Here is a 72,089-nt window from a genome sequence, read left to right on the forward strand (position 1 = left end):
TCAGATGGTTCAGTCCCTCCAGGATTTCGCAGAAATTAACACAAAATCATGAAAACTCTGTAATATTTGGAGGAGGTTGCAATTTTTCAAAATTACCACAAATTTTCTGCAGATTTGGGCAAAGACGCATCATGTGACATCATCACAACGCACATTCAGTCAAAGTCCTCTTTGATTCATGTGCATTGAACACGAGTACAGCTAAAAGGTCTCATTTACCAACAAACATCACTGCAAAAGAGTGTGCAAAACTATTTCATGCAATTGCAATTTCAATTTCAAATTCAATTTCAAGTAGTTTTCCACAAAAAAAGCACAAAAAACTCAGCAAGTTGCATCACAAATTTTGAAAAAGCCGCAGCGAAATCAAGCATTTTTGTCCACAACCAGTGTTGGTTAAGTTACCCACTACAGTTTACTAATTACTACTTTAAAATTGTAATCTGATTACATTACTGATTACTGCATGTAAAAAGTAATCAGATTAGTAATTGCTTTACTTTCAAGTTACTTTCAAAACCTATACAAATACACTACAAAGTGAAACTCTTAGTTCTTTCAGTAATTTTAGCGCATGTCAATGTATGACATGATCAGAAAAAGTTGGATTTATTATAAAACTTGCCTCGGGGGTTGTCACTGTTTGTAGGACTACTAGACCGATAAAATATCAAACTTTTCTAACTAGGCTAGTTTGGTGTTGCTAGCCAAGGGGAGGTACAACTAAGCTATGGGTTTAGCTGCTACAGTGCCATGCAGAGTACATTATCTTTAATTTATCTTATGCTCTGCTCATATCATGTTCACGTAAACTGGAACTCATATAGACATTTACACACCTTGTTTTCCTGCTCAGCATCAGAGGATGTTAGTGTTTCAGTTTCCCCTTTACTGGTTAAAAAAAATCGCTGTATATCCAATTTTCCTCACACTGACAGTGAGCAAGCATTTAGCAGAATTGAGAGCTGTCAGCCAATAAGATACGAATGTTTCCAAGTATTTTCCTGTAAACCCTGTCTGATTGGTCTTGCCTCCGTTCACTGAAGATATAAAATTACAACACCACCATCTTCTTTTACTGATGTCCAGTTACGTAGTGACAAACTGCTCCAAGTGGAGAATTATTCGGTGCTAAAGAAAAAATCTTCGGGACAAAACATGATTTATTAAAAAATGCATTTTACTTAATGTTGTTTTCTTAACAATACATTTGTAATAGAAGTGACGTCCTTTTATTGACATCAGTAAGTAATCAAATGACATACATTTAAAATGTAATGTGTTACATTACTGTGTTATCAGAAAAAGTAATTCGATTACAGTAACGCGTTACAAAGTAACGCATTACACCCAACTCTGGCCACAACAATCACAAAAAACTCTGCAAAATCCTGCGTGGACTGATAGTGAGTAGTGCGTAATGAGAGATGTCCAGAAGTGAGTCCTTGAGTGAGGATGCTAGTTATTGTGGAAACTGTAGTTCAACCATAGTGTAAACCGTCAATCGTAGAATTTAGTTTAAAGTGGACTCTTTAAACCATTGGCCACCATGTTTTTTTTAAATGTCATAACTGATTGTAACTGACACTGGTTATATCATTATCTACAGATGTGTTCACAAAAAGAATAACGCCAATGGTAAGATTTCAGAATTCAGATTTCATTATCATGCCTATATTGTTTCCGTAAAACCATCTGCAAAAGGGTTAAAAACACTGACTGTGGCAAAGGGAAAGCTTCCAACACACAAATCTCTTAGACGGTGACATCAATAAAAAACAAACAAGCTCTCAATAGCTGTGTGAATGTCAGACTGTGCCATAGACAAGCTTTTCATCCTCCCAGAACAAGAGCCACAAATCTCTTGACTTTCTCCGATCACTGTGTTGACACAGCGAGATACCCACGCCACGCATGAGAACATACAAGAACCAGAGAACCGCTATTTACCTCAATGTGAAGTATCAACAAGTACAAGGTGTGTTTGTGTATCAGGTGTACTTCTTTTAGAGGGCTAAAAACACAACACACCACACACACACACACACACACACACACACACACACACACACAATTCCAACAATTGAGCTTGAAGGAAGAAGACTTTTGTTGAAACTATCAGAATTTCCGCTCTCGCTCAAGAGGGATTAACATCTCGTAAGCGAGTGCTATCGCTGTGGCGAGCCAAAAGCAAACACACACACACACAAAGAATTTCCATAGACACAGCTGCGTGGCTTCCTCAGCTCGGCCGCCGTAGTCACGCAGGTCCAAAAAAAACCCACAAGGCATCAATCCACATGGTTGATTGTCACGATACACCTGTATGGAACTTGTGATCTTCACCCAATCCTCATACACACACACACACACACACACACACATGTACACACACACACACACACACACACACACACACACACACACACCTCCCTAGGGCTCATAGGAGGCTTAAAAAACAGGCCTCAACTGAACCCTCTGAAACTGAAAATTGCGCACACACTCACACACACTCACACACATACACACACACACACACACACACACACACACACACATATATAGAGTGCAGTCAGGGCATTTTCTCAGCAGTAGGTCTGTATTTTTGCAGCGGATGGGCAGTACAAACAGCCTGAAGGCAACAAGGAGATCAATTTAGCCTTGAAAAAAAAAAAAAACAGTCTTTCATGCAATGATGGCTACTTATCCATTTATGTCGTGGCAGTCTGACGCTATTGATCTCCTCCAGAGCCGTCATTTCACAAACTACAAAACCTCCCAGCGCTCTTCAAACAGCTCCTCCTGGCCTGACACAAAAAAGACGAGCCAAATTTACCTGCCAGCTTTGTTGGTTTGCTGAATTTACGTAAATATAAAGTACACAAAAGAAGACGAACCCTTTGTGTCACAAACGTCTTGTTTTTGGGCTCCTTGTAGCTTGTAGCACATGTGCTAATACTTCATACAAACACCAATTTGCCTCACACACATGACTGCAAATATGTCAGAAAATATTTCAATTTTATAATTGATTTAGTAGCAATAAAGTACTTAAATATATGACAGAGAGAGAAGGACAGGGAGAGAAAGTATGCTGTATAAATGAATATTTGATGTAAAAGTATGGAATATTTTAGGCTTTTGACAAGCAAAAAATACATAGAAACTGTATCTTTAAGTCTAATATCGGGTTCCTACTGAACTGCAAAGCCTGATACTATCAGATCATTCAGATTATTCAGAAACTTGTTTAATGGAAACATTTAGGAAGGTACCAGCTGAACGCATTTTAGAATTTCTATATCAGGTTTGAATCCAATTAATACAGTACAGTAGCTATTAAATCAAAGTGGTAAACATTAGAGACATCATGATACCACTTTTTCTTTTCCCGATACTGGTCCTGAAACCTTCAGTGTCAGTTGATATTGATACCCTGTTGATATTTTTTTCTCTTTAAAACCTACAAAGCTTTACTGAAGTGATTACAAAATACAGAAAAAATGCACAATTAAAAACATGACTTACAAAACTTCAGCATTTACACAAAAATCACTTATATTACAAATATAATAAAGTATAAAGTATAAATAAACTAAAAAATCACTACTACCAAGAAAACAAAAACATTTCCAGTTCCATAAAAAATAAAAAATAAAAAATAAAAAACCTTCCAATCGTTTAAGATTTTTACAGGATTGGGTCAAGTTCACTCTTTTTTCTCCAATATCTGATCCACCATTCTTACCTGGTATTGGTCCAATACTGATCCTGCATATTGGTATCTCTAATAAAGATATGTATATAGGGTCCTTTCTTTAACTTTTACTGTAAAATTTGCAGTACATTTTTACAATCTTGAATAGTTTTTGGGGGGGGGTTTTTTACCTAAAAGGCTGTGTGTGATTGAATATATTTCATGATGGTTCTAAAGTTATGGGACTGAAATAGAGAGTTTACATAAGTGTCTTTAAGGTATTTTTAGCTAGAAAAATCTTAAATAATGTAACCCTTATAATACTTACTGTATACATAGGATGCAGGGATAATATTCTATATTAATCCAACACCATCACCCTAAATATATAAACTAGACTGAATTATATTTGGACACTAAGCTGAGATCAATAACAGTTCTATTTTCTATTTTTTGTTACAAAATCAACACATAGGTAATAGTTCAAATACATACTTCGAATATATGGTGCATTGCAGTTTAGCAAAAACAAACAAACAACCAGGCAGAAAACTAATAACTTAGATTAACCTAAGACTCCATAGGTTGTGCATTTGCTGATTTATAAAATACTTGCTAGAAGATGCACACATTGCAACTGCTTGTCACTGATAATAACCGATTTTAACATCCAATCTCAACAAAACATTTATAAAATAAACTCTAATATTAAATATTTTCTTTCTTTTTGTTTGTTTATATCACAAAGTCTTGAATTCCATGTTTTCTTCCTGCTTTTAATCTATTTATCGCTAATTTAGGTACAGAAATGAATGCAGTGAAATTAGTCAGAGTGTGTATAAAGTTAGAGCTAGAGCCTGACACAGGAGTGTATGGTGGTCCCTCAGGCTGTGTTTGGTAGATGCACAGTGCCACCTGCTGATCAAATGGCACTTTTCCACTGCACAGTACGGCTCAACTCGACTCAACTCTGCTCGTTTTTGGGGGGCTTTCCACTGTGGATAGTACCTGGTACTTCTTTTTAGTACCACCTCGGTCGAGGTTCCAAGCAAGCCAAGCCAATACTAAATGTGAGCCACACACTGAGGGAGTAGGGAATTATTCTGTATTATGCCTAAATAAATGTGTCATTTAATACATAGTTTGCGTATGGTAATATTCTATTAATCATAAATTATGTATCATTTATCTCATTACAGATAAAATTACAACAAATGTTTCTGTCTTAGATTTTTACATCTCACTTATTACCGATTTCCAAACAGGCGTTTATTGAAGTCACTCCTGTTGCAGCTGAATCTAACTTAGTCATATCGAGCACTACGTAGGATCTAGAACCCCATTATTTTACATCCTTAATAGGGTCCATGTTCAGAACAGGAAAGGCATTTGGAATACGGCCTGACAGTGTATTTGTACAGGGCTTCGTACTACAACTTTATTCCTGCATGGAGGCGAGTGGAAGACGGCACCCACGTTGAGGCAGCACTAAACTGCAGTGGAAAAGCAAGCTTAGCAAAGTAAAGCGAGCCGAGTTGAGTCGAGTCGAGCCGCACCATGTAGCGGAAAAGTGGCTAAACACAGAATTAACTCACACAGCTGCTTTAAGCTCACGTGACTAGTCTACGGGTTGTGTTTATTTACATTTACATTTATTCGTTTAGCAGATGCTTTTATCCAAAGTGACTTACTTACATTGTGAGATTATTTGTAAAGATTATATACAATTATGTTTGGGCCAAGTACATCTGAGGAAAAAAGCATTCTCCAAGAGTTCTTTAAGGGCCTGTTGGGGGGAAAATGTGTTTAGTTGTTTTTTAAATACCACACATGAGTCAAAAGTTTGTACACCCCTGACTGTAATGTATGTTTTCCATTTTGTTCTAAAGTGGAATGTGTTTGTTTTTAAACATTAATGAATATTTTAGGAATCACTTTAGGTAATGTGGGGTTCTTTGTCTCACTGGGAAAACCTAGAGAGGGTTCCATGTAGAACTCTTTTTGTAAGCTAAGAACCCTTAATTATCCAGTGAACCCTTCAAGAACCAAGACAGCAACAGGTTCTATTAAGAAGAATATAATGAGGAATTATTTGGAAATTCTACCACACACTAAACTAGGGTTCTTTAAAGGTAAATTGGATAATTAAATCCTTAATTTAAAATAAATAAATAAATAGGGGACAACTAGAGAATCTTTAAAGGTTTGTTTTTTTAAAAAATATATATAATGTCTAGTGATTGTTAATGCCATTTTTAAATGTAACAAAAAGGGCTTTGTGTCAAAAAAATTGTAATATCTTTTAAGGTTGAAATATTAGTTCTTTAACTTCCAAAAAAGGCTGCATTTTATATTAAAAAGTGACTTCTGTGAATTATAATTGTTAATTTAAATTATTTTTTAAATTTAAAATTCTTTTTTAAACTTTTGTTGTTTTATTCATTCACTTCTTGTCCTTAAATGTGCAATATAATTAAAGCTAACTTGACATGTAATTACATTTTATATTATTACATAGTTAATATTTTAGTCTACCATTTTTTTTCTTCATTCTTCACACACACACACACACACACACACACACAGAGAGAGAGAGAGAGAGAGAGAGAGAGAGAGAGAGAGAGAGAGAGTTTATTTCTCTGGTTTTATTTTATAACATAAATCTGTTATAAATTGGCGGTCATTACTCTCATACATACTTTGGCAGGATGTTAAAAGCACTTGTTTCTTCATTCATCTTTTCACACATAACTGAGATCAATCCATCTTTTTTTTAAATTTCTTGCTCCCAGGCTTTCTTTTGGCTTCCATTTTTTTTCCTGTTGATTTCATAATTAGACAGTATTTTGCTAATGTTGTTTGACTTTAGTATAAACTGCTGGGGAGCGTTGCGAGAACATGTGTCGGCACATGTGTTGAAACTTGGCAGGATTTTAAAGCACTTGATTCTCCACCCACTTTTCTTGTGTTTATGTGTTTGTGTGTTCATGTTCATCAGCTAGCAGAGGTTTTCTTCCTCTATTGTGTTTGCTTGTTTTTCCTCTCTCAGGTGCAGCTCAGTATAACAGGTGAATCTTTAGTTTAGCGTTTGGATGAAGCTACAGTATTTTGCAAAAGTAAAATCCCTCTTGAACATTTCTACATTGTAGTGTGTTACAACCTGGAATTCAAATAGATTTAATTTGGATTTTATGTCATTTACACAAATTAACCCAAGAGGGGTGTGGGGTGGTGTGTAATAAAAAAGTAAAATGCACACACTTATCTTCAACTGTAGTCTTAGCTATAGAAACAACATAATGGAAGATTATCCCATCCAAAATGTTTTCCATTAATAACTTAAATTATGTCATTCAGCAACATTATACATACAGTGCCCTCCACTAATATTGGCACCCTTGGTAAATATGAGGCTGTGAATAATTGTCTTTGTTGTTAAATCTTTTGATATTTTGTTCATAAAATTCACAAAAATAGTCTGCTCTCATGGATATCAAATAATTGCAAACAAATCACAAGTTAATCACAAAAAATATCTTTGTTAAATATAGGTGTGCAACAATTATTGGCACCCCTATGAATTCATATAAAAATATATATATTTGAAGTATATGCCCATTGATATTTAAAAAAAATTTAAGTACACCTGGGTGACTAGGAACAGGAAATTGTTCAACCATGACTTCCTGTTTTACAGGGGTATAAATTTGAGGTAACACATAGGCCAAATTCCCTTAGGCATTCATAAAAATGGGAAAGACCAAGAAATATAGCTGTGATGTGCACCCCACAGTTTTCTATGGGTTTCAAGTCAGGGGACTGGGATGGCCATGGCTGGACCTTGATTTTGTGGTCAGTAAACCATTTTTGTGTTCATTTTGATGTATGTTTTGGATCATTGTCCTGCTGGAAGATCCAACCACAGTCCATTTTAAGCTTTCTGGAAGAGGCAGTCAGGTTTTCATTTAATATCTGTTGACATTTGATAGAGTCCATGATGCCATGTATCCTAACAAAATGTCCAGGTTGTCTGTCAGAGAAACAGCCCAAAAACATTAAAGAGCCACCACCATATTTAACCGTGGGTAAAACCACCTCTGGTGTTTATTTCCAACAAGCTCTATTTTGGTTTCATCTGACCATAGACCCCGATCCCATTTGAAGTTCCAGTAGTGTCTAGCAAACTGAATGCCTGAGTTTGTTTTTGGATGAGAGTAGAGGCTTTTTTTTTTCTTGAAACACTTCCAAACAAATTGTGATGATGTAGGCGACTTTTTATTGTAGTTTTTTTTGTACTTTCAGATTGTAGTTTTGGAGACTTTCTGACCCCAAGACACAACTAACTTCTGCAATTCTCCAGCTGTGATCCTTGGAGATTTTTTGGCCACTCAAACACACTTTTGGCACTCTTCACAGTGCGTTGACACGTTATAGACACACGTTCTCACACGTCACACTTCCCATTTTGTGAAGCTCAACAACCTTTTGCTGCACATCACAGCTATATTCCTTGGTCTAATCCATTGTTATGAATGACTAAGGGAATTTGGCCTATGTGTTACCTCATATTTATGCCCCTGTGAAACAGGAAGTCATAGTTGAACAATTTCCTGTTCCTATTCAACCAGATGTACTAAAATGTAAAATATAAATGGGAATATACTTCAAATATATTTTCCTCATATGAATTCATAGGGGTGCCAATAATTGTTGCACATCTATATTTAACAAAGATATATTTGATAAACCTGTGTTGTGTTTGCAATTTTTTGATACCCATGAGAGCAGAGTATTTTTGTGTATTCTTTTTGACAAAAGATCAAAATGAAAAAAAAAAAATGAACAGCCTTCTTTTCTCATATTTACCAAGGGTCCCAATATTAGTGGAGGGCACTCTATTTGCCATACTGCTATGGGTTTGGAGAGTTTGACATATCCACTCAGACATTTTACCACAGACAGAAGAGCAATTTCAACTACAGATATTTTTTTGTTTGTTTTACAGGAAATATATCAAACGTGAGACGTATATTTAATGAGATTGCATCAATTTTTTTTTGTTAAATGTGTTGGGGTTTTATTTATTTTTTTTGCATATGTTCTGTAGCTAGTTAAGAGTAATTAAGGCAATCAGCAGGAACTCAATGTAACAGCAACAACCAACAGAGTGACTTGGGTGATGTGAGGTAGAAAAATTGCTAGCATAGCAGTGTGGAACCTGAGAAGACTTGGGTGTTCTCTATTTTTAAGAGTGTATTTTTATAGCTCTGGTGCAAAACATAAAGCGGCAACACCATACATACACCATACATGTACACAATACATGTCTTGGCTAAATGATTACATCTGAATAATGGGAAAATTAGTTAAATTTCATTCTTAGATGAGCTATCTCGTTATTCTGTTCTGCAATAAGCAAAATCTGTTATTTTTTTTTAAACACTGATGCTTTTGCAGGTTATTAAAAGTCCTTGTTTTCTTGTTAGTCTTTTCGTACGGGGGTTGGACAGAGCTTGGTGGTTTCTGTAGGAAAACGTTTGATCTGCAGGAAGACAGAAGTCAGCATTTCTGAGTTCCTAAATGGGGGCAAGGTGTGGTTAGTACATTTGTGAGTTTTGCAATTTTGTATTGTCGGTTATGGATAACATACAAACTTCAAAACAGCCTTTGAAGAAACCAAAGCGTTCACCTGTTTTATTAATATTTGCCTTAGAGCCAAAAAAAAAAGAGATGATGATCACACAAACACATAAAGAGAGGATATAAAGGGGGCCAGCAATCTGATCCACTAAAACCCTAATATTTATCCAACACTAAAAATGTACTCTTAAGCATACAACACAGACATAATTCAATAATAATATGATTTACATTGAAATGAAGTGGGATGGATAGCTAGCTAGCTAGATAGACAGACAGTGCTGAGAGGAAGTGTGGTGTGTGGATTTGTCGCTGAGTTTTTTGATCCACATCACTCACACTTTCACTGGAGTAAACACACACACACACACACACACACACACACACACACACACACACACACATCTGTCTGCTTTAAATGTTCACCAATTAACTTTCTACAAACCCAAAGTTTTATCGATTCATGCATCTTCAAAGAGCACAGAACTTCATGTGATAGTCTTTCATGTGACTGTGCTGAAAAAGACTATCTAGCTTTCTTATTATCTTGGCTTGTTTTCCAGCCTGGCCTTGAGCCAGAAAGATATAGAGCAGTGTGTGTGTGTGTGTGTGTTACATTTCTTAGAGTGGCTAATATCTTTCTCAGATTGCCGCATTGTTGGAGGCCACTTTCTCTCTCCCTGTCTGTCTGTCTCTGTTTCTCTCTGCAGGTGTGTTCAGACACACTCCAAGCGATTCCTCTCTGCCACCTAAGCAGAAAAAATAACAAAAATTCTGTGGATTAAGATGCATGCAGGTACTAACAGCTCCTGGAAGTCATTTGGCAGGATGTTTCATGCTCTTTCCAGATGATTTCAGGACATGTTTCAGCAAAAAAAAAAAAAAAAAAAAAAGCAAAGAAACATTACACAAGTTGCTTTACCATTTTAAGAACTAGATTTAGATTTCTAGTAAACGAGTCAGGAGCAACAGCAGCAAGGAAAGGTGACATGGGGAAGAAACCTTGAGAGGAAAGAGCAGCTCTTAGCTACATATCTACCGTTAAACACATTTCACTTGCTATAGTCTTGATGACAGACAGGCAGACAGAAAGACAGCCAACCAGATAGATAAATAGATAGATTGAAGTAATGGCACCCTTGCCTGTGTGGCTACTTAGTAAAATTTTCATGCTCAATAATTCACTGAAGAGAGAAACACGCATTTTAACATCAAATCAGAGACGCTTGGATTTGTTTCAAAATTGGTTATCTCAATTTTGAGTACTTTATTACTTGTGCCTTTCAACTAGTCACCCTGGCTTCGGATTTGTCAAGCTGCAGTGAGCCACGCTGTTTGAGAAGCAGTTTTATTGTTATTGATGGTTTGGTTCCAGTTTTGTTCTCTTGGACGGATGGCTGTGGCACCATCAGAATTCGAACTTGCTATCTCCAAATGATCACCTGTCACATAGGATTAGAAAAAATATTGAGTTTACTTGCAGAGTACACCTGCATTTGACCGCACCATTTGTCTGTTTTGTCTCCTTGTCTTTGACAACAGTATTTATGTATTGTAATGCATAAACCTTCTCATAAATCTTCTGTAGCAACTTCCTTCTTAAACTCTTAAACATCACAAACACGCTAATGACGTTTCCTTTTATTCCAACAAGCGTATTTAATGCTAAACTGCAGATCATTATCCTCTCTGACATTTTAAAGTATGTGCTGGACATGTGTGATTTACGGCCGTGAACTTGTTCGTGTTCACTACCGAGGCTCATGTTTGATTTTGGACAAACCATCATGGACACGTAGAGTTCAGCTACAGGTCTGACGATAATATTGGCAACCACACCTGGACTCCTCAAGGAGTCGGAGAGAGACAGACAGACAGACACATATATATACACACACACACACCTGTTCTTACACACCTGAGAGACCATCGGCTTGTTCTGAGCCAAGCGAGAATTTAGTGAAGATCAAAGACTCTAAGAATGAAATGCTAATGATGGCGCTCCCCTCCTGGCAGACACATATCCTCATCCAAACAGAGGGTTTAAAGTGTTCGATAATTATATCAGCTAAAGTGTGTGTGTGTGTGTGTTAACCTTTTCCACAGATATTCTGCTGGTATTCAGTATGGCAGTTATATCCATAGCATTTTTACAGTTTTCTGAAAGGAAGTTATTCAAACATACTCCAATTTTTTTGGATTTGAGTGATGATTATGTCAAGAAAAAGACTATGCTAAGCTTCTAGAGTAAACAATTATACTACAAGTTCTTTCTTTAGTAAGAGATCTTTCACATTTAGCTAAAGAATTTAAGAATCTAAACACAAGGTCTATATAAAGTTTAAAAAAAAAAAAGGGAAATATGTTTTTGGATTTCATAAATAAGAAACATCATTGTGTAATGGCTTGAACATCTATGAAATGCCACACATTTCCCCTAACAAAATTTAATCTAATGCACCAATACACCACAGCCCTGCTGAATTTTGGATTCTGATTGGTCAGAATAATATTAATGTATTTGTGCTAATATGTTCTTGTTTCTGTAGTAACAGTGACTTCAGAGGGGCTTGTATGACAAATGCTCCCAATAAACGTAGTGAAAAAATCACTGATAAGGTGAAGTTTTCTGTGAGGGGCTATTGATTTAACATTTATGGAAGGAGTCCACACTTGGTCAAAGTCAAAAGAAAGTTTTTTGTCGGAGTATGAGGTAAGATTTCCGACATCATCAGGACAGAGGAGTTTTTATGTTTTGCACAAGCTGTGGCTTTTTCTTATTAACTACAAGAGAGAGGGAGAAAAAAGAGAGTCTGGTGAGGGATCGACTGTTTATAGCTGCTATAAGTGAGAACAGGAACTAACATTTCACAGACGTCCACAACATTCAATGTAACTGGATAAAAAGTGTTACGTCTTTCTTTAATATATAAAAAGCTAAAATTCTTGGCATTGCTGTGGTATAAGAGGTGTAAAACGTTTGGGGATGTGCTGTTATAGAAAAATAATCCACTTTGATGTGGTAACAATAACTTTGCTTCATCATACCACCCTGTCGCTCATTATTTGACTATAAGTGACTTGTGTCATTTAAGTTTGTTTAGTTAAATGACTCATTCATGTTCATTCACAGATTCATTAAGTTGCACGGTTTGCACAATTGTGCAGCAAACAAAGAGCTTGAACAGTGTACAAATCTTCAGCTCTGACTGAATAAGCATAAATGGGACTCAATGGATTCATTGAATACAAGAGTGAATCTCAATCATGAAAGGAGTCACTGAATCAGTGACTTCATGGATCTTTCAGAAAAAGTTTGACCAATAAAAGTATAATGTAAATGTTAAGGCTATTTGATGACTTACTGATGCTAGGAAAATAGCACAGCAGAAAGTAAAGAACAACTCCATGCATGCCTGATACTGATTTGTTCACTTTTGTGACTCATTGTAAATTAAACATTTTAAAGCAGTACTTTCACACTCAGCAGGCTAACAGCTCATAGCTTCAGTCCATTATCTGAAAATTTGCACGACTTCCTCACCAGTCGCACGGCTGCTTTAAATCCCTCCAGACGATCAGTATGAACCCATCAGCAGTGTCTGAGGATGAGCACACACTCAGTCATTAAAAGCTATGAGTGTTTGTGTGTGTGTGTGTTAGGCTCAAGCTTCAACAAGCCCTGGTGGAAATGAAGCGTCAAATCCCTGCTAAATTCCTCTAATAGTCGCGCAGCAGCAGCAGCTTGCTCTCGTCTGTGTTTTTAAACTCCCTAATTACATTCTCTCTGCATCTAGTTCGCCTACGGGCTCTCGATGAGAGAAAGAGCTCAAGAGGTCTGCAGACTGCCACCATGAAGCAGTATATCTGTTATTCTGAAATCCATGAAGTTATTACCCGAGATAACAAATTTCATGGAATTTTATATATTTCACACTTATAGCTCAGAAAAATCTGGCAAAGTTATAGATTCTAACCTTTCACTTAATATAATTAATATAATAAAAATTAAAGTAAATAAAAGATATAAATCCAATCAGAACCAAAAAGTAACACTCCAAATAACAAATAAAAATGAGACATACAAAATGAATTAAAAAAAAAACACTTCAAATAACACTACAAAATTTGTCAGCGATAGTTTTTATTTCGCCTCTAGAGGCCACTCTCGTACTGTATAATGACAGCGGACCCTTCTCAGTGGCACCTGCAACTGATGCAACCGGGTAAAACAATTGCTGTGGATTTTTGCTGATAACCGATAGTTCCAGCAATCAATTATCGGTGCCGATTAATCATCAAAACCAATCAATTAGTCGACCTCTAGTCTCGATCAATACAATACATAAAAATAAGCATTAACATGAGCACTGTGTGATGCATTTACACCATTCATTCATTCATCCTTAGTAACTGTCTGGTCAGGGCTATATTGGCAGGATTATACAAAAAAATGATCCTGTCCACATATGTAGTACAGTCCAATTATAAAGTGGAGTGATGTAGCTGAGGTTGAGGAACTGCCAGAGCCATGTCATGCTGACACAGTTGACATTTCTATGTCTGGTGATTTACTGTTCTCCAAAAGAAAGGAAAAATACTTGAGGTTTAGGCCACACCAACTTTGGGTTTAAATCCAAATGCCGATACATATAGTTTCATTGCATTACACCACTAATTTATAGTGTATATACAGTCATGTGGGGAAAAAAAATAAGTACACCCCATGGCAATTGTTCACATCTTTGGCATATTTAGACAAGCAAACATTTGGTCATCTTTACAACAGTGTCTATTAATAAAGTTGCTCTTTGAACAAAGAGTTCAATGAGTTCTAACGTTGATACTTGAACAAAACCACAAGAAAAATAGCTTTTCCAATCATTTATTCAACAAAAATATTAATAGATGTGATACCCTTCTGTGGAAAAAGTAAGTACACCCTTGGCATCAGAAGCTAGTACTATCCCTTTCGCAGAAATAACTTCTTGTAGGCGTTTTGAATAATTGTTCACCAGTGTCTTTCATCAGCTTGCTGGAATTTTTGACCACTCTTCCATGCAATATTCTTTTAGTTGCAAAATGTTTGAGGGTTTTCTTGCATGTACTGCCCGTTTCAAATCCCCCCCACAACATTTCAGTGGCATTCAAATGCGGGCTTTGACTAGGGCATTCCATAACCCTCCTTTTCTTCTTTTTGAGCCATTCCTTGGTAGATTTGCTAGTGTGCTTAGGATCATTATCCTGTTGAAAGGTCCACTTTCGGTTCAACGTCAACTTTTGGACAAATGGCCTCACGTTATCTTCAAGCACTCTTTCATATGATGCAGAATTCATAGTTGAATCAGTGAATGCATTGGCACCCCATCCAGGGTGTACCCAGTCTTGTGCCCAAAGCTCCCTGGGATAGGCTCCAGGTTCCCAGTGACCCAGTAGGATAAGCGGTATAGAAAATGGATGGATGGATGGATCAATGAATGCAAGTTGTCCAGTCCCTGAGGCAGTGAAGCAACCCCAAAACACAACATTTCCACCACCGTGGTTCACAGTTGGTATGAGGTGCTTCTCCTGAAAAGCTGTCTTTGGTCTGCACCAAACATGTCTGCTGTTACTGTGGCCAGACAACTCTATCTTTGATTCATCTGTCCAGAACACATTATTCCAAAAGGCCTGGTCTTTATCTATATGCTCACTGGCAAACTGTAGTCGTGTTCTAATGTTCTTTTTAGACAGCAAAGGCTTTTTCCTGGCACACCTCCCATGCAGGTAAATTTGTGCAATCTCTTTCTGATTGTAGAAGCATGCACTTTAACACCAACAGTTGCAAAGCTTACTAGCAGACCCTGTGATGAAATTTTCGGGTTCGTGGCGACATCTTTTTGCATCAGACAGTGTGCTCTTGGGATGAATTTGCTGGGAAGGCCAGTCCCGAACAAATTGGCAGTTGCTTGAAATCTGCACCACTTATAGATGATTTTCCTTACAGTTAAATGATGTATTTCATACTTGATGTACTTTTAACCCTAATTTCTCCATCTGGGGATTAATAAAGTATTATCTTATCTTATCTTATTTCAAATAATTTGGAGATCTTTTTAAATCCCTTGCCAGGTTCATAGCCCTAACCTTTTTTCTGAAGTCATTAAAGAACTCTTTAGATCTAGGCATGACACCAAACACTTCAATAACAAAGGGTAACACCTGACACTAGATATGAGAGGGGTATAAATGAGACAGGTTCCACCTGCACTCCCTAAGCAGATTCTAATCACTGGCACCCAATCTTGTACACCTGATTCTAATTTTATAGATTTGAACATTTTATGTGTCACGTGATAGTCCGTCCATCCATCCATCTTCTACCGCTTACTCCTTTTCAGGGTCATGGGGAACCTGGAGCCCATCCCAGGGAGCATCGGGCACAAGGTGGGGTACACCCTGGACAGGGTGCCAATCCATCGCAGGGCACAATCAGTCATGTGATAGTGTATCACCTTTATTAATAGGCACTGTTTCAAAGAGGATCAAATGTTTTTGCTTGTCCACAAATGTTTTAAAAAATAAATAAATAAAAATAAATATTGCAGCCTAGTCACAAAGGCCCTGTTCACACCTGGTATTAACATCCATCTCGAGTGATATGATCACAATTGGACAGCCGAGACACACAGCCATTCACACCTGGCAGCATGAATGAGTCTCCTGTGACCACTTGCATTCAGATTTCATACATCATTTCCACTTGAGGATGGGTGTCACATACATTTATGTCAGACTTCCACTTCTGTGCTCAAACACTAGCTAGCAAACTCAATAATAATTTGAAGACATGTACACTTCCTGATGCAAAGAAAAGTATTGATAAAACACACAGATCAGTACTTCTGTAAATGGCTGATTTATCTTTGTTACCTTATGAACCAGCTAATTTTCTATTGTAAAGATTTGCAATGCAAAACAGTTCTCCTTTTGCTATGAAGGTTACCAGCTACTTGAATAGAGCATGCTAAACTTAAGCTAATGTTAACATGCTAAATTCCAACTTCTCTGAAAATTCCTGCCGTAGAATACTTTGCTCTTCTTTGTTATATTCTATGTCAGACTCCAGGTTTGTATTATGCAACTTAAAATATTTTAAAACACTGTTTATGAATTTTAATGACTCATGTATAGTACAGGGGTGATGTTCAGAGTAAAAAAAATCATTTGAAACACATAGTAAAGAAATGAACTTAACATTTTTATTTGTACTTGTTTTGGATTTAAATATTGAATTCTAAGAATATTTTTAGAACTTTGTCATAAATACACTTAACATAGATCCTTCTATGTAATAGTGTCTTACATAGGTATGCACTCTCACTGACAGATACCACACACAGCCTGAAAGTTAATGGTTCACTGGCAGATGTCTGACACACACACACACATTGTGTAAAAAGAGCCATGCAGCTGTACAAGAAGCTGCTGTGGGTCAGTGGGTGTGAGAGACGCAGTGAGGGAGGCAGGATTAAATCCTGAAGAAACTCACACACACACACACACACACACACACACACACACACACATCAAGCCAGACGATCAGGAACCAGACTAAAGTGGGCAATTACAAATGTATTCCATTAAATGAGATTAAGGGGCAGTGAACAGAAAGCATAGCTGTATGCCCGAGCTGGACAACTTTCTGAGATCATCCGCACCGCATCCGCCTCCGAATCCCCCATAACACACCAACACACACAGAGAGAGAGAGACAGAGAGAGAGAGAGCATGCACTAACCTTTCTCTTGTAGATCAATGGAAAAAGACACCACAAAACGTCTGAAGAGGCAACTTTGCCACTTGTTAATGGAACAGTTACATTTCACATATATACTGAAAGTTTCTAAAGGCAACACTTGTGATCATGTAGAAGACACAATTATTATGGACTTATGCACATCCACTGGTCAGTAAGTAATCAATGCATAGAACAGGAACCTCATTCAGTGCCTCTAGGATGTTACAATTTTGTGATCGCAGAAATGAATGCAAAATCAAGTAAACTCAGACAATATTCAGAGGAGCTTGCAATTTTTCAAAACTACCACAGATTTGGGCCAAGTCACCTCATATGACATCCTCACAACATGCATTCAGTCAAAGCCCACTTTGATTCACATGCGTCTAACATGAGTACCGCTAAAAAGTCTCATTTACTAATAAACATCACTGTGAAAGAGTGTGCAAATCAATTTCATGCAATTGCAATTTCATCAATTCAAGTTGCATCGCAAATTTTGAAAAAAGCCGCAACAAACACAAAAAAACTCTGAAATCCTGTACGGACTGCTCTTTGGCTTTGGACTTGACTTGGATATGAGGGTGATGAAACTATTTCTTTTCTGTGAAATTTTACATTTTAATTAACAACTATTTATTTTTTAAAAAAATAAATAAATTTGTATATTGGAATTAACTTCATTATCTACATTTGTTAGAAGCAAGAAGCTAATAAGAATAATAATATGCAGAAGAAGAAAATAGTCATCATCTTATTAAAAATCACTAAAACCCATAAGCCATACAGAAAAATCCACAATGCTATGATTTGTTGATTGTGGCCTCTGAATTAAATTGCTCAGTGCACTGACTGACTGAGATGTGTGGTTAACAAGATACTTTGATGTTTTCCCTGACAGTCTGAAGCATAACTCTTCAGACTTGCTATTGGGATCAGAGTTTTTCTTAAGTTTTCTTTTTTTCTGATCCAATTTCACCCCTGACATAAAGTTCAGCTTAGAAAATCCTTCAGCCAATTTTTAACGTGTTCGAGGTCTTTGTCTGATTTATTTAATTTCTTCTCTGAAAGGAGCTCAGCCCAGTTTTCCACTTAAAGTACTCGGAGGAATAATTCTGCAGTAACAACAACTCATAAGAGCTCCTCAAGGTCATCAGAGGACCTTCAGAGAGTCTGCTCTCAAGAGAAAAGGGAAAATAAGAGCACTGATGGCTAATGTTGAGGGGAAAAAAATAATTATAATAATAGTAGTAGTAATAATAATAATAATAATAATAATAATAATAATAATAATAATTGTAGCTACCACATAAACCACACACACATTAAAGAAAAAAAATGTTATAAACAATCTGACTGAAGATTCTAGCTATAATTTCATTTAGGAATTGGACTGATATCAGATAAAATATTATCCACTTATTATTGTGAATTAGCACTAAAAGACAAGGAGTGCTATTCGGCTAAACTAACACTTTCAAATGGTGTGACCCTAGAAAATCCTTATGGCTTATCCTTATCGACCAACAAATTGAGTACCTCTTGTTACAAATTTCTATGTCTGAAACACATTTAAAATATATTTTAAACAGGAGGGAAGCTATTTAACACCTTGCTGTGACCTTGATCCTGTTTGTACCCATCCCAAAATCAGTTCATCTGCTGTGCTGGTTACAATAATGATTCCATCTAAATCTTACAAACATTTAACTACTCATTCTTGCACTAATGAGAATAAGAGACGAATGCACAGAGACATTCCATCACCTAGTGATAGAAGTGTAATATATTTTTAAAAAAAGCAGTTTTCCTTGTGGGGTCCAGCCAAATATCCTAAAAAGGTAAGCAAGTATGTAAGCAAGTACTTAATTAATAAATAATTAAATAATTTAGTTATTATTTATTCAATAGATACATCAATAAATAAATGCATCTGTATCCTTGTGGGGGGACATATGGTCCCCACCAAGATATATATAAACACGCCCACACACACTTTCATCCAACACCAAGGAACACCAAGACTAGTATCCCAACAACAATATTTTAAAAAGTACTTTGTACTTGTTTGAAAAAAGGAGAAATTTGCAGAACTAACACATTTGTGATCATGTGCGTGTGCCTGTGTGTTTGTTACATTCCGTTTGATAATAATTAAGCGCTACCAATACTTATATTAAGATTAGTTGTTAAAGAAATATCAGGATCAAATTATAATTGTCAATACTACATTAATAATGACTTACTCTAAATTTAAAAACTAATATTTTCACAGTTAATATCAAAATATCTCATAAGAGAATGAGTGCATGTTAAAGATTCGTTTAATATTGTGTAAGCATTATATTATCACCTTTCTAACACACTCAGGTTGTGCTGTTGTGTTGAACTGCCCTCTACTGGACATTTTTTTTTCTCCATTGTATATGGTCAACACATCATTGAACTCGGCTGAAAACTGCTGCTTTTATTATAAAAAATAATGATGCACACAGAAACGTGACAACAGATGAAGCTAATATTAAATTTACTGTAAACATCTTGAAGTACAAGCTACAGTAGGTCTAGAAGAAAACTATTAACTTGAAAAAACAATTACTTTTTTGATGTCGCTTATAAATGATAAATGATAAAATGCCAAAAACTAGACACCATTTCCATGTAATCACCATACTGTATAGTATTAAGCTGTTGGTTTTTGGGTTTTTTTTTTTTTTTTTTAGTTTTGCATTAAAGCTACAAAGCTAACAGTAAACAAAAAAGATTACAGCCACCAGTTTAGCATGATGCATATCTAAATTCAGGTATAAATACTGGCTACACAAATTATACAAGATTAAGCAAATTACTTTTGCTTTAACCATCAGTTTATTAGGAGATGCTTGGATATATTGGTTTACATGTTGTACACACATTCCTAAAACATTAATCAGACTGATTGAGAAACAAAAAGCATCAGAGTGAAAGCCCTAAAAATAGACAGATGTACATCTAATTATTAGCTAAACTACAATCCGTACATTTCCACACCTGATTACATTCTGCAGTTTATAGCCCTCTATAGAGAAAAATTGGCAACAAACCTCATCCATGAATGTACTGAAATGTACTGACTGTCGTTTTAAACCCAGAACCATGAACCACTTTGATAAAGTTTTTAACTACAAAGATTTTTGTGCTGTTTTTTTTTTTTTTTTTTTTTTGTCAAGGAAGCATTTCATTTTAGAAAATAAACAATAAGGTATAAAGAAGTGATAATTGCTACATTAACACATGGTATCATCATGTTTGTTTATTACAAGGCATCAGTGTATCCAGACCTGCCAACCTCGAAGAGTAATAATGCTTTGTCCCATATATTTTCCAAAATGATTCATTTTCAAATTTGTTGTCTAAAGTTTTCTTCCTCTTTCATCCAAATCACTTTCCTTTAATACATTCCTTTATTATATTTAATATATAACAAACACATTTAACTGTTATACTAACTGTTAAACTGTTTAACTTATTATATACATGTCTAATGTGAACTAAGTGAACAGACACTGAATTTATTTCAAGTTAATGAACTCAAAACATTCTCCTTTTACCATGACAGACAGTGAGGACATCTTTCATGTGGGAAAATGTGAAGAAGACTCTATAATGTGTAATTTTTATGTATTTTTAAGTGATAATGTGTATCAGCATATTCCTATGCAATGTAAGGTAAAGGTTGGCAGGTCTGGGTTCTCATGTTAATCACTCCATCTCTATTTGTTTCTTCAAGGCAGGAAGCGATTGCGACAACACAGAAAATTGCATTATATTCATTTCTTCTTTCTTTCTCTCTCAAATTCAGCAATCTGATTAAAGATATCCAGTAAATTGGTGGGTACCTTCTTTTTCTGGTTTCCCTCCCAGGCTTTGCTCACATCACTGTAGCTAATTTGATGATCATTCCCTTCCCTGACCTCTGACCTCCCATGGCTTCCAGATTTATAAGAGTCTGATCTACGAGAGTCAGACGAGTGAGAATTGCGCGAGTCAGATGTGCGAGAGCTGGATTTGCGAGAGTCGAAATCGCGCGAGTCAGATTTGCGTGAGGTTTCTGAATAGGCAGAGGAGGAGGAATCCTTCCTACAGGAAGTGATGCGTGCACTTCTACAACTTTCCAGTTGAGTGCTGTGTTCATCTTCAGATCTTCTGCGATCGCTGTATGTGTCTTTGTCCCGGCCATTTAATCCGCTGAAGCACTCATGTTGACCCTTGACCTTCCTGTCCTCAGTCTCAGGGCTCCGGGTGAAGGGGTCGTCTTCAAACCTACCTTCTCTGCTTTTTTCATGAGAGAGTCTTCGGTTTTCGGCTCTGTTCTCTCCATCCAGCAGTTTAATGAGGGTTTGTTTCTCATTAATGAAGGATGCTGAGGTGTTAGCAGGAACAGGGTAGTGCTCCTCCTCATCACGTGACGAAACCCTTTGCTTGTGTTTTTTACCACTGTGTGAGGAGCGTCTACGTTTGTGCTTTCGCTTTTTGGGTTTTTTGCGACTGGACAAGTCATCACTGGAGGAATCAGAGCTTGAGGACGTCTCTGACGTGGAGTCATACCTCTTCCTTTTCTTTTTCATCCTGGATAGAAGTCAATTTTATGGACTCCTTAATTCTTTAAAAAGTGTGCAATCAATAGTCATTTTAAAATTCCAACTGAACATCATTAAGCTATTACACAATAATAATATTTGATTAGAAATGGTTTCATATATTTCCCTTCGATAAAAAAAAGGCCTTAGAACCTACACCTTCACTTTCGTTATAAATACAAAGAAACATGAACATGCATGACAAGCAATTTGGATACGCCCCATCACAATTAGCTAGCCATCTAGTTAGCTCACCAGTGTCAAAGCTCCCAGAACCAGTAGGATTTGCGTCATCTTCTCACTGAATCATTTATCATCAACCAACAATAGCAAATAATAGTACTTCAATGTTACCATGACAAGTTATCTAACTGGAAGGTTTCTGTGGCTAACATCAGTAACATCATTCCCTACTAATTATTGCAAAATGAACTGTTATAATTTCATGCCATTGAATCTTTTTAGTGACATCACAAGCTGAGCTCATATACAGCCCCACCCCCAAGTCAGTTTCATAACACATGGCTAAGAAAATCTCCGTTGTAGACAGAAATCTGACCCAAATAACCTAAGCTAATAAATAAATAAATAAATAAATAAATAAATAAATAAATATCCAAGAGGATATTGTGCCATAGAGTTCAGGGGGAGTTTAAACACTACAAATACAGTAATCATAACCATGGTCAGATACTTGTGTAAAAAGTAGGAATAAATACAAAAATGCAGAACCAGGCTCCAATCTGTGTGTGTATATCAGTCATTACCTTTTTTCTTCTTTTAAGATCTTACGTAATTTTTCTGCGCTCGTCTCCGCAGTTGGTTGCTTTTCCTTCTCCTTTGCAGCCTCTTCGGCTTTCAGTTTAAGAGTTTTCTTTAAAGCGGTCAATTGGCACAATGGAAATTAAAAACCACATACAAGTGATAAATCAGGCATGCAGGAACATGCAGTAATTTTTTTTTTTTTTTTTTTGCAAGATGGCCATAGATGACAATTCCAGCAGACCGTCAACATTTCAAACATCAGGACATGACAGGACATCAAGAATGTAAGAAAGCATTGTGCGATTTTAAGAATGCACAGAAGACAGACAAAGATACAGTTACCAGCCAGCACAAGCAGCAGAATACAAACCAGTGTTGATTCAGTCCAAACAGGGTTTTCCAGAGATGGCGTTTGTGCCGAACCGGTGTGATTAGGATTGAGAGTCCAACAGCAATCAGAGTTCAACATCCCAAATCAAAAGACACACATAAACAACAAAAATATTTCATCAGTGTAACAAGACATAAGGTACATTTCTAAATATAATTATTTCTAACTTTCCAACAAATTTCATAAAACCTGTCAAAAAACAACTTTATCAAACAGTTTGCACCACTCTGAGCCTCAGAGTCTCTATAACCTGCTTTATAAATATTATATTTACTGTAAGGCTGCACATCTGCAGTGTAAAGCTGTAATGAAAACCTACACTGTAAATCTGCACATCTGCAGTGTAAAGCTGTAATGTAAACCTACATTGTAAATCTGCAATGTAAAGCCGCATATCTGCAGTGTAAAACTGTAATGTACTGTACGTTACACTGTAAAGTTGTAAAACTGGACTGTAAACCTGCATATCCGCAGTGTAATGCTGTAATGTACTGTACGCTACACTGTAAAGTTGTAAAACTGCACTGTAAACCTGCACATCTGCAATGTAAAGCTGTAATGTAAACCTACGCTGCACATATGCACTGTAAAGCTACAAATCTGCAGTATAAAGCTGTAAATGTAAACCTATGCTATATATCTGCACTGTAAAGTTGCACATCTGCACCGTAAAGCTGTCATGTAAAGCTACACTGTATATCTGCACTGTAAAGTTACAAATCTGCAGTGTAAAACTAATGTAAACCTACAATGTACATCCGCACTGTAAAGTTGTAAATCTTCACACCTGCAGTGTACAGCTGCACAACTGCAGTGTAAAACTTTATGTAAGCCTACACAGTAGATTAGCACTGTAAATCTACATTGTTTTTTTTCCAAACAATCTGTTCCATCATTATCACATCAGAAAACAAAGTTGGAAATACAATGCTATGCCTACAGCCTATGTTGAAAAATTGTTAAACACCTGACAAATAGGAGGAGTGTTATTCTGACAGGTGATGCATGTGGACATGTTCCAGCTCACCTGGATGTGCATCTGCAGCTTCCTCAGCGCTTCCTTCGCTTCATGAAACGTGTCATCTAAAGCTATTGCTTTCTTATAAAGCCCTTCTGCTGTAATCAGCTTTTCCTCTTCTTCCAGCCTGAAGAGTAGAGACCAGACATCAACCGCACATTTAAACAATTATTTCTTATTAGGATAAAATTCCCAGACTTCCAAAAACTATCAATAAGCATGCACAAAATGTATACATTTTTACATTGGCAATTTGCACAACCAATGGAAAGTTTAAATCTTATAAAATAAAAAATCCATTTCACTTGCTTTACATCTTAGCACCGTCTTAAATAGTGTGTAAACGATTCCTAGACGTAAACATTATTTGGCAACACTATGAATTTAAACCAATAATTATTTACTTACCCAAACCCAGTTAGCATTGTATATATTGTTATATAACTGGCTTATTTAGAGAGATATGAGCTGACTTTGCTCAATTCTCCCTATGGAGCTCCTAATCTTGAATACAGTGCCCTCCACTAATATTGACACCCTTGGTAAATGTGAGCAAAGAAGGCGGTAAAAAAAAAAATATCTATTGTTTAACCTTGTGATATTTTGTTCAAAAATATTAACAAAAATACTCTTCTCATGGATATCAGACAATTGCAAACACAACACAGGTTTAGAAAAATATCTTCGTTAAATATAGGTGTGCAACAATTATTGGCACCTCTATGAATTCAAATAAGAAAAATATATTTGAAGTATATTCCCATTGATATTTTACATTTGTTTTAGTACACCTGGGTGACTAGGAACATTAAAGTATTCAACCATAACTTCCTGTTTCACAGGGGTATAAATATGAAGTAACACATAGGCCAAATTCCCTTAAGCCTAGTTCACAGTAAACGATTTTAAACCCAAATTGCAAGTCGCCAAGCTCACCAACAAAAACCACTTGATCAGAGGCAGCTCGGTGAGCAGTCAGCATCACCAATCGGCAGTCGATCGTTATGTGTGAACTACTCAACGACACTTCGCAGAGGCTCGCCGACACATCGCCACACAGATATTTGGCATGATAAATATCAGGACCTGTCGGGCGACTCCATATCCTGTGGTGTGAAAAGTGTCGTCACGTTGATTGCAGCAACGAGCTACAGCCAATGAGAAAGCAAGGCATGGGGTGAGGTCACCGTGAGGAAGGGAAACCCGCAAAACCTTTTTACTCATCTCCAACTTTCTCTGTAGCACACACAATCCCTGCTGCCCATGTGTGCTAATCCACTCTTTCATCCAATTTTATTTGTCTCTCATACCACTTTTTTCTGTCCTACATCCATCTTCAAATAAACAACTCAGACACGTTTCACGTGTGGTTTTCGCGTCATATATCTGTGTCACTTCTCACGTGTGTTTTCGTGACAAAACGTAGTCTGGACACCAGATAGAGTCGTCAGGTGACAGAGTCGTTGTCAGGTCGTGTAGTGTGTGACCCCCTGTCGCCGAGCAATAACATAGTGTGAACACCACAACGACTTCAAGACTCCCGATTACAAGAGAAAAAGTCGTGTAGTGTGAACTTAGCTTTAGTCATTCATAAGAATGGATAAGACCAAGGAATATGGCTGTGATGTGCACAAAAGAAAGATTGTTGAGCTTCACAAAATGGGAAGTGGCTATAAGAAAACAGTACAAACATTGAAAATGCCCATTTCCACCATCAGGGCAATACTTAAGAAGTTCCAGTCAACTGGAAATGTTATGAATCAATCTGGAAGAGGATGTGTGTCTAAATTGTCTCAACACACTGTGAAAAGGATGGTTCGAGTGGCCAAAAAAAAAAATAAAATCTCCAAGGCTCACAGCTGGAGAACTGCAGAAGTTAGCTATGTCTTGGGGTCAGAAAGTCTCCAAAACTACAATCCGAAGTCACCTACATCACCACAAGTTGTTAGGAAGGGTTTCAAGAAAAAAGCCTCTACTCTCATCCAAAAAAAAGCTCAAGCATTCAGTTTGCCAGACTCTACTGGATTGGGTTCTATGGTCAGGTGAAACCAAAATAGAGCTTGCTGGAAATAAACACCAGAGGTGGTTTTGGCACACACAGAGAGGTAGCCATATGGAAAAGTACAATAATGGTTTACTGACCACAAAATCAAGGTCCTGCCATGGCCATCCCAGTCCCCTGACTTGAAACCATAGAAAACCTGTGGGGTGAACTGAAGTGGAGAGTCCAGCAGCGTGGACCTCAAAATTTGAAGGATCTGGAGAGATTCTGTATGGAGGAATGGTCTCAGCTCCCTTATCCCATGTATTCTCCAACCTCATCAGGCATTATAGGAGAAGACTCAGAGCTGTTATCTTGCAAAGGGAGCTAGCACAAAGTATTGACTGAAAGGGAGCCAATAATTGTTGCACACCTATATTTAACAAATTTTTTTTTGATAAACCCGTGTTGTGTTTGCAATTGTTTGATATCAATGAGAGCAGAGTATTTTTGTGAATTTTTTTTAACAAATGATCAAAAGGTTAAACAATAAAGACAATTTTCCACAGCCTTATTTGCTCATATTTACCAAGGGTGCCAATATTAGTAGAGGGCACTGGATGTGGATGGAAACATAATTTTATAGGAACTAACAGTTAACAGTTATAAAATTAAATTCAACCCAGGAATCTGTGAGCGATGAACACAGGAAGTTTTATTTGTCTAAATAGACTTACTGGCCACCTCGTTCCACCAGTGTTTGGCACAGATATTTCTTAGCGTTCCTGTGTGTTGGGCAGCTTTCCAAAGCTAGCTCAAAGTCACTGATAGCTTTCACCAAGCTGCCTTTAGTGGCATATCTGCAGAAAGAAAGCATTTGTATTAACAAAAATGCTTAGAAAGGCTTTGTATTAACAAAAATCGAATCTGTGTAACCTGGAAGAAAAAAAAAAAAAAATTAATTGTGAATTGTTTTGATTTCAGGTGGAGGAGCTTACAGAGCGCCACGTGCTACAAGAGCCTCGACATTATTGGTGTCGATCTCTAAAGCCTTGTTGTACTCATTCATTGCTTCTACATGGCGGCCTGATTTGAAATGATTCACACCAGCTTTCACACTGCAAAAGATTCACACAGTAAATGAGTTTCCACATCAGTGTTACATTAACAAGACATAATCATTAGATAAAATAAAGACAAGTTAATGGATAAGATGCATATCATGCGTACCATTTCAATGCCCAGGAAGCAGACTGCTTCTTCCGAATTGCACTTGCAAAATCATCTTCCATGAAATGTTTACTATAAAACAAATAAAATTAACTATATATTTTGTACTACACATAATTATCATACCTAAATTTGTATTTACAAAAAATAAAAAATAAATAAATCACTGTATACCTCTGTAATCCTCTCATTAGTGAGTGAGACTGTGTGTCACCGATTCCCAGCATGCCGAGCAAATAGTCAACACTGGACGGGTTAGAGAAGCCGAGTGAACTCTGGAGTAACATCTCGTATGACTCTCTGCTGTCTGTAGTCACCTGTTCACCACGACTGAACAAGAGCGGAAAAAAAATAATAAATAAACCACCACTCAAAGATAATGCTGAGAAACTGCCACAACCCAAGTTATATTGGTCAGTGGTGCACCTTTTTCCACTGGTGTCCAGTGGGGTGCCAATAATTTTTGTACAGATAAACAGATGGAGTTATAGTGTGTAACTGTGGACTAATAAATTGTAGCGTTCGTACCATTGGACAGTGTAGCTCAGCCCAGTAACATATCCGTAATCCTGTATTTTTGTCATGCACTGAGAGCATATCAACAGAGCTAGAAATAATAAATCACTGACTGGCTAACCAAATTAGTCGCAAAATCATCCTGATAACGTCTACAGCTTTTCCATAATTTTCTCTAAGTATATGTCTCTTTTCTAACTGTTTATTTTAGTGGCTTTAGGAGGAAACATAATTTTATCATCTTTTTTAATGTTTCATTTTTTTAAATTTACTCACAATTGTTCTGACTGCGGTTTGATATAAACTTGGTTTTATTTTATTTTTTCTTGTGATCCAAATCACGTTAGAGCTAAATCCCAAATAACAATGACTAGATAGAGGGAAATGGATAAGAAAGCAAACCAATAAAAGTTTAAATCCATTTATTTATCACTAAGATTAAAGTATTGGCACCAGTAAGAGTTCAATAAGAGGAGGATATAGCGCACACAGTTCATCTTACGTGTAGTGAAGAGGTAACTCTTCTTTGCTTATTACACCCAATTTGGTTCGCTCCATGTTCAAGGCCAGAGAGGTGGGATAAAGTGAGATTGTCAGCTTCTCATGATAGCGGTCAATGTCCTTCACACCAGCTAAACAAAATTAAATAAAACATCTTAAATGTATTAGTCATGTTGAAATAAAGGGGTATCTGTTTAATTTGATAGATTTTAAGGATTACAATGGAAATTTACAATTATTAAAATTAAGGAGTTTAAATTAAAAAAAATCAAGAATGTAGATATTGTGTGTGTGTAACATACAAGAGATATATATAGTAAGAAGTAAAATTTATTAGGTACATACTCAATGTCAATATCTTTACAAAATGATTGTAATTTTATTATAAATTTTATTATCTTATTATATTATATTATTTTATTATAAATAAATTTCTAAATACCTAAAATAATTATTTTTTAATGTATAAATATGAATATAAATAAAGGATGAAAAATAACACTCAAAATGTCTTAAAAAGGTACGATAACTTCAAAATAGCATTGTAATTTTGTTATTATAAAATATAAAACCAAAACACAATATCTATTTTAGATAAACATATAAACACATATGATGCATGTATGCAAATAAATAATGCATATAAATAAATCAATAAAATATATAAGTCAAATAGTTTAGATAAATATTAGATAATGCTATTATAAACAAACAGGTTAATTGTTAAATTTATTTTGAATATTTCTGAACCTCTACATTTATTCATGCTAAATTTATCAGTCCAGCTGAAATTGAAAGATTTAAAACACACTTGTGTTACTTAAAAGATAATAAATCCAAACAATGTGCTCTAAATGTAAAAGAAAAAAAACGGAGAATCAAACTGATTCAAATTGTATCATGTAAAACAGTATCATGATTCGAATTGTGACTGGGGTGTACTATTCCTCAACTAAATGTACCTCTGATCAAATCCCCAATCTGGAAATAAGACAAAGGATCATCATGATTTCCGGTTGATGGGACATCTCTGATTGGACACAGACCCTAAGAAAGACAACACAAACAAAAGTCTCTCACTTAAAAGAATGATGTGAAACCCCATATAACAGTGCAGGGTAAGTGTGAGCATTCAGGTCAAAGTGTAAATCATGTTTAAGGCACCATGATCTCCAGATCTTCTACGTCCCTCTCCATTCCCCCAGCGGTGCAGAGAAGATTAACAAAGAACCCGAAATCTCGGATTGACGTAATTCTGCCGATGACTACATCGCCTCGCTCGACATCTCTGTAGAAAAGTTCTCTCCTCTCGTTATAAGAAACATCCATGAATTGTTCCAATGGAGGCATGATGGCATATGGTTCTGCGAAATCAGCATCATATATACTTCACACATCTCTGCTGAGATTTTTATTTTACACAATATCAAAATGAACATTTTCAAGTGGTCAAGTATTTCACAAACAAGAATTTCATCATTATTATTAATAACACTAGGACTGGTGTGTATAATGTAAATACTCAAGTATTGGTTTGTTATACTCATGAAATTACACGGATGTGTTCTTGATATTGAGGATGCATCGAATGCAGACCTGAGCACACCTAACCCGCATGAAGTCCCAGAAGTCATTGCAGCAAAACAATAGCGGTTAACGGAAGCCTGACCCATACCTGTAGTTAGCATCTTTTTAATGACAATCTAAATAAATCTAAATATGTATTTAGAAAGAATGATTTTGGTATATGAATTAGATTGAGATATATATGAGGCTGCTGAAAAGTCAAATTTATCCCACAGAAGTATTTTAATTAAAGGCTAGCTTCCATCCTGAGGTAACGGTAAACTCTTTAGCTTAGATTTTAGTTAATGTGAGGTCGCAGTTACAAACAGAGAGCTTACTACATTAAAACATGCTTAATTAACTTTTGGTTAATCAGTCAGTTAAAAGTAAATCTATTAACCAGCTGAAACATACTACTTAGGGAGCACGGCAGAGATGAGGACCTTGCCCCACTACTAGAAATGTGCTGGGACGGTCCATTGCACAACAGCAAGCTCACGGCATATCTCAATTTTCACAAAGATGCATTCTATGTACTCCTGTCCTTCCGAGTTCATTCTTCCAAGGTAGCCAGTCAAAACCAGACTTCACGAGAACGCAAGTCTGTTCTCTGAATTAAGAAACAGTTCATATTTCCCTGAATAAGAGTCAATCTACTACAAAACAATATGGTGTAGAAAATATATTTTATACACCAAATCAAAAAGTATTATTGCTTAAACAAGTAATTGAAGGTGGAATGGTAAACACAAAGGTGTAATGCTGCTATAAAGTCACACGCACAAGCTGAACATCTAAAATCCTTAGTCATTTTGATTCATTTTATTTCTGTCATCATTGCACTCATCATTGCAATACTCTCAAAATATTAGTGGATTTAAAGCTCATAAAGTGCAAGTAAATGGGTGATTGTTAACGTGTTAGAGATTTCAACCATGTCAGACACAGTGTCTGATTATTATTTGTTTAGACTCGTATGTTATTGACTTTTGGTTTGTATAATAAAAAATAGATGCAGAAATAATTTGGAACTTGCAAAAATTCTACATATTTGGAACTGCAGTAATGAAAATCTATAAACTATGGTTAATTATTAGATGTAACTATTATTGTTTTAAGGACTCAGGGTTTTACAGCTTTGATTATGTATTTGAACTGTGCATAAAAAAACACCTTGTGACTCTTCCTGCCACTCCTCTTCTCCAGGTGTGGTTGATTTCCATGCCGGAGCAAACAGAAGGTCTGCTTTCCTTGCAATAAACTGTTCCACAACAGGACTGTCATCTTCTTTATCCCTGTTACAACAGATGAACAGAGAAAAACAGCATTAAGTGCAATTGCTAAAAACATCCTTGTTGCAGCCAGTATGCATGAGGATTGTGAAATGTGTGGCAAAACTAACAACTGAATGAGAATTTGAGAACAATGGTTACAAATGTGCTGCTATAAAATCTAAGACTGCCTTGGATCAACTGTACTGACCAGAACATGTAACAAAAAAAAAAAAAATCCACTTTGTTTTTTGTTTTTTTTTAACAATAAATTTATATGATGCCTAAACAAAATTTATATCCAGTTCAGAGATAGGATTTCCAAAAAGGTGTTCATAAAAACAGGTTGGATTTTCATCATACTCTCTGGTTGGTGTTGGCGCGAGGTGCTTACTTGCAAATTAATAAATGAAGCACTGGGGGTGTTTTTTCTTCCAAGGAAATACAATTTATGATCAGATGCATAATGTATAATATTAGTTAACTGGCTCAGTAGAAAAGATTTAAGCACTACAGGCCATGCCTCCTTCACTTTGGCTGACCGTTCCAGAGGTCATGCCTCCTTCACTGGGAATGACACAGTGACACAGCTCCTTCGCTGGGAATGACACACAGTGACAAGTCCTTTACTGGGAATGCTACAGAAGTTACGCCTCTTTCACTGGGACTGAGACACAAGGCCACAATGTCATCACAGATTGCCACATCACAGAGTGCCCCACAGAGGCCACATCACAGAGTGCCCCACAGAGGCCACATCACAGAGTGCCCCCCAGAGGCCACATCATAGAGTGCCCCCCAGAGGCCACATCACAGAGTGCCCCCCAGAGGCCACAACGTCATCACAGAGTGCCCCCCAGAGGCCACAACGTCATCACAGAGTGCCCCCCAGAGGCCACAACGTCATCACAGAGTGCCCCCCAGAGGCCACAACGTCATCACAGAGTGCCCCCCAGAGGCCACAACGTCATCACAGAGTGCCCCCCAGAGGCCACAACGTCATCACAGAGTGCCCCCCAGAGGCCACAACGTCATCACAGAGTGCCCCCCAGAGGCCACAACGTCATCACAGAGTGCCCCACAGAGGCCACAACGTCATCACAGAGTGCCCCACAGAGGCCACAACGTCATCACAGAGTGCCCCACAGAGGCCACAACGTCATCACAGAGTGCCCCACAGAGGCCACAACGTCATCACAGAGTGCCCCACAGAGGCCACAACGTCATCACAGAGTGCCCCACAGAGGCCACAACGTCATCACAGAGTGCCCCACAGAGGCCACAACGTCATCACAGAGTGCCCCACAGAGGCCACAACGTCATCACAGAGTGCCCCACAGAGGCCACAACGTCATCACAGAGTGCCACACAGAGGCCACAACGTTACCACAGAGTGCCACACAGAGGCCACAAGTCCTTCATTGGAATTGAGACACAGGTCACACATCTTACACTGTTACTGACAGATATAGAGGCTTCACTTTCCCGGGAACCAATGGACACAGGGCACGCCTCCTTCTCTGGGACTAATGGACAAAAGCCACACCTCTTTCTCTAGGACTAATAGACACAGGCCACACCTCCTACTCTAGAACACTAACTGACAAAAGTCATGCCTCCTTCTCTGGGACTAATGGACACAGAAGCGATGCCTCTTCTACTGGGTCTGAGGCACTGAGGTTATTTTTTTATGTTTTAAAATGTATTTCATATTCTGTCTAAACACAGATGAAGCTTCTAAAAGTAGACCATTGGAACCAATTTACAGAACTGGGAAATCCCATAATATTATAGTCATATCTAATATGAAAACAGTTAGTGACAAAAAAAATTTAAAGGTAAAGTTTTGAAGCTAAAGTTTATATGTTCAACCTAATAAACAGATGTACATGATTTCTCAGATCAGGATCATGAAAAATTCAACTGGTACCTCTGGTTCACAGATTTGGCGAGATCAGCTGTAACATGTTTAAAGTCTGGATTTTCACTTTGTTCACATTTTAAAAGAGAAAACAGGGTCTGTCCATGAAACGCCACGGACTGCTTGAGTAAATCTCTATCCATGCTCAACAACACGTTCTCCTTGCACCAGTACACATACTCCAACCTGAAGAGAAAGACAAAAAACACTAATATTACTGGCAACCTTATATTATAAAGCATACCACAGCACTGCTGAATTCAGCGTGAGAGAGACACAGAGAGAGACGGTGAAAGAGAGACAGAGAGAGACGGTGAGAGAGAGACAGAGAGAGACGGTGAGAGAGAGACAGAGAGAGACGGTGAGAGAGAGTGGAAGTAACGACTGTTTATAACTAATGAGAACAGGAACTAAATTGTTTCACGGACATACACAACATTAAATGTAGCTACAAACAGAAAAAGTACATCATGTCATTGTTTATTAAATAATAAATGTAATCACTGACAAACTGTTGTGAAATAAAAAGAATATAACACTTCAGGATATGTTGTTATAGAAAACATCAGGGTGGTTACAGTAACCCTGCATCATCACACTGGCACACTGTTGCTTATTTTATTATAAAAGCACAACCCATTGTTTTATTCCTTACTCATAATCCATGCAGTGGGGGGACGACATTAATAAACATGCCAGATTAATTAGAGAATAAAAAACAGGAGCTTATAGACTCATAAGAACTGTTCTTATTTAAACATAAGAACTGTACCCACAAGTATAAGATTATTATTATTATTTTAAGGTGTGCAATGCATAGAAACCTTAACATAACATCTAATATAGAATACGAATTTAGGTAGAAATACTACACAATTTTTTTTAACTGCGATGTAATAATGAAGCAGCGCAGGTTTGTTCAGTCATCAAAATGTTAACACATATTTAGTAAACATTCAATCTCTACAACAGACTAAATCAGAAATTCGTCCTAACAAATAAGAGGCTAAAAACAGCTAGCTAAACTAGCGCGTTAAGATAGTGTAAGCGCTGACTAGCTTCTTGTAGACAGCTGCGAGCTCTCCATACGAATATAATAATCTCCGACGTGTTTTGATTAAAATGCTAAACTCAGTTTATTTTCCTAAATTCATTACACAAAAACACAAAACAAAACCTGAGCTAAAATGAGCAGCTATAGGATAACACTACTAGTAAGCATATGCTAAACGGCACAGGTCCTAAATGCTGCCTGAATTTTTTTTTTTTTAATCCTGTCAAAATCTGTACCTTCTGATATTTCATTTGTAGGCATTTTCAGCATTGTAGATGATAGATGTTTGTAGAAGTGTGCTCTATTTTAGCACTGACTAGTTGCTGGATACGTCTGCAAAAAAAAAGGGGGAAAAAACTGACAAGAAACTAATAAACTGCGTTAGATAGCGGAGTTTTTCAAGATAAAAGTCACTAACGTCGCCATCATCCTTCACATTCATGCGCGTTAATTGACATGAATATTGTCTTATCATATTAATACAAATATAATTTTTAAACATTAACCCTGCTGTAGGTGATCCACTCATATCTACTACTGACTCTGCTGTCATTTTTGTAGACGTGAGAGTTTTTTCGAGCAACATTGTACAATAAGAATGAACGATTTCTGCTTTCCAGTGGCTTCACCAGCAACAAACATAATATTATATAATTAAAATTAAATAAATAAAACCGTTAGATGATGATGACTATTATTATTATTATTATTATTATTATTATTATTATTATTATTATTATTATATTTTCTTTTAAGCCCATTTTACAGCAAACCAACACACTGTCAGTGTAAATCAACCTGAACTTTACACTACACACTGGCAGCACTCAGAGCGTCTATTTAAAGTAGCCCAGAAATCAAAAGTGGGGTTTCAAAACTTTCTGTAATGGTCACTTTATGTCATAACACCAATACAACTATATCTGAAAAAATATATACAGAAAATAATTTTGGAGATATTCTAGATTTATTTTTATAGTCCATCACTTCTGGGATAACAATCAACATTTTTTAACAATCAACATCTTCATTATCCTCCAATTAACTGCTCTCTACAACTTATATGTCCCACCCCAGGGGTGTGTCTTGCTCTACAGTAGCAGCTTTTTAGCAGTAAACATGGTTCATCAGTGTGTTCCTGCACACTGCTGCCTTTTACAACCATCTGGTTCTCCTTATTTATCTAGCTTACTAAGCTACTGACAGGTTGTGGATGCCCATGAGTCTGGCGAGGGATTTAAAAAGAGCTCCAAATTATTTGAAATACATCATTCCACTGTAAGGAAAATAATCTACAAATGGCACAGATTTTAAACGGCTGCCAATTAGTCCAGGACTGGCTGTCCCAGCAAATTCAGCCCAAGAGCAGGCCATCTGATGCAAGTCTTGCAATTGTTGGTGTCAAAGTGCATGCTTTATACAATCAGAAAAAGATTGCACATGTTAGGTAATGGGCATGCAGAAGGATGCAAATGCAGTAAAAGTTTTATTATGAGAGAGGCAAGCAGGTAGACAAATCCAAAACTTAGTCAAAAAATGAGCACACGCTCAGGTGATCAACAAACAGCCAGAACAAGACTAAACAAGAGCGCAAAAACAGGATCAAAAACTATGCTGTAAGAACAAAGAACAGAAGACTCAGTATAGCTCAGATGGCAAACATGGAACCATGAAGGTATAAATACTCAAACTAATCAAAGGGGTAACACAGAACAGCTGAGACTGATTAGGACATGTAAGGGAAACAACCAGTAACAAAATAGGGGTGGAGACAGGACAGAAACCAAAACAAAACACACATGGCAAAGAAAACAAAGTCAGGTCAACCCGGAAGCTCACTGTCAAGTCATTCCTAGTATTTGGTGCCATTTGAGTCCCCATGACATAATATGGTCAATTTTGAGCAAAAATGGGCTAATACTTTTTTCTATATGCTCATCTTACATAGTTAATCCCCCTCTACCATAGAACACAAAAATATGTACCCAGGATTAATTAATTTAAAATAATTACTCTGATTTTAGTGCAAGTAGGCTAAACTACCATGTCCCCAATTAAGCTTGCCTACAGTCAGCTACAAATATCCATCCATTTTCTACCGCTTACTCCTTCTTCAGGGTCGCAGGGGAACCTGGAGCCTATCCCAGGGAGCATCGGGCACAAGGCGGGGTACACCCTGGACAGGGTGCCAGTCCATCGCAGGGCACACTCACACACCACAGACATGCCAATCAGCCTACCATGCATGTCTTTGGACTGGGGGAGTAAATCGGAGTACCTGGAGGAAACCCCCGCAGCACGCGGAGAACATGAAAACTCCGCAAACACATGGCCCCGGCGGGAATCGAACCCCAGACGCTGGAGGTGTGAGGCAAATGTGCTAACCACTAAGCCACTGTGTGCCCACTCAGCTACAAATATATGTAATAAAAATCAAACAAATTCCAAATTTTTCCATATTGCTGTATATTCTTATTTATAATATTCCTCATCAAAATATATTTTTTGATGTCCAGGGTGTACCCTGATGGACCCTGTCCAGGCCTTGTGCCCGATGCTTCCTGGGATAGGCTCCAGGTTCCCCGTGACCCTGAAAAGGAGTAAGCGGTAGAAGATGGATGGATGGAGGAGATATCCCCAATCCAGAGGCCATGTTCCACCAGTTGACGTAACTCTTTTTTTGTGGGAGAAAAGATGTAGAGAGGAAAGTGCATGAAATGATAGATGTGCCTCCCGCTTGTGCCTGTCAAAGGAACAATGAAAATCCTCCAAGTCATCAGTTTCTCTCCAGGGACAATTAAATATCGGGACATATCTTCCCTTTGTCAGGCAGACAAAGGTCTACTCGACTGTGCATGCTATGAGCTGAAGGAGGTGAGTTTGGGAGAAGAAGAAAGCCCACATTGCATCAAAGAACCATCATGGCCTGAGGTCATCATGAAAGAAAACTTTGGGCAGTGATGCATTGCTCAATATGAAGGTGAGCCCTACCCAGGAATCATCCTGGACATTGAAGAAGATGTGAGGGTGAAATGCATGCATAAGAATGGGACCAACAAGTTCTTCTGGCTGAGTCCATGAGAGGACATTAGCTGGTACAGAGATGAGCAGATTGTGTGCCTGATGAAACAGCCACAACCTTTAAATAAGAGGTCTGTCCAGCTAGAGAAGATTGTGGAAAATCTTTTCAGTAGTGTGATGACCACCCTCTTTTGTCCTCTTATGTCTCTTAGGTCCTCTTATGTCCTGTCCACCCCGTTTCCCCTCTGTCCACCCTGTTACCTCTGTGTTTATTGATGTTAATAAAATAAAATCAACAAATGTTATGCATATATTTGTGGTTACTTGCAGGGAATGAAATGGCAAAATTAAGTAATTTATAATGGGGCCAAAATTCCAATGAAATTTCGTTATTTTAAAAGAAAACTGTTGAAATTACACTGTGCCTTAAAATACAACACATTTTTTTCAAGATAATGCTTGTTTATGAATACTTTGTTGAAATACATTTGCAGGGTAAAGTAAGGGACATTTTAGCTCTTAGAAAATGTAAATATTACAATAACTGTGCATTCAAAACATGTATTACTTGAGATAAGAATGTCCTGTAACAGGGTGGACATTTGGCTTTTGTCATTTGTAAAGAATTTTTTCAAAATTATTAGAGAATTATAGCCTGAGTTGGACCAATATATTTTTCTTGTAGTGTAGAAACCCTTCTTCAGATAAAATGATTAAATCATGGAAAGTTTTACATTTTTTGATAGAAAGTTACCAAGCTGAAATGGCACTGAATAGGAAGAATGACTCTGTCCTGCTACAGGCAGGTTAGGTTCCGACACTCAGAGTAAGGATGGAAAATACCTGACAGACCACCCCGCAAAGGGACCACAAACACTCCCACCTGGTGGCCCTGGTGAACCCCCCCCCATCTCCCCCCACCCCGACCCCCCCCCCCCCCGCATCCCCCCCCCGGGCAAAATATCAACAAATGACCCAAAGTCCCAAGGCAGGCATTGTCTTTGGAGTGGGCCCCTTCCAGAGGAGCCGGGGAGCAGACATGGTGCATACTGTCAATGTATATGCTCTGTGTCTCTTCTACCAGTCTATATTAAACCGTTTGATCCATTTTTTCTTTCTCTGGTTTTGACCTGGTTTTGTTGTTTACATTTTTGACATTGCTTGTCCTTGTTTATGCTGTTTGTACATTGCCTGACTTTTGCCTGTTTAATGACCACATTCTGGGTTAAGTCTTTGTACTGTTTGCCAAGATTATTAAAACCATTGAGTATCAGCTGCGTCCTCAACTGCTTCATGACAGAATAAATTTGATGTGCCAGGAAAAAACCTTTGCAAGACTACAGTTTGCCAATGAGCAGATAGGCATTGACCAGGCCTTTTGGAATAATGTGCTCTGGACAGACAAATCAAAGATAGAGTTGTTTGGTCACAGTAACAGCAGACATATTTGGCGCAGACCAAAGACAGCTTTTCAGGAGAAGCACCTTATACCTCATAACTGTGAAGCACGATGGTGGAAATGTTGTGGGTTGGGGTTGTTTCACTGCTTCAGACAGCTTGCATTCATTGATTCAACTATGAATTCTGTATAATGTCAAAGAGTGCTTGAAGATAATGTGAGGCCATCTGTCCAAAAGTTGAAGTTGAACCGAAAGTGGACTTTTCAACAGGATAATGATCCTAAGCACACTAGCAAATCCACCAAGGCTCAAAAAGAAGAAATGGAGGGTTTCGGAATGACCTAGTCAAAGCCCGGATTTGAATCCCATTGAAATGTTGTAGGGGGATTTGAAATGGGCAGTATGTGACGCCTACAAATGTATTGCCACAATTGTTAAATTGTTCTGTGCATTGGCCTGTCTAAAAAGAACAATTTGAATGTATTTTTGCAATGGATTTGAGTAGTATTGTTGAGGATGCAATTGCTTGATTGTGCCACAAGGGGAGGTGTTCATTTACGTGAGCGCTAGTAGGGCTGCGGGATGCTTCCGCTTCACAGACAGGGAATGGCTTGCTGAGCAATCACAATTAACATCTCCTGTGTTTGATTTTCCTGTATAAAACAGGTTAGTAGTGTGTAATATTTTGCTGCAATACATTTCTAAGGACTTTTAAAGCCTTAATTATGTTGTTCTGACAACTTTTTATGTGTAAAACAGTGGTTTATTCAGTTGAGGGACCTTGAATTGAAGTGTAGCTAGCTCCCTTGTAAAAAGTGTAAGCGACATGGCGGCCTTCCCACGCCGACATTTATTTTGTTTGGTCATTGCTCCTGGACATGTGCACCTTTCTCTGTGTTTGTTAAATATAAAGTTTATAAAGTACAGTTATTTCAATAGGTGTGTGTGTGTGTGTGTGTGTGTGTGTGTGTGTGTGTGTGTGTGTGTGTGTATGTATGTATGTATGTATGTATGTATGTATGTATGTATGTATGTATGTGTGTGTGTGTGTGTGTGTGTGTGTGTATATATGTGTGTGTGTGTATATATGTGTGTGTGTGTGTGTGTGTGTGTATATATGTGTGTGTGTGTGTGTGTATATGTGTGTGTATATGTGTGTGTGTGTGTGTGTGTGTATATATATATATATATATATATATATATATATATATAAAGTTGTAATGTGTTGGTAAGGTTAAAGAGACAGAGGTATTTGTATAATGTAGGCCTCTGTATTGTTTTTGTATTTTGTATTTTGTATTTAAAATGTATTAAAAGTGTGGAAGAAGCAGGTTAAACAGTATTAAAGCTACTGGATGGATATGATTTTGGAGCTGATAATAGCAGTAACTATGAGTCATAGTCCCAGTTAAGACTGGGATAGGTGATGTATTTCTGTTAAACTTAACAACAAATTTGTACATTTTATATAATTTGTAAAATATATTATTGTCAAAGTGGTTTGAATGAAGAAGGGGAAAAAAGATATATTCTGTTTAATAAAGACAGAGGACTGCTTGCTGAGCAATCACAATTAACATCTCCTGTGTCTGATTTTCCTGTACAAAACAGGACACAATATCTGTTCACAGGTTACTCATGCTTGAGGCCTGTAACAAGTACATGCAAGAAAGCCCTCAAACATCTAGCAACTGAAAGAATATTGTGTGGAAGAGTGATCAAAAATTCCAGGAAGACCGGTGGACATTTATGCAAAATGCCAACAAGAAGTTATTTCTGCTAAAGGGGGCAATACTAGCTTCTGTGACCAATGGTGTACTTACTTTTTCCACAGAAGAATATAACATCTGTTGATATTTCTGTTGAATAAATGATTGAAAAAGCTCATTTTACTTGTGGTTTTGCTCAAGTATATCAAGTTTATTAATAGGCATGGTTTCAAAGAGGATCAAATGTTTGTTTGTCCAGATATGTCCCAAAAAAAAAAAAAAAACCAAACAATTTCTTGTGAAAAAATACTTTTTTTTTTTCACATGACTCTATATTTTGTATTGTATGCCAATCTAAATAGGATATGGGTGATATTTTAGTCTGTAGCCCACTGTAGCAATGCATGATTTGGCATCAGGTAAAATCCAATCTTGGTGCAAGTTCTAACTGCCACAGAGCATAGAAGTGAAAATCTCACTAGATTAATGGACTTAAAGGTAATGTATGTTTATATTATATATTCAGATATTTGCATATTTACTAAACCAGTGCAAGAAAACAGTAATGATTGCTTTACATCCCAACACACATGGGCTGCAATGCTTTTGGTGTTAAATGGCCTTTACACTCTTGCAAATATTACATAACATGCAATATGTGAATCCAACTAACCCCAGAATCATTTGCTACCGTTCTCCTACATTTCCTAACTTTGAAACTCTGCAGTGCAATGCACAAGCTCAGTCCTCTGATTAGATGTGGTGAATGCAGTACGCCCACTGTTACACACTCTTACACACAGTGATTCATAATAACAACATTGTTAAATGTGTAAATATAAGAACCCATGTGCTACCATTCCCTCTTCTTATACCCAGTGATGGAAATGGCTGAGATACACTGGGAGGGCTCTAGTTGGGGAGGTTTTTTGTGGTGTTTTGTTTGTTTGTTGTATCATCAATAGTAAGAGTGACAGCCTGTGTCAGTGAAATAAAAAAATTAAAGTGGTACAGTAAATGCCCATGTGCTTTATGCTTGAGAATCTGCATAAATGACAGCTAAAACACTTTATAAACATTACATATCTCTCTGTGTAACTATTGACCAAGTTTCTATTTGTAATGAACACGTAGGCTAACATAACTATGAATATAATATTTAGCAAGCCATGATAGTGAAAATAAATTAAGGATAAGGGTCTTCAAAATAGATTAAACCTGGATCATTTCAGGTATGTGCACACAGCTTTATCCATATCAAAGTTTCTAAAAGCGCTCTGTTAAGCCTCCATTAACTTACCTGAGGTGGTCTGATCGGTCCTATGAGGATGCCTGCTGATAGAGTAGTGTTCCCATTGGCTGCAGCCTGTATGTATTATGGTGAATTATGAAAGTCAATATTGTGCAACCATACGCAGAATATCCCTGCTATGCTTATGTGCGGAACTTGCATTTATGTGCGGAACTCGCTTTCATAGGCTTTCGAGAGGATAAAAGATAGAAAACCTTTTCATTTCTGAAAAAAATTTAGGCCATTTGAAATGGAACGCTGTCCCCCCTTGAAATTCACTCACCACCCTGCTTATACCACAGCAATTTGGCAATAATTACAATTATACTTTAATTATGTTTATCATTATACTGTGGTGTTTTGGGGAAACTGTTTTTAGAGATCCACAGATGAGCTATGAGGTTAGACACTTTGTGTCCCCACGGAGTTCATACCATCTGTTTATTTGGAATTCCACACCAAGCGTCTCTTAGAGGCTTCAACAACAGCCACATTGACTTTATTGTTTATGAACTACTTGTTCAACTGGTCCATTCAGTGCTTCCTTATCAGTGGTGTGGAATATCAGTGTAATATCTCTCTGAAGCCAAGTGTATTGTCCACAGTGTGGGTGGAGTCTTTATTGTTGTGTTACAGTAAAACTGTAACTCTATAGAGTCTTATACCACAGCTCTGTTGAATTCTGGATTCTGACTCACTAAAACCACAATGCTTTTGATAAGCTGCTGTGTGGATTAAATAGCATAGAACAGAAAAATCTGACGGAATCAGTGACCAGGACTGCAACAAGAACTAACCTCCAGAACTCCTCAAAATGATCTGCTTCAGGTCAAAACTTCTAAACAGTGAGGTGAAACATGTATGTGGTGTGAAGGCCATTAATGACACTCTGAATCAATCATTAGGAGGGGAGTTTGTGAGTCAGCATTCTTTTTTATAACAGCACGGTGCACTCCAACAAACAAATATTAAACTACCAGGAAATTCAGTGGTGTGATAAAGCAGAGTAACTGTTACCACCCCAGAGTTCCTCTTATACCACAGCAATAACACAACCTTTCATACTTTTTATCCATGTATTTTTACATTTAATGTTGTTTAATGTTCATGAAACAAATTGGTTCCTGTTTTCACTTATGTTATGGCAGCTATAAACAGTCATTTTCTCACCAGCCTCTATTTTTTCTCTAATATAAGGCGTTAATAAGACAAAAAAAAAATGTTACGTTACAGAGAAACCACAAAGCATAAGCTCCGATGTCCTGAAGATGTCGGAAAACTTAAAGTTACAGCTTTACCTCTGACTGTTACAAAGTGCTGACACTGGAGACTCCTCCCACCCATCCATCCATCCATCTTCTATACCACTTATCCTACAGGGTCATGGGGAACCTGGAGCCTATTCCAGGGAGCAAAGGGCACAAGGCAGGGTACACCCTGGACGGGGTGCCAGTCCATCACAGGGCACAATCACATACACACTGACACACCCATTCATACACTATGGACACTTTGGACATGCCAATCAGCCTACCATGCATATCTTTGGACTGGGGGAGGAAACAGGAGTACCTGGAGGAAACCCCTGCAGCACAGGAAGAACATGCATACTCCGCACACACAGACATGTGGCAGGAATCGAACTCCCACCCTTGGACGTGTGAGGTGAACATGCTAACCACTAAGCCACCGTGCACCCTGAGACACTTCCATAAATATTAAATAAAAAATTTAATTAATGTGTCCTTCATCATGCACACATGCTTATGTGAAGCATTAGCCATACAAGTTCTGTGAATGAGCTGTTACTCTAGAAATTATAACATGTTAGAAGAAACACATTAATAAAAACCTGTTATTTGCAACTTTACTACTGTCAGAGCTGCTGTTATTGCTGTTATAGAAGATTAATCAACATTATCTGACCAATCAGAATCTAGAATTCAACAGCACTGTTGTAAAAGACTTTAGTTTTACTGTAAATCTACAACATGGAGGCCCACAAGAAAACATTACACTCAGCTTTAGAGAGACAGTTATAGCACCTCACAGTTTATACCAGTTTATAGCACTGATCTGATATTCCACACCTTTGATACTGAAGCACTGAATGGACTAATTTATTCAGAAATAAAATTATATATAAACAAATTTATCAGAACTTGCTGTAAAAGTTTATGATCAAACAAATATGAGATGACCTTTTTATGTCATCTAACAGGGTTGAAAAGGGATGCAGGTACATTTAAAGCTTTTATTGAACAGAGGCAGGTAGATAAATCCAAAATCGTAGGGCAATATCAAGGTCTCAAAACAGGCACACGGTCAGGCGATCGGCAAACAGGCAAGACTGGGCTTAGACAAGAGTCCTAAATGAGAATGATAACTGGATCAAAAACCATGAAACAAAAACAAGGATCAAAGCCTTGGGATGGTTCTGGTGGCAAAACACAGAAATGCACAATACTTCCCCCAGAACAAAGACACACGGGGTTTAAATATACAACAAAATCAAAGGTGAAACATAAACCAATAACAAGACAGGGGCATGACATAAAACATAACAAAACACACATGTCAAAAAGTAAACAAAGTATGATAACCCACAAGTGCAGTGTCGCACTATGGGCTGTTGAACGCACTACTCACTCCGGCGCTCAGAACAAGGGGAAATCTCTGACAGAGTCCGCCCCCCCCACCCAGAAACGCTCTCCCCCAGAATTCTTGGCCCTCTGGGCAAAATGTCCACAGACAACTCATAATCCTGAGGCAGACATTGTCTTAGTAATGGCTTTTTTTTCGTTTTGTTCATTTTACGCTGTTTACTTTTTGACACGTGTGTTTTGTTATGTTTTATGTCATGTCTCTGCCCCTGTCTTGTTATTGGTTGTCTCCCTCACGTATCATCCTTATTCACAGCCGTTTATGTTTTACCTTTGATTTTTTTTGTATATTTAAACCCCTGTGTTTCTTTGTTCTGGGTGAAGTATTGTGTGTTTCTGTATTTTGCAGCCAGAGCCATACCAAGCCTTGTTCATTGTCCTCGTTTCCTGGTTTTTGATCCTGCCCTCGTTTCCTCGTTTCTAGTCTATGCACAGTTTATGCCCATTTGTAGATCACCTGACCCACACCTGTTTTTTGACTATGTTTTTGCCTAATGATTTGGATTTGTCTACCTGCCTTTAATAAAAGTGCAGTTTAATAAAAACTGCACTTGCATCTGTCTCCAACCCTGATAACATGACATTTTAGATATTTTGCTTCTTCTACTGTTTTGTTTTTTTGCTAAGCATTTATTTCTAGAAAGAATCTAAGTCAACTTATGAATAAGAAAAAGGTATAGAAAGAGATTTAATCATCTTGTTAATCTCCTGTTAACCTCCTGTTTTCCTCTGTACCTGCTAAATCATTCCTAGGTTCCTTCATCATGTATTGTTCCATTGTTTTGAGTGTGTGGGTGTTTGCTAAGTTTCATTCATTGTTGCTTGGCAACTGGTAAAAAATGGATGCCAAAAGACTCCTAACTCTTATTCATAATGAATAAATGAGGCTAAAAAAAATAGCTAGCTAGAATGTAGCTGCTATGTCTTTTACAGTGTAAATAAACAGTGACGCTGAAAACAATACAGAATGACCAAGAACATATTTAATATGTTTCAGGCTGGAGTTTTACATTAAATACTGTAAAAAAAAAAATTAAAAAAAAAAATTAAAGCAACATAGCACAATGTTTATGGAAATAATGTCTAAAATGAGATATATTATTACACTCCTGTTCTAACACTAAACAGATATCAATGTCAGCCTTTGGGACACAGTGCAGCATTTTCCTGAGAATCTGTTCTCCCTATGAGGAGATGAGGGTGGAGATTGAAGTCAGAGCTTTAAAGCAGCCAAGCAACTGTCAATCCTCAGTTAATACCTTAGAGTTTATTCACCTATCCAGCAACAAACAGCACACTATACCCTTAAAACTTAGATTTTTAAATCTGTTTAAGGATCAACATGCCAAGAGCTGTTTTTACTTCACTGTACGGAAAGATATTTAAATTCATATTACTCATAGGATGTGTTATAATGATTAAAGGACAAACTACTACAACAACAGGTAAGATGCAATGTGACTGATTAGGAATATACATATAAGTGATTATTTAGAAAAAATAATAATAAAAAAGAAAACCTGATTTATATATACCCTGCCTGCATATTGTATATATTAGATTATGTAATAATCTAATCTTCATCTGAACTAATTTTCATTTGTCTATTTTAGATTTTAGCAAACTAGTATCTATGTTGGTTTTGTATTCTTTGGTTACCCACAAAATGTGACTAAGTTGTCAGAATCAGTTCTTTTTGGATCTTCAGTATCAGTGATGTTCTGGAAGTGCTGAATATAGTAATGAATATATATATATGAATATATAGTGCTAAATATGTAATCCTAAACCTGCATTACGGGCTTGGAGTATGGATAAAAACTAAAAAACAAGGGGGGGGGGGGGGGGGCAGGGTTAAACCAGAGTGTATTTTTGCACCTGAGTAGTTTTTGTTTAAGTGTAATTTGTCGATCTTTTACTCATATAAAATGCGATTAAACAAACTAAGGGACACATTCATTTGACATTAAGTATGGCGTAATATGGAGGTAATTATTAATGTGTTGATTTTTATACCGCAATTAATGCTAAGAATCTGATAGGCTATTGGACATGTACAGTGGTGCTTTTTAATTTTTTGGAACCCTTTTTAATTTCGTGAATCAATCTACCAAAGTCTGATATTCACAACACATGTTTGTGGAAGTGTATCATGGCACGAACAAAGGAGATTTCTGAGGACCTCAGAAAAAGAGTTGTTGATGCTCATCAGGCTAGAAAAGGTTACAAAACAAGCTCTAAAGAGTTTTGACTCCACCAATCCATAGTCAGACAGATTGTGTACAGATGGATGAAATTGAAGACCATTGTTACCCTCCCCAGGATTGGTCAACCAACAAAGATCACTCCAAGAGCAAGATGTGTAATAGTCCGCCTGGTCACCAAGGAACCCAAGGTAGCTTCTAAGCAACTAAAGGACTCTCTCACATTGGCTAATGTTAAAGTCCACCATCATGAGAACACTGAACAACAGTGTTATGCATAACAGGATTGCAAGGAGAAAGCCACTGCTCTCCAAAAAAAGAACATTGCTGCCCAACTGCAATTTGCTAACACTCACGTGGACAAGCCAGAAGACTATTGGAATAATGTTTTGTGGACGGATGAAAGCAAAATAGAATTTTGGGTTTAAATAAGAAGCATTATGTTTGAAGAAAGGAAAACACTGCATTCCAGCATAAATACCTTATCCCATATCTGTGAAACATGGTAGTGGTAGTCTTATGGTTTGGGCCTGTTTTGATGCATCTGGGCCAAAAGGGCTTGCCATCATTGATGGAACAATGAATTCTAATTTATACAAGCAAATTCTAAAGGAAAATTTCAGGACATCTGTCCGTTAATTGAATCGCAAGAGACACAAGTGATTCTACCAAAGAATGGTTCAAGATTATTAAAGTTAATCTTTTGGAATGGCCAAGTCAAAGTGCTGATCTTAATTCAACAGAAATGTTGTGGAAGGGCCTGAAGAAAGCAGTTTATGTGAGGAAACCCACCAACATCCCAGAGTTGAAGCTGTTCTGTACTGAGGAATGGGCTAAAAAAAAAAAAAAATGTGTATGACTGATCAACTGTTACTGGAAACGTTTAGTTGCAGTTATTGCTGCACAAAGGGGTCACAGCAGTTACTGAAAGCAAAGGTTCACATAATTTTGCCTCTCACAGATATGTAATATTGGATCATTTACAAGTAAATAATCCTCAATAAATAAATGAGCAAGTATAACATTTTGTTTCATTTCTTTAATTGGGTTCTTTGTATGTACTTTTAGGACTTGTGTGAAAATCTGATGATGTTTTAGGTCATATTTATGCAGAAATATAGAAAATTCTAACAAACTTTTAAGCACCACTGTATATAATCAGTGGCACTGTGTATGCATGTTGAACACACACATTTTACAGGGAAAGGGAGTTTCCAGACATCACCCTTAGATACACTGCTGATTACAGCCTAAAAATTTACATTGCACTGTGAATTGCATCAGAGGCTTTGAAACAATCACATAATTTTAATAAATGCTGTGTATTTACACAGTTGGTAAAATGCTACAAATTGTGACTACCTAGATTCTAAGATTAGTCATTTTAAGAAACGTTTACCATTCAAGTTTTCAAGTGTTTAACATTGAGACAATGTCAACATCATCAGCTTTCCATATTGAATTATTTATCTCAATAAATAAAATTCAAATAACTACAGGTTGAGGAATAATATCGAATGAATCTAACATGTCTACCATTAACAGCTTAAACAATAAAAACTACTGTTCGTTTTTTTCACAGAATCAGCATCTACACATTCAGCATCCAGCATTCTTAATGAACCATCTACAACTGAATCACAGTCTTCAGAATTACCATCAACATCAGGACTTCAGCCAAGACCAACAGCTACAGCCTCAGCATTTACAACATCACCATCTACTTCCCCAAAATTTTCTACAGATTACTCATCAACATCTGAATCGGCAGAAACTATATCAACACAAACAGATACTGTATCACCACCCACTTCTGCAAAATCACTTAGAGATGACTCCTCAACATCTGAAGGTCCCAAAACCTCAAGACAAACAGATACAGCCTTACCATCTACTTCTCTAGAATCATCTATATATCAGTCATCAAAATGCATATCTGCAGAAACTTCATCAACAAATTCACTTACAGCATTGCCACCTGTTTCTGCAGAATCACCAACAAATCACTCATCAACATTTGAATCTCCAGAAACGTCATCAAGACAAACAGGTTTAGCTTTAATACATACTTCCCAACAATTATCCAAATATCAGTCATCAACATCTGCGTATTTAGAAACGTCATCAACAAAATCAGTTACAGCATCACCAGCTGCTTCTGCAGAATTACTTTCAGATAACTCATCAAAACCTGAAGCTCCAGAAACTTCAACAACATTGGTTACATCACCATCTACCTCCCTAGAATTATCACCAGATGATTCACCAACATCTGACTATCCAGAACCTTTATCAACACAAAACATTTCAGCATTACCATCTCCTGCAGAATCACATAGAATTCACGCATCAACATCTACAGAAACTTCATCAATAAATTCAGTTACAGAATCACCACCTGCTTCTGCAGAATCGCCCACGTATCACTCATTAACTCCTGAAGCTCCAGAAGGTTCATCAACACCATCGATTACAACATCATCATCTACTTCCTCACAATCATCTACATATCAGCCATCAACATCTGACTCTTCACAAACTTCATCAACAAACTTAGTAACAGCCTCACAACCTACTTCTCCTGTATCATCTACAGATCACTCATCAACATCCGAAATGCAACACATTTCATCAACGAATTCAGTTACAGCATCACAACCTGCTTCTGCAGAATCGCCCACAGATCCCTCTTCAACACCTGAAGTTCCAGAAAGTTCATCAACACCATCATTTACAACATCACCTTCTACCTCCACAGGATCATTTCCAGATCACTCATCAACATTTGAATCCCCCGAGATTTTCTCAACACAACCAATTACAGCATCACCTCCTACTTCACCAAAAACATCTCCAGATCATTCAACAACTGAGTCCACAGAAACATTAACAAAATCAATTACTCCATTACCATCCACTTCAGCAGAATCATCTACCCATCACTTCTTAACATCTGAAGCTACAAAAACTTCGCCAATACAAACTGATGGAGTGTCACGACCTACTAACACAGAATCATTTACAGATCACTCAACAACATCTGAATCTCCCGAAACTTCATCACAATTGTTTCGAGCATCACCATCTACCTCCCCAGAAAAATCTACTGATAATTTAACAACTAAATCTCCAGAGTCATCAACCAATTCACTTACATCACCACCTACTTCACCACAATCATCAACATTTCATCAACAAGAAGGTTCATCAACACCATCGATTACAACATCATCATCTACTTCCTCACAATCATCTACATATCAGCCATCAACATCTGACTCTTCACAAACTTCATCAACAAACTTAGTAACAGCCTCACAACCTACTTCTCCTGTATCATCTACAGATCACTCATCAACATCCGAAATGCAACACATTTCATCAACAAATTCACTTACAGCATCACAACCTGCTTCTGAAGAATCACCCACAGATCCCTCTTCAACACCTGAAGTTCCAGAAAGTTCATCAACACCATCATTTACATCACCTTCTACCTCCATAGAATCATTTCCAGATCACTCATCAACATCTGAATCCCCCGAGATTTTCTCAACACAACCAATTACAGCATCACCTCCTACTTCACCAAAAACATCTCCAGATCATTCAACAACTGAGTCCACAGAAACATTAACAAAATCAATTACTGCATTACCATCCACTTCAGCAGAATCATCTACCCATCACTTCTTAACATCTGAAGCTACAAAAACTTCGCCAATACAAACCGATGGAGTGTCACGACCTACTAACACAGAATCATTTACAGATCACTCAACAACATCTGAATCTCCCGAAACTTCATCACAATTGTTTCGAGCATCACCATCTACCTCCCCAGAAAAATCTACTGATAATTTAACAACTAAATCTCCAGAGTCATCAACCAATTCACTTACATCACCACCTACTTCACCACAATCATCAACATTTGACCCATCACAAACTTCTTCAACAAACTTAGTAACAGCCTCACAACCTACTTCTCCTGTATCATCTACAGATCACTCATCAACATCCGAAATGCAACAAATTTCATCAATGAATTCAGTTACAGCATCACAACCTGCTTCTGCAGAATCGTTCACAGATCACTCATCAACACCTGAAGCTCCAGAAAGTTCAACACCATGGATTACAACATTACCATCTTCTTCCCAGAAATTATCTACAGATTACTTATCATCATCTGAATCTACTGAAACTATATCAACACAAACAGTTACAGTATCACCACCTGCTTTTGCAGAATCATCTATAAATCAGTCAACATTCATATCTGCAGAAACTTCATCAACAAATTCACTTACAGCATCACAACCTGCTTCTGAAGAATCGCCCACAGATCCCTCTTCAATACCTGAAGTTCCAGAAGGTTCATCAACACCATCATTTACAACATCACCTTCTACCTCCATAGGATCATTTCCAGATCACTCATCAACATTTGAATCCCCCGAGATTTTCTCAACACAACCAATTACAGCATCACCTCCTACTTCACCAAAAACATCTCCAGATCATTCAACAACTGAGTCCACAGAAACATTAACAAAATCAATTACTCCATTACCATCCACTTCAGCAGAATCATCTTCCCATCACTTCTTAACATCTGAAGCTACAAAAACTTCGCCAATACAAACTGATGGAGTGTCACGACCTACTAACACAGAATCATTTACAGATCACTCAACAACATCTGAATCTCCCGAAACTTCATCACAATTGTTTCGAGCATCACCATCTACCTCCCCAGAAAAATCTACTGATAATTTAACAACTAAATCTCCAGAGTCATCAACCAATTCACTTACATCACCACCTACTTCACCACAATCATCAACATTTGACCCATCACAAACTTCTTCAACAAACTTAGTAACAGCCTCACAACCTACTTCTCCTGTATCATCTACAGATCACTCATCAACATCCGAAATGCAACAAATTTCATCAACGAATTCAGTTACAGCATCGCAACCTACCTCTGCAGAATCGCTCACAAATCACTCATCAACACCTGAAGCTCCAGAAAGTTCAACACCATGGATTACAACATTACCATCTTCTTCCCAGAAATTATCTACAGATTACTTATCATCATCTGAATCTACTGAAACTATATCAACACAAACAGTTACAGTATCACCACCTGCTTTTGCAGAATCATCTATAAATCAGTCAACATTCATATCTGCAGAAACTTCATCAACAAATTCACTTACAGCATCACAACCTGCTTCTGAAGAATCGCCCACAGATCCCTCTTCAACACCTGAAGTTCCAGAAAGTTCATCAACACCATCATTTACAACATCACCTTCTACCTCCATAGGATCATTTCCAGATCACTCATCAACATTTGAATCCCCCGAGATTTTCTCAACACAACCAATTACAGCATCACCTCCTACTTCACCAAAAACATCTCCAGATCATTCAACAACTGAGTCCACAGAAACATTAACAAAATCAATTACTCCATTACCATCCACTTCAGCAGAATCATCTACCCATCACTTCTTAACATCTGAAGCTACAAAAACTTCGCCAATACAAACCAATGGAGTGTCACGACCTTCTAACACGGAATCATTTACAGATCACTCAACAACATCTGAATCTCCCGAAACTTCATCACAATTGTTTCGAGCATCACCATCTACCTCCCCAGAAAAATCTACTGATAATTTAACAACTAAATCTCCAGAGTCATCAACCAATTCACTTACATCACCACCTACTTCACCACAATCATCAACATTTGACCCATCACAAACTTCTTCAACAAACTTAGTAACAGCCTCACAACCTACTTCTCCTGTATCATCTACAGATCACTCATCAACATCCGAAATGCAACAAATTTCATCAACGAATTCAGTTACAGCATCACATCCTGCTTCTGCAGAATCGCTCACAGATCACTCATCAACACCTGAAGCTCCAGAAAGTTCATCAACACCATGGATTACAACATTACCATCTACTTCCCAGAAATTATCTACAGATTACTTATCATCATCTGAAGCTACTGAAACTATATCAACACAAACAGTTACAGTATCCCCACCTGCTTTTGCAGAATCATCTATAAATCAGTCAACATTCATATCTGCAGAAACTTCATCATCAAATTCACTTACAGCATCACAACCTGCTTCTGAAGAGTTGCACACAGCTCCCTCTTCAACACCTGAAGTTCCAGAAAGTTCATCAACACCATCATTTACAACATCACCTTCTACCTCCATAGAATCATTTCCAGATCACTCATCAACATCTGAATCTCTCGAGATTTTCTCAACACAACCAATTACAGCATCACCTCCTACTTCACCAAAAACATCTCCAGATCATTCAACAACTGAGTCCACAGAAACAATAACAAAATCAATTACTGCATTACCATCCACTTCAGCAGAATCATCTACCCATCACTTCTTAACATCTGAAGCTACAAAAACTTCGCCAATACAAACTGATGGAGTGTCACGACCTACTAACACAGAATCATTTACAGATCACTCAACAACATCTGAATCTCCCGAAACTTCATCACAATTGTTTCGAGCATCACCATCTACCTCCCCAGAAAAATCTACTGATAATTTAACAACTAAATCTCCAGAGTCATCAACCAATTCACTTACATCACCACCTACTTCACCACAATCATCAACATTTGACCCATCACAAACTTCTTCAACAAACTTAGTAACAGCCTCACAACCTACTTCTCCTGTATCATCTACAGATCACTCATCAACATCCGAAATGCAACAAATTTCATCAACGAATTCAGTTACAGCATCACATCCTGCCTCTGCAGAATCGCTCACAGATCATTCATCAACACCTGAAGCTCCAGAAAGTTCATCAACACCATGGATTACAACATTACCATCTACTTCCCAGAAATTATCTACAGATTACTTATCATCATCTGAATCTACTGAAACTATATCAACACAAACAGTTACAGTATCCCCACCTGCTTTTGCAGAATCATCTATAAATCAGTCAACATTCATATCTGCAGAAACTTCATCAACAAATTCACTTACAGCATCACAACCTGCTTCTGAAGAATCACCCACAGATCCCTCTTCAACACCTGAAGTTCCAGAAAGTTCATCAACACCATCATTTACATCACCTTCTACCTCCATAGAATCATTTCCAGATCACTCATCAACATCTGAATCCCCCGAGATTTTCTCAACACAACCAATTACAGCATCACCTCCTACTTCACCAAAAACATCTCCAGATCATTCAACAACTGAGTCCACAGAAACATTAACAAAATCAATTACTCCATTACCATCCACTTCAGCAGAATCATCTTCCCATCACTTCTTAACATCTGAATCTACAAAAACTTCGCCAATACAAACCGATGGAGTGTCACGACCTACTAACACAGAATCATTTACAGATCACTCAGCAACATCTGAATCTCCCGAAACTTCATCACAATTGTTTCGAGCATCACCATCTACCTCCCCAGAAATATCTACTAATAATTTACCAACTAAATCTCCAGAGTCATCAACCAATTCACTTACATCACCACCTACTTCACCACAATCATCAACATTTGACCCATCACAAACTTCTTCAACAAACTTAGTAACAGCCTCACAACCTACTTCTCCTGTATCATCTACAGATCACTCATCAACATCCGAAATGCAACAAATTTCATCAACGAATTCAGTTACAGCATCACATCCTGCTTCTGCAGAATCGCTCACAGATCATTCATCAACACCTGAAGCTCCAGAAAGTTCATCAACACCATGGATTACAACATTACCATCTACTTCCCAGAAATTATCTACAGATTACTTATCATCATCTGAATCTACTGAAACTATATCAACACAAACAGTTACAGTATCCCCACCTGCTTTTGCAGAATCATCTATAAATCAGTCTACATTCATATCTGCAGAAACTTCATCAACAAATTCACTTACAGCATCACAACCTGCTTCTGAAGAATCGCCCACAGATCCCTCTTCAACACCTGAAGTTCCAGAAAGTTCAAAAACACCGTCATTTACAACATCACCTTCTACCTCCATAGAATCATTTCCATATCACTCATCAACATCTGAATCCCCCGAGATTTTCTCAACACAACCAATTACAGCATCACCTCCTACTTCACCAAAAACATCTCCAGATCATTCAACAACTGAGTCCACAGAAACATTAACAAAATCAATTACTCCATTACCATCCACTTCAGCAGAATCATCTACCCATCACTTCTTAACATCTGAAGCTACAAAAACTTCGCCAATACAAACCAATGGAGTGTCACGACCTTCTAACACGGAATCATTTACAGATCACTCAACAACATCTGAATCTCCCGAAACTTCATCACAATTGTTTCGAGCATCACCATCTACCTCCCCAGAAAAATCTACTGATAATTTAACAAACTAAATCTCCAGAGTCATCAACCAATTCACTTACATCACCACCTACTTCACCACAATCATCAACATTTCATCAACAAGAAGGTTCATCAACACCATCGATTACAACATCATCATCTACTTCCTCACAATCATCTACATATCAGCCATCAACATCTGACTCTTCACAAACTTCATCAACAAACTTAGTAACAGCCTCACAACCTACTTCTCCTGTATCATCTACAGATCACTCATCAACATCCGAAATGCAACACATTTCATCAACAAATTCACTTACAGCATCACAACCTGCTTCTGAAGAATCACCCACAGATCCCTCTTCAACACCTGAAGTTCCAGAAAGTTCATCAACACCATCATTTACATCACCTTCTACCTCCATAGAATCATTTCCAGATCACTCATCAACATCTGAATCCCCCGAGATTTTCTCAACACAACCAATTACAGCATCACCTCCTACTTCACCAAAAACATCTCCAGATCATTCAACAACTGAGTCCACAGAAACATTAACAAAATCAATTACTGCATTACCATCCACTTCAGCAGAATCATCTACCCATCACTTCTTAACATCTGAAGCTACAAAAACTTCGCCAATACAAACCGATGGAGTGTCACGACCTACTAACACAGAATCATTTACAGATCACTCAACAACATCTGAATCTCCCGAAACTTCATCACAATTGTTTCAAGCATCACCATCTACCTCCCCAGAAAATCTACTGATAATTTAACAACTAAATCTCCAGAGTCATCAACCAATTCACTTACATCACCACCTACTTCACCACAATCATCAACATTTGACCCATCACAAACTTCTTCAACAAACTTAGTAACAGCCTCACAACCTACTTCTCCTGTATCATCTACAGATCACTCATCAACATCCGAAATGCAACAAATTTCATCAATGAATTCAGTTACAGCATCACAACCTGCCTCTGCAGAATCGCTCACAGATCATTCATCAACACCTGAAGCTCCAGAAAGTTCATCAACACCATGGATTACAACATTACCATCTACTTCCCAGAAATTATCTACAGATTACTTATCATCATCTGAATCTACTGAAACTATATCAACACAAACAGTTACAGTATCCCCACCTGCTTTTGCAGAATCATCTATAAATCAGTCAACATTCATATCTGCAGAAACTTCATCAACAAATTCACTTACAGCATCACAACCTGCTTCTGAAGAATCACCCACAGATCCCTCTTCAACACCTGAAGTTCCAGAAAGTTCATCAACACCATCATTTACATCACCTTCTACCTCCATAGAATCATTTCCAGATCACTCATCAACATCTGAATCCCCCGAGATTTTCTCAACACAACCAATTACAGCATCACCTCCTACTTCACCAAAAACATCTCCAGATCATTCAACAACTGAGTCCACAGAAACATTAACAAAATCAATTACTCCATTACCATCCACTTCAGCAGAATCATCTTCCCATCACTTCTTAACATCTGAATCTACAAAAACTTCGCCAATACAAACCGATGGAGTGTCACGACCTACTAACACAGAATCATTTACAGATCACTCAGCAACATCTGAATCTCCCGAAACTTCATCACAATTGTTTCGAGCATCACCATCTACCTCCCCAGAAATATCTACTAATAATTTACCAACTAAATCTCCAGAGTCATCAACCAATTCACTTACATCACCACCTACTTCACCACAATCATCAACATTTGCACCATCACAAACTTCTTCAACAAAACTTAGCGTAACAGCCCTCACAACCTACTTCTCCTGTATCATCTACAGATCACTCATCAACATCCGAAATGCAACAAATTTCATCAACGAATTCAGTTACAGCATCACATCCTGCTTCTGCAGAATCGCTCACAGATCATTTCATCAACACCTGAAGCTCCAGAAAGTTCATCAACACCATGGATTACACATTACCATCTACTTCCCAGAAATTATCTACAGATTACTTATCATCATCTGAATCTACTGAAACTATATCAACACAAAACAGTTACAGTATCCCCACCTGCTTTTGCAGAATCATCTATAAATCAGTCTACATTCATATCTGCAGAAACTTCATCAACAAATTCACTTACAGCATCACAACCTGCTTCTGAAGAATCGCCCACAGATCCCTCTTCAACACCTGAAGTTTCCAGAAAGTTTCAAAAACACCGTCATTTACAACATCACCTTCTACCTCCATAGAATCATTTCCATATCACTCATCAACATCTGAATCCCCCGAGATTTTCTCAACACAACCAATTACAGCATCACCTCCTACTTCACCAAAAACATCTCCAGATCATTCAACAACTGAGTCCACAGAAACATTAACAAAATCCAATTACTGCATTACCATCCACTTCAGCAGAATCATCTACCCATCACTTCTTAACATCTGAAGCTACAAAAACTTCGCCAATACAAACAGATGTAGTGTCACGACCTACTAACACAGAATCATTTTACAGATCAATCAACAACATCTGATTCTCCCGAAACTTCAGCACAATTGTTTCGAAGCATCACCATCTACCTCCCCAGAAAAATCTATTGATAATTTAACAACTAAATCTCCAGAGTCATCAACCAATTCACTTACATCACCACCTACTTCACCACAATCATCAACATTTGACCCTTCACAAACTTCATCAACAAACTTAGTAACAGCCTCACAACCTACTTCTCCTGTATCATCTACAGATCACTCATCAACATCCGAAATGCAACAAATTTCATCAACGAATTCAGTTACGGCATCACAATCTGCTTCTGCAGAATCGCTCACAGATCATTCATCAACATCTGAAGCTCCAGAAAGTTCATCAACACCATGGATTACAACATTACCATCTACTTCCCAGAAATTATCTACAGATTACTTATCATCATCTGAAGCTACTGAAACTATATCAACACAAACAGTTACAGTATCCCCACCTGCTTTTGCAGATTCATCTATAAATCAGTCAACCATTCATATCTGCAGAAACTTCACCAACAAATTCACTTACAGCATCACAACCTGCTTCTGAAGAATCGCCCACAGATCCCTCTTCAACACCTGAAGTTCCAGAAAGTTCATCAACACCATCATTTACAACATCACCTTCTACCTCCATAGAATCATTTCCAGATCACTCATCAACATCTGAATCCCCCGAGATTTTCTCAACACATCCAATTACAGCATCACCTCCTACTTCACCAAAAACATCTCCAGATCATTCAACAACTGAGTCCACAGAAACATTAACAAAATCAATTACTGCATTACCATCCACTTCAGCAGAATCATCTACCCATCACTTCTTAACATCTGAAGCTACAAAAACTTTGCCAATACAAACCGATGGAGTGTCACGACCTACTAACACAGAATCATTTACAGATCACTCAACAACATCTGAATCTCCCGAAACTTCATCACAATTGTTTCGAGCATCACCATCTACCTCCCCAGAAAAATCTACTGATAATTTACCAACTAAATCTCCAGAGTCATCAACCAATTCACTTACATCACCACCTACTTCACCACAATCATCAACATTTGACCCATCACAAACTTCTTCAACAAACTTAGTAACAGCCTCACAACCTACTTCTCCTGTATCATCTACAGATCACTCATCAACATCCGAAATGCAACAAATTTCATCAACGAATTCAGTTACAGCATCACATCCTGCTTCTGCAGAATCGCTCACAGATCACTCATCAACACCTGAAGCTCCAGAAAGTTCATCAACACCATGGATTACAACATTACCATCTACTTCCCAGAAATTATCTACAGATTACTTATCATCATCTGAAGCTACTGAAACTATATCAACACAAACAGTTACAGTATCCCCACCTGCTTTTGCAGAATCATCTATAAATCAGTCAACATTCATATCTGCAGAAACTTCATCATCAAATTCACTTACAGCATCACAACCTGCTTCTGAAGAGTTGCACACAGATCCCTCTTCAACACCTGAAGTTCCAGAAAGTTCATCAACACCATCATTTACAACATCACCTTCTACCTCCATAGAATCATTTCCAGATCACTCATCAACATCTGAATCCCCCGAGATTTTCTCAACACAACCAATTACAGCATCACCTCCTACTTCACCAAAAACATCTCCAGATCATTCAACAACTGAGTCCACAGAAACATTAACAAAATCAATTACTCCATTACCATCCACTTCAGCAGAATCATCTACCCATCACTTCTTAACATCTGAAGCTACAAAAACTTCGCCAATACAAACAGATGTAGTGTCACGACCTACTAACACAGAATCATTTACAGATCACTCAACAACATCTGATTCTCCCGAAACTTCAGCACAATTGTTTCGAGCATCACCATCTACCTCCCCAGAAAAATCTATTGATAATTTAACAACTAAATCTCCAGAGTCATCAACCAATTCACTTACATCACCACCTACTTCACCACAATCATCAACATTTGACCCTTCACAAACTTCATCAACAAACTTAGTAACAGCCTCACAACCTACTTCTCCTGTATCATCTACAGATCACTCATCAACATCCGAAATGCAACAAATTTCATCAACGAATTCAGTTACAGCATCACATCCTGCTTCTGCAGAATCGCTCACAGATCACTCATCAACACCTGAAGCTCCAGAAAGTTCATCAACACCATGGATTACAACAATTACCATCTACTTCCCAGAAATTATCTACAGATTACTTATCATCATCTGAAGCTACTGAAACTATATCAACACAAACAGTTACAGTATCCCCACCTGCTTTTGCAGAATCATCTATAAATCAGTCAACATTCATATCTGCAGAAACTTCATCATCAAATTCACTTACAGCATCACAAACCTGCTTCTGAAGAGTTGCACACAGATCCCTCTTCAACACCTGAAGTTCCAGAAAGTTCATCAACACCATCATTTACAACATCACCTTCTACCTCCATAGAATCATTTCCAGATCACTCATCAACATCTGAATCCCCCGAGATTTTCTCAACACAACCAATTACAGCATCACCTCCTACTTCACCAAAAACATCTCCAGATCATTCAACAACTGAGTCCACAGAAACATTAACAAAATCAATTAGTCCATTACCATCCACTTCAGCAGAATCATCTACCCATCACTTCTTAACATCTGAAGCTACAAAAACTTCGCCAATACAAACTGATGGAGTGTCACGACCTACTAACACAGAATCATTTACAGATCACTCAACAACATCTGAATCTCCCGAAACTTCATCACAATTGTTTCGAGCATCACCATCTACCTCCCCAGAAAAATCTACCGATAATTTAACAAACTAAATCTCCAGAGTCATCCACCAATTCACTTCCATCACCACCTACTTCACCACAATCATCAACATTTGACCCATCACAAACTTCTTTCAACAAAACTTAGTAACAGCCCTCACAACCTACTTCTCCTGTATCATCTACAGATCACTCATCAACATCCGAAATGCAACAAATTTCATCAACGAATTCAGTTACAGCATCACAAACCTGCTTCTGCAGAATCGCTCACAGATCACTCATCAACACCTGAAGCTCCAGAAAGTTCAACACCATGGATTACAACATTACCATCTACTTCCCAGAAATTATCTACAGATTACTTATCATCATCTGAATCTACTGTAACTATATCAACACAAAACAGTTACAGTATCCCCACCTGCTTTTGCAGAATCATCTATAAATCAGTCAACATTCATATCTGCAGAAACTTCATCAACAAATTCACTTACAGCATCACAACCTGCTTCTGAAGAATCGCCCACAGATCCCTCTTCAACACCTGAAGTTCCAGAAAGTTCATCAACACCATCATTTAAAACATCACCTTCTACCTCCATAGAATCATCTCCAGATCACTCATCAACATTTGAATCCCCCGAGATTTTTCTCAACACAACCAATTACAGCATCACCTCCTACTTCACCAAAAACATCTCCAGATCATTCAACAACTGAGTCCACAGAAACATTAACAAAATCAATTACTGCATTACCATCCACTTCAGCAGAATCATCTACCCATCACTTCTTAACATCTGAAGCTACAAAACTTCGCCAATACAAACCGATGGAGTGTCACGACCTACTAACACAGAATCATTTACAGATCACTCAACAACATCTGAATCTCCCGAAACTTCATCACAATTGTTTCGAGCATCACCATCTACCTCCCCAGAAAAATCTACTGATAATTTACCAACTAAATCTCCAGAGTCATCAACCAATTCACTTACATCACCACCTACTTCACCACAATCATCAACATTTGACCCATCACAAACTTCTTCAACAAACTTAGTAACAGCCTCACAACCTACTTCTCCTGTATCATCTACAGATCTCTCATCAACATCCGAAATGCAACAAATTTCATCAACGAATTCAGTTACAGCATCACATCCTGCTTCTGCAGAATCGCTCACAGATCACTCATCAACACCTGAAGCTCCAGAAAGTTCATCAACACCATGGATTACAACATTACCATCTACTTCCCAGAAATTATCTACAGATTACTTATCATCATCTGAAGCTACTGAAACTATATCAACACAAACAGTTACAGTATCCCCACCTGCTTTTGCAGAATCATCTATAAATCAGTCAACATTCATATCTGCAGAAACTTCATCAACAAATTCACTTACAGCATCACAACCTGCTTCTGAAGAATCGCCCACAGATCCCTCTTCAACACCTGAAGTACCACAAAGGTCAACAACACGGTCATTTACAACATCACCTTCTACCTCCATAGAATCATTTCCATATCACTCATCAACATCTGAATCCCCCGAGATTTTCTCAACACAACCAATTACAGCGTCACCTCCTACTTCACCAAAAACATCTCCAGATCATTCAACAACTGAGTCCACAGAAACATTAACAAAATCAATTACTGCATTACCATCCACTTCAGCAGAATCATCTACCCATCACTTCTTAACATCTGAAGCTACAAAAACTTCGCCAATACAAACCGATGGAGTGTCACGACCTACTAACACAGAATCATTTACAGATCACTCAACAACATCTGATTCTCCCGAAACTTCAGCACAATTGTTTCGAGCATCACCATCTACCTCCCCAGAAAAATCTACTGATAATTTAACAACTAAATCTCCAGAGTCATCAACCAATTCACTTACATCACCACCTACTTCACCACAATCATCAACATTTGACCCTTCACAAACTTCAACAACAAACTTAGTAACAGCCTCACAACCTACTTCTACTGTATCATCTACAGATCACTCATCAACATCCGAAATGCAACAAATTTCATCAACGAATTCAGTTACAGCATCACAACCTGCTTCTGCTGAATCGCTCACAGATCATTCATCAACACCTGAAGCTCCAGAAAGTTCATCAACACCATGGATTACAACATTACCATCTACTTCCCAGAAATTATCTACAGATTACTTATCATCATCTGAATCTACTGAAACTATATCAACACAAACAGTTACAGTATCCCCACCTGCTTTTGCAGAATCATCTATAAATCAGTCAACATTCATATCTGCAGAAACTTCACCAACAAATTCACTTACAGCATCACAACCTGCTTCTGAAGAATCACCCACAGATCCCTCTTCAACACCTGAAGTTCCAGAAAGTTCATCAACACCATCATTTACAACATCACCTTCTACCTCCATAGGATCATTTCCAGATCACTCATCAACATTTGAATCCCCCGAGATTTTCTCAACACAACCAATTACAGCATCACCTCCTACTTCACCAAAAACATCTCCAGATCATTCAACAACTGAGTCCACAGAAACATTAACAAAATCAATTACTGCATTACCATCCACTTCAGCAGAATCATCTACCCATCACTTCTTAACATCTGAAGCTACAAAAACTTCGCCAATACAAACCGATGGAGTGTCACGACCTACTAACACAGAATCATTTACAGATCACTCAACAACATCTGATTCTCCCGAAACTTCAGCACAATTGTTTCGAGCATCACCATCTACCTCCCCAGAAAAATCTACTGATAATTTAACAACTAAATCTCCAGAGTCATCAAAACAATTCACTTACATCACCACCTACTTCACCACAATCATCAACATTTGACCCTTCACAAACTTCTTCAACAAACTTAGTAACAGCCTCACAACCTACTTCTCCTGTATCATCTACAGATCACTCATCAACATCCGAAATGCAACAAATTTCATCAACGAATTCAGTTACAGCATCACATCCTGCTTCTGCAGAATCGCTCACAGATCACTCATCAACACCTGAAGCTCCAGAAAGTTCATCAACACCATGGATTACAACATTACCATCTACTTCCCAGAAATTATCTACAGATTACTTATCATCATCTGAATCTACTGAAACTATATCAACACAAACAGTTACAGTATCCCCACCTGCTTTTGCAGAATCATCTATGAATCAGTCAACATTCATATCTGCAGAAACTTCACCAACAAATTCACTTACAGCATCACAACCTGCTTCTGAAGAATCACCCACAAATCCCTCTTCAACACCTGAAGTTCCAGAAAGTTCATCAACACCATCATTTACAACATCACCTTCTACCTCCATAGAATCATTTCCAGATCACTCATCAACATCTGAATCCCCCGAGATTTTCTCAACACAACCAATTACAGCATCACCTCCTACTTCACCAAAAACATCTCCAGATCATTCAACAACTGAGTCCACAGAAACATTAACAAAATCAATTACTCCATTACCATCCACTTCAGCAGAATCATCTTTCCATCACTTATTAACATCTGAATCTACAAAAAGTTCGCCAATACAAACCGATGGAGTGTCACGACCTACTAACACAGAATCATTTACAGATCACTCAGCAACATCTGAATCTCCCGAAACTTCATCACAATTGTTTCGAGCATCACCATCTACCTCCCCAGAAAAATCTACTGATAATTTAACAACTAAATCTCCAGAGTCATCAACCAATTCACTTACATCACCACCTGCTTCACCACAATCATCAACATTTGACCCTTCACAAACTTCATCAACAAACTTAGTAACAGCCTCACAACCTACTTCTCCTGTATCATCTACAGATCACTCATCAACATCCGAAATGCAACAAATTTCATCAACGAATTCAGTTACAGCATCACAACCTGCTTCTGCAGAATCGCTCACAGATCATTCATCAACACCTGAAGCTCCAGAAAGTTCATCAACACCATGGATTACAACATTACCATCTACTTCCCAGAAATTATCTACAGATTACTTATCATCATCTGAATCTACTGAAACTATATCAACACAAACAGTTACAGTATCCCCACCTGCTTTTGCAGAATCATCTATGAATCAGTCAACATTCATATCTGCAGAAACTTCATCAACAAATTCACTTACAGCATCACAACCTGCTTCTGAAGAATCGCCCACAAATCCCTCTTCAACACCTGAAGTTCCAGAAAGTTCATCAACACCATCATTTACAACATCACCTTCTACCTCCATAGAATCATTTCCAGATCACTCATCAACATCTGAATCCCCCGAGATTTTCTCAACACAACCAATTACAGCATCACCTCCTACTTCACCAAAACATCTCCAGATCATTCAACAACTGAGTCCACAGAAACATTAACAAAATCAATTACTCCATTACCATCCACTTCAGCAGAATCATCTTCCCATCACTTCTTAACATCTGAATCTACAAAAACTTCGCCAATACAAACCGATGGAGTGTCACGACCTACTAACACAGAATCATTTACAGATCACTCAGCAACATCTGAATCTCCCGAAACTTCATCACAATTGTTTCGAGCATCACCATCTACCTCCCCAGAAATATCTACTAATAATTTACCAACTAAATCTCCAGAGTCATCAACCAATTCACTTACATCACCACCTACTTCACCACAATCATCAACATTTGACCCATCACAAACTTCTTCAACAAACTTAGTAACAGCCTCACAACCTACTTCTCCTGTATCATCTACAGATCACTCATCAACATCCGAAATGCAACAAATTTCATCAACGAATTCAGTTACAGCATCACATCCTGCTTCTGCAGAATCGCTCACAGATCATTCATCAACACCTGAAGCTCCAGAAAGTTCATCAACACCATGGATTACAACATTACCATCTACTTCCCAGAAATTATCTACAGATTACTTATCATCATCTGAATCTACTGAAACTATATCAACACAAACAGTTACAGTATCCCCACCTGCTTTTGCAGAATCATCTATAAATCAGTCTACATTCATATCTGCAGAAACTTCATCAACAAATTCACTTACAGCATCACAACCTGCTTCTGAAGAATCGCCCACAGATCCCTCTTCAACACCTGAAGTTCCAGAAAGTTCAAAAACACCGTCATTTACAACATCACCTTCTACCTCCATAGAATCATTTCCATATCACTCATCAACATCTGAATCCCCCGAGATTTTCTCAACACAACCAATTACAGCATCACCTCCTACTTCACCAAAAACATCTCCAGATCATTCAACAACTGAGTCCACAGAAACATTAACAAAATCAATTACTGCATTACCATCCACTTCAGCAGAATCATCTACCCATCACTTCTTAACATCTGAAGCTACAAAAACTTCGCCAATACAAACAGATGTAGTGTCACGACCTACTAACACAGAATCATTTACAGATCACTCAACAACATCTGATTCTCCCGAAACTTCAGCACAATTGTTTCAAGCATCACCATCTACCTCCCCAGAAAAATCTATTGATAATTTAACAACTAAATCTCCAGAGTCATCAACCAATTCACTTACATCACCACCTACTTCACCACAATCATCAACATTTGACCCTTCACAAACTTCATCAACAAACTTAGTAACAGCCTCACAACCTACTTCTCCTGTATCATCTACAGATCACTCATCAACATCCGAAATGCAACAAATTTCATCAACGAATTCAGTTACGGCATCACAATCTGCTTCTGCAGAATCGCTCACAGATCATTCATCAACATCTGAAGCTCCAGAAAGTTCATCAACACCATGGATTACAACATTACCATCTACTTCCCAGAAATTATCTACAGATTACTTATCATCATCTGAAGCTACTGAAACTATATCAACACAAACAGTTACAGTATCCCCACCTGCTTTTGCAGATTCATCTATAAATCAGTCAACATTCATATCTGCAGAAACTTCACCAACAAATTCACTTACAGCATCACAACCTGCTTCTGAAGAATCGCCCACAGATCCCTCTTCAACACCTGAAGTTCCAGAAAGTTCATCAACACCATCATTTACAACATCACCTTCTACCTCCATAGAATCATTTCCAGATCACTCATCAACATCTGAATCCCCCGAGATTTTCTCAACACATCCAATTACAGCATCACCTCCTACTTCACCAAAAACATCTCCAGATCATTCAACAACTGAGTCCACAGAAACATTAACAAAATCAATTACTGCATTACCATCCACTTCAGCAGAATCATCTACCCATCACTTCTTAACATCTGAAGCTACAAAAACTTTGCCAATACAAACCGATGGAGTGTCACGACCTACTAACACAGAATCATTTACAGATCACTCAACAACATCTGAATCTCCCGAAACTTCATCACAATTGTTTCGAGCATCACCATCTACCTCCCCAGAAAAATCTACTGATAATTTACCAACTAAATCTCCAGAGTCATCAACCAATTCACTTACATCACCACCTACTTCACCACAATCATCAACATTTGACCCATCACAAACTTCTTCAACAAACTTAGTAACAGCCTCACAACCTACTTCTCCTGTATCATCTACAGATCACTCATCAACATCCGAAATGCAACAAATTTCATCAACGAATTCAGTTACAGCATCTCATCCTGCTTCTGCAGAATCGCTCACAGATCACTCATCAACACCTGAAGCTCCAGAAAGTTCATCAACACCATGGATTACAACATTACCATCTACTTCCCAGAAATTATCTACAGATTACTTATCATCATCTGAAGCTACTGAAACTATATCAACACAAACAGTTACAGTATCCCCACCTGCTTTTGCAGAATCATCTATAAATCAGTCTACATTCATATCTGCAGAAACTTCATCAACAAATTCACTTACAGCATCACAACCTGCTTCTGAAGAATCGCCCACAGATCCCTCTTCAACACCTGAAGTTCCAGAAAGTTCAACAACACCGTCATTTACAACATCACCTTCTACCTCCATAGAATCATTTCCATATCACTCATCAACATCTGAATCCCCCGAGATTTTCTCAACACAACCAATTACAGCATCACCTCCTACTTCACCAAAAACATCTCCAGATCATTCAACAACTGAGTCCACAGAAACATTAACAAAATCAATTACTGCATTACCATCCACTTCAGCAGAATCATCTACCCATCACTTCTTAACATCTGAAGCTACAAAAACTTCGCCAATACAAACAGATGTAGTGTCACGACCTACTAACACAGAATCATTTACAGATCACTCAACAACATCTGATTCTCCCGAAACTTCAGCACAATTGTTTCGAGCATCACCATCTACCTCCCCAGAAAAATCTATTGATAATTTAACAACTAAATCTCCAGAGTCATCAACCAATTCACTTACATCACCACCTACTTCACCACAATCATCAACATTTGACCCTTCACAAACTTCATCAACAAACTTAGTAACAGCCTCACAACCTACTTCTCCTGTATCATCTACAGATCACTCATCAACATCCGAAATGCAACAAATTTCATCAACGAATTCAGTTACAGCATCACATCCTGCTTCTGCAGAATCGCTCACAGATCACTCATCAACACCTGAAGCTCCAGAAAGTTCATCAACACCATGGATTACAACATTACCATCTACTTCCCAGAAATTATCTACAGATTACTTATCATCATCTGAAGCTACTGAAACTATATCAACACAAACAGTTACAGTATCCCCACCTGCTTTTGCAGAATCATCTATAAATCAGTCAACATTCATATCTGCAGAAACTTCATCATCAAATTCACTTACAGCATCACAACCTGCTTCTGAAGAGTTGCACACAGATCCCTCTTCAACACCTGAAGTTCCAGAAAGTTCATCAACACCATCATTTACAACATCACCTTCTACCTCCATAGAATCATTTCCAGATCACTCATCAACATCTGAATCCCCCGAGATTTTCTCAACACAACCAATTACAGCATCACCTCCTACTTCACCAAAAACATCTCCAGATCATTCAACAACTGAGTCCACAGAAACATTAACAAAATCAATTACTCCATTACCATCCACTTCAGCAGAATCATCTTCCCATCACTTCTTAACATCTGAATCTACAAAAACTTCGCCAATACAAACCGATGGAGTGTCACGACCTACTAACACAGAATCATTTACAGATCACTCAGCAACATCTGAATCTCCCGAAACTTCATCACAATTGTTTCGAGCATCACCATCTACCTCCCCAGAAATATCTACTAATAATTTACCAACTAAATCTCCAGAGTCATCAACCAATTCACTTACATCACCACCTACTTCACCACAATCATCAACATTTGACCCATCACAAACTTCTTCAACAAACTTAGTAACAGCCTCACAACCTACTTCTCCTGTATCATCTACAGATCACTCATCAACATCCGAAATGCAACAAATTTCATCAACGAATTCAGTTACAGCATCACATCCTGCTTCTGCAGAATCGCTCACAGATCATTCATCAACACCTGAAGCTCCAGAAAGTTCATCAACACCATGGATTACAACATTACCATCTACTTCCCAGAAATTATCTACAGATTACTTATCATCATCTGAATCTACTGAAACTATATCAACACAAACAGTTACAGTATCCCCACCTGCTTTTGCAGAATCATCTATAAATCAGTCTACATTCATATCTGCAGAAACTTCATCAACAAATTCACTTACAGCATCACAACCTGCTTCTGAAGAATCGCCCACAGATCCCTCTTCAACACCTGAAGTTCCAGAAAGTTCAAAAACACCGTCATTTACAACATCACCTTCTACCTCCATAGAATCATTTCCATATCACTCATCAACATCTGAATCCCCCGAGATTTTCTCAACACAACCAATTACAGCATCACCTCCTACTTCACCAAAAACATCTCCAGATCATTCAACAACTGAGTCCACAGAAACATTAACAAAATCAATTACTGCATTACCATCCACTTCAGCAGAATCATCTACCCATCACTTCTTAACATCTGAAGCTACAAAAACTTCGCCAATACAAACAGATGTAGTGTCACGACCTACTAACACAGAATCATTTACAGATCACTCAACAACATCTGATTCTCCCGAAACTTCAGCACAATTGTTTCGAGCATCACCATCTACCTCCCCAGAAAAATCTATTGATAATTTAACAACTAAATCTCCAGAGTCATCAACCAATTCACTTACATCACCACCTACTTCACCACAATCATCAACATTTGACCCTTCACAAACTTCATCAACAAACTTAGTAACAGCCTCACAACCTACTTCTCCTGTATCATCTACAGATCACTCATCAACATCCGAAATGCAACAAATTTCATCAACGAATTCAGTTACGGCATCACAATCTGCTTCTGCAGAATCGCTCACAGATCATTCATCAACATCTGAAGCTCCAGAAAGTTCATCAACACCATGGATTACAACATTACCATCTACTTCCCAGAAATTATCTACAGATTACTTATCATCATCTGAAGCTACTGAAACTATATCAACACAAACAGTTACAGTATCCCCACCTGCTTTTGCAGATTCATCTATAAATCAGTCAACATTCATATCTGCAGAAACTTCACCAACAAATTCACTTACAGCATCACAACCTGCTTCTGAAGAATCGCCCACAGATCCCTCTTCAACACCTGAAGTTCCAGAAAGTTCATCAACACCATCATTTACAACATCACCTTCTACCTCCATAGAATCATTTCCAGATCACTCATCAACATCTGAATCCCCCGAGATTTTCTCAACACATCCAATTACAGCATCACCTCCTACTTCACCAAAAACATCTCCAGATCATTCAACAACTGAGTCCACAGAAACATTAACAAAATCAATTACTGCATTACCATCCACTTCAGCAGAATCATCTTCCCATCACTTCTTAACATCTGAATCTACAAAAACTTCGCCAATACAAACCGATGGAGTGTCACGACCTACTAACACAGAATCATTTACAGATCACTCAGCAACATCTGAATCTCCCGAAACTTCATCACAATTGTTTCGAGCATCACCATCTACCTCCCCAGAAATATCTACTGATAATTTACCAACTAAATCTCCAGAGTCATCAACCAATTCACTTACATCACCACCTACTTCACCACAATCATCAACATTTGACCCATCACAAACTTCTTCAACAAACTTAGTAACAGCCTCACAACCTACTTCTCCTGTATCATCTACAGATCACTCATCAACATCCGAAATGCAACAAATTTCATCAACGAATTCAGTTACAGCATCACATCCTGCTTCTGCAGAATCGCTCACAGATCATTCATCAACACCTGAAGCTCCAGAAAGTTCATCAACACCATGGATTACAACATTACCATCTACTTCCCAGAAATTATCTACAGATTACTTATCATCATCTGAATCTACTGAAACTATATCAACACAAACAGTTACAGTATCCCCACCTGCTTTTGCAGAATCATCTATAAATCAGTCTACATTCATATCTGCAGAAACTTCATCAACAAATTCACTTACAGCATCACAACCTGCTTCTGAAGAATCGCCCACAGATCCCTCTTCAACACCTGAAGTTCCAGAAAGTTCAAAAACACCATCATTTACAACATCACCTTCTACCTCCATAGAATCATTTCCATATCACTCATCAACATCTGAATCCCCCGAGATTTTCTCAACACAACCAATTACAGCATCACCTCCTACTTCACCAAAAACATCTCCAGATCATTCAACAACTGAGTCCACAGAAACATTAACAAAATCAATTACTGCATTACCATCCACTTCAGCAGAATCATCTACCCATCACTTCTTAACATCTGAAGCCACAAAAACTTCGCCAATACAAACAGATGTAGTGTCACGACCTACTAACACAGAATCATTTACAGATCACTCAACAACATCTGATTCTCCCGAAACTTCAGCACAATTGTTTCGAGCATCACCATCTACCTCCCCAGAAAAATCTATTGATAATTTAACAACTAAATCTCCAGAGTCATCAACCAATTCACTTACATCACCACCTACTTCACCACAATCATCAACATTTGACCCTTCACAAACTTCATCAACAAACTTAGTAACAGCCTCACAACCTACTTCTCCTGTATCATCTACAGATCACTCATCAACATCCGAAATGCAACAAATTTCATCAACGAATTCAGTTACGGCATCACAATCTGCTTCTGCAGAATCGCTCACAGATCATTCATCAACATCTGAAGCTCCAGAAAGTTCATCAACACCATGGATTACAACATTACCATCTACTTCCCAGAAATTATCTACAGATTACTTATCATCATCTGAAGCTACTGAAACTATATCAACACAAACAGTTACAGTATCCCCACCTGCTTTTGCAGATTCATCTATAAATCAGTCAACATTCATATCTGCAGAAACTTCACCAACAAATTCACTTACAGCATCACAACCTGCTTCTGAAGAATCGCCCACAGATCCCTCTTCAACACCTGAAGTTCCAGAAAGTTCATCAACACCATCATTTACAACATCACCTTCTACCTCCATAGAATCATTTCCAGATCACTCATCAACATCTGAATCCCCCGAGATTTTCTCAACACATCCAATTACAGCATCACCTCCTACTTCACCAAAAACATCTCCAGATCATTCAACAACTGAGTCCACAGAAACATTAACAAAATCAATTACTGCATTACCATCCACTTCAGCAGAATCATCTACCCATCACTTCTTAACATCTGAAGCTACAAAAACTTTGCCAATACAAACCGATGGAGTGTCACGACCTACTAACACAGAATCATTTACAGATCACTCAACAACATCTGAATCTCCCGAAACTTCATCACAATTGTTTCGAGCATCACCATCTACCTCCCCAGAAAAATCTACTGATAATTTACCAACTAAATCTCCAGAGTCATCAACCAATTCACTTACATCACCACCTACTTC

The 72,089-nt window shown here is 37.8% G+C and overlaps 1 protein-coding gene across 1 annotated transcript; it reads right to left on the reverse strand.

Annotated features, from left to right (window-relative positions):
* Positions 1–19,569: 19,569 nt before the first annotated feature.
* Positions 19,570–34,295, reverse strand: ttc14 (tetratricopeptide repeat domain 14). The gene is made up of 13 exons (XM_053634888.1): positions 34,187–34,295; positions 32,906–33,082; positions 30,878–30,999; positions 29,303–29,502; positions 29,101–29,185; positions 28,140–28,269; positions 27,296–27,451; positions 27,122–27,193; positions 26,890–27,009; positions 26,629–26,751; positions 23,920–24,037; positions 22,504–22,610; positions 19,570–21,725 (listed from the first exon to the last, which is right to left on the reverse strand). Exons 2-13 carry the CDS (start codon positions 33,037–33,039, stop codon positions 20,927–20,929), a joined length of 2,166 nt encoding a protein of 721 aa, XP_053490863.1. The 5' UTR covers positions 33,040–33,082; positions 34,187–34,295; the 3' UTR covers positions 19,570–20,926.
* Positions 34,296–72,089: the final 37,794 nt, after the last annotated feature.

This window comes from Ictalurus furcatus, chromosome 10 (genome assembly GCF_023375685.1).
Source record: "Ictalurus furcatus strain D&B chromosome 10, Billie_1.0, whole genome shotgun sequence".
Taxonomy (NCBI): Eukaryota; Metazoa; Chordata; class Actinopteri; order Siluriformes; family Ictaluridae; genus Ictalurus; species Ictalurus furcatus.

Excerpts from the sequence above, each read along its gene's own strand:
- ttc14 (XM_053634888.1), bottom strand. The coding sequence starts at position 33,039 with ATGGATAGAGATTTACTCAAGCAGTCCGTGGCGTTTCATGGACAGACC. Across the intron at positions 29,186-29,302 it reads TAGAAGATCTGGAGATCATG|GGTCTGTGTCCAATCAGAGA; the intron begins GTGCCTTAAACA and ends TGTCTTTCTTAG. Across the intron at positions 27,194-27,295 it reads CTAATGAGAGGATTACAGAG|TAAACATTTCATGGAAGATG; the intron begins GTATACAGTGAT and ends TTTGTTTTATAG.